Source organism: Lampetra planeri, chromosome 66, assembly GCF_965212315.1.
Source record: "Lampetra planeri chromosome 66, kcLamPlan1.2.h2, whole genome shotgun sequence".
In the NCBI taxonomy this organism is placed as follows: Eukaryota; Metazoa; Chordata; class Hyperoartia; order Petromyzontiformes; family Petromyzontidae; genus Lampetra; species Lampetra planeri.
Window position 1 is genome coordinate 791,257 of NC_136172.1, and position 72,089 is coordinate 863,345.

At 48.0% G+C, this 72,089-nt stretch overlaps 2 protein-coding genes and 1 long non-coding RNA gene across 3 annotated transcripts in view; all 3 read left to right on the forward strand.

Moving 5' to 3' along the window:
• Nucleotides 1-17,946: 17,946 nt before the first annotated feature.
• LOC144737218 (uncharacterized) lies at nucleotides 17,947-32,761 on the forward strand. The gene is made up of 4 exons (XR_013588915.1): nucleotides 17,947-25,710; nucleotides 27,047-27,522; nucleotides 28,093-28,651; nucleotides 32,649-32,761. It is a non-coding gene; the product is annotated as an uncharacterized LOC144737218 (long non-coding RNA).
• Nucleotides 32,762-32,841: 80 nt separating this feature from the next.
• On the forward strand, nucleotides 32,842-51,345 carry LOC144737247 (sialic acid-binding Ig-like lectin 10). Its single transcript, XM_078619968.1, has 11 exons — nucleotides 32,842-33,013; nucleotides 33,684-34,055; nucleotides 35,979-36,260; nucleotides 46,470-46,796; nucleotides 47,286-47,570; nucleotides 47,692-47,958; nucleotides 48,151-48,249; nucleotides 48,909-49,114; nucleotides 49,325-49,442; nucleotides 49,628-49,731; nucleotides 50,011-51,345. Exons 1-11 carry the CDS (start codon nucleotides 32,842-32,844, stop codon nucleotides 50,170-50,172), a joined length of 2,394 nt encoding a protein of 797 aa, XP_078476094.1. The 3' UTR covers nucleotides 50,173-51,345.
• A 16,821-nt stretch (nucleotides 51,346-68,166) lies between these two features.
• LOC144737248 (sialic acid-binding Ig-like lectin 12) overlaps nucleotides 68,167-72,089 on the forward strand; it is a 4,856-nt gene continuing 933 nt past the window's right edge. Inside the window, exons 1-2 of the mRNA XM_078619969.1 lie at nucleotides 68,167-68,575; nucleotides 71,907-72,089. The exon at nucleotides 71,907-72,089 is cut by the window's right edge and continues 126 nt beyond it. Coding sequence (XP_078476095.1) covers nucleotides 68,167-68,575; nucleotides 71,907-72,089 — 592 coding nt within the window. The remainder of the gene's footprint in view (nucleotides 68,576-71,906) is intronic.

The window sequence follows — 72,089 nt, forward strand, 5'->3', positions numbered from 1 at the left end:
TAATTAAATGTATAACACGCGCAAATTTGCGGACGTAACGGCCGCAACTCAGAGGCGGAGCCAAGCTCAGAGTCACTCGAAAGCACGTGGTTGTAGAGGTGAGTTTTTAAGTGTCTCTTGAAGGAGACAAATGAGGTGATGCTGCGAATGTGCAGTGGGATTGCGTTCCAGACTGTTGGGGCGGCCACCGAGAAGCGGCGCATACACGTGACCGTCCTGGATCTTGGTATCAAGAGGAGGTCGTGAGTCGCACTGCGAAGGCATCTGCCGTGGGCTGCGCTGCAAGTCATCAATAATGAAGAGAGCTATGGGGGGCAGGCAGATGATGTGAAGGCATGGTGGCAGAGGCAGGCGATCTTGTATGTGACCCTGCTGGCAATGGGTAGCCAGTGAAGGGCACGGAGACAGGCAAGTGAGTCGAGACAGGGATGAGTGCAGCCAATGACGACGCGTGCCAGGTCGTTTTGTAGCCTTTTAAGTTTTTTCGGTTGCCAGAGGAGTCGCAATAGTTGAGGCGAGACCCAACTATGCAACGTGCCAATGTGTTGGCAGTTTCAGTGGTGATTAGAGGACTGATGATATGATTGGTTTGACGGTCGAAGGATAAAGTTGAATCTAGGATGACACCAAGGTAGCTGAAGTGATCGGTGAACCTGATGCTGTGACCAAAGATGTGTCTGTGTGTTGGGAGCGCGGAAGAGTTGAGACGTTGCCTGGTACCTAACATGATGGACACTGACTTTGACGGATTAAGGGCAAGGTTGTGTGCGGATATCCACTATTGCAGGGCAGTGGTGCATTCCGATAGCCTCTCAAATCCAGACGCATTGGTAGAATTGATGGGGGTGAACAGAATAGTGTCGTCCGCATATGAGTGGTGCTTGACACTGAAGCTTGCGATGAGACGGCCGATCGGGGAAGTGTCGGCTGTGAACAGCAAGGTGACCGAGGACGGAGCCCTGGGGGACGCCACATAACGCTTAACGAGATGTGGACGAGCCCACCCTGACTGAGGATTGCTGATCAGAAAGGTACGACAGTATCCACTTGAGTGCTGAGCCACATATACCGAAGTCGGATTTCAGGAGCGAAGTAAGGAGCAAGTGGTTGACGGTGTCAAAGGCCGATGAAATGTCCAAACTAACAAGAGCAACGATGGAGCCGGAGTCAATAATCATTAAAATATCATCGAGCACTCTGGTGAGTGCTGTTTCTGTGGAGTAGTTTTGACTGTGAGCTGACTGGAAGGAGCAGTAGTTTGGGGAGGAGGTGATGTGGGGTTTTAGCTGGGCGAGGACGAGTCTTTCGAGGAGTTTCGAGAGGTTCGAGAGATTAGTGATGAGCCAAGGGGAATTTCACACACCAGGACTCGGTGACACCATTTCCAAAACATTTCCCGTGTCTAACCATGTGGAAATAAACAATATATGAAACGAACGATGTGTGGTGTGAATGATTTTGCGGTGCAGATTTTGCACCTCCCACAATTAGCAACAACAACAGGAGGATTGTGGAAACAGCGAGGTGCAATAGTCTACTGCTTCGTCCAGGACAGTATCAGCACCATCGCGCACATCATGCGTGGGTCCTCATTGCCGGACGGCATTCTCTGCAGGGTCCTGCGATGAGGCGTCCTGAATTACATTCGGTTCTGTGGGTGGCACAGGGCCATGTACGGGTGATCTGGGTGCAGCTGGTGGCTGCAGCTGCTTGTCGGACACCCCAGACTCCGGTAGAACAGGACATGGAGTTGAGTTCCATGGGTGATTCTAGATTTGAAGCTTTCGTGACTGTAAGGACTCATACTCTTAGGTTTTTTCGGTAAAGTCACGTAGGTAAAAAATAAAAATGAGTAAAAATAATAAAAATAATAGAAATAAAATAATAAATGACGACGTTTCGGAGGCAACACAAGTCACCGTCATCAGGTGGGACCGTCACAGCTAAATTTTCTGTATCAAGTGAGGAAAAATCCAAGAGACAAGCTCTTAAATATAAGTTAAGGGGGAGGGGGGGGGGGCTTATTTGAATGCGGTAGCCAGGGAATGGAACGGTGGGGGGGGGGGGGGCTAAAAGGGAACAATTGGTTCACCTCAACTCGGGGTTGCGGCTGGTGTTAGCTGACAAATCCAAATACAAAATAGCAGCACTGTTAAACGCTGGGGATGTCAACACTCGGTAAAGTAGACTAGTACCCATCTTCCTGGTTTTTTCGGTAAAGTCACGTAGAAGGGAAGTAATAAAATAATACAAATAAAACATAATAAAACAATTCTCACGACGTTTCGGCCACAACGCAAGCAGCCGTCTTCAGGTAAAGAATGAGAACCTGTCAAGCTGGGAGCTTATATCTACGCTGAGTTGGGAGGGGTGTAAGAAGAGCGCCTTAACAAAGGGATGTGCATATCAAGAGGCGTAGGAGGTGGGCGGGGGGGTTTCAAGGGAGGGGGCAAGGGATGGAATGTTAAAGCAATGAAACATGTGAATGGGAGAGCGGTGACCGAACCCAACAGCGGAGAAAGTAATAACACAAGATACACAGTTAATGCCTGTGAGTGGATTGCGGACTGAGAGTCGCCGTAAACGTGAACAACAATCAGTTAAGATCCGAAATGGTTTATTACGTCCTTCCAATGATTGCTGAGCCAGAATCCATCTTCTCGGTTGAAATTGTCTCTGTGTTTGTATATGTGGATCGCCTCATGAACGAATCTCTCATGGTAGCCAGATGGCTTGCAGAGAACCTCTGTCTTGGAGAAGTCAATGTCATATGAGCCCACTGAGTTGTAACAGTGATCTGCTACGGCTGAGGTGTTTGTCCTACCGTGTTTCAGGTCTGCCTTATGTTCGCGGATGCGGTCCGAGACATGTCGTTTGGTTTCTCCAATGTAACTGCTACCACAGAGGCAACTTTTGTTTGTGGACGCCAGGGTTCTGTATGTCTGGAACCACGTCTTTTACAGACGGGACCAGATCACGGATTTTATGTACTGTGATGAATCGGACCTGAATCTTGTGTTTAATCAGGATTTTGGCCATCAGATTCACCATGGAAGTCGAAAAAGATGGCAAGCTACCCTTTTTGGATATCCTAATTAAAAGGAGACCTGATGGTTCAATGAGCCATTCTGTCTACAGGAAAGCCACCCATATGGATGCCTACCTAAAACCGGATTCCCACCACCATCCATCCCAGAAGAACTCCCTCATCAAGACTCTATACCATAGAGCCCAATGCATCTCCGACCAGGAACACATTGCCAGTGAACTCAAACACGTACGCCAAGCTCTTAAGGCTAATGGTTACTCCGACTACACAATCCGTAAAGCCATCACTCCAACCATCAAGAAGGATCCTGTTGAGGAGCCTTTCAAAACCATCACCTTACCCTACATTGCTGGGGTCACAAAAAATATCTCCAAAATCCTGATTAAACACAAGATCCAGGTCCGATTCAACACAGTACATAAAATCCGTGATCTGGTCCCGTCTGTAAAAGACGTGGTTCCAGACATACAGTACCCTGGCGTCTACAAACTAAGTTGCCTCTGTGGTAGCAGTTACATTGGAGAAACCAAACGACATGTCTCGGACCGCATCCGCGAACATAAGGCAGACCTGAAACACGGTAGGACAAACACCTCAGCCGTAGCAGATCACTGTTACAACTCAGTGGGCTCATATGACATTGACTTCTCCAAGACAGAGGTTCTCTGCAAGCCATCTGGCTACCATGAGAGATTCGTTCATGAGGCGATCCACATATACAAACACAGAGACAATTTCAACCGAGAAGATGGATTCTGGCTCAGCAATCATTGGAAGGACGTAATAAACCATTTCGGATCTTAACTGATTGTTGTTCACGTTTACGGCGACTCTCAGTCCGCAATCCACTCACAGGCATTAACTGTGTATCTTGTGTTATTACTTTCTCCGCTGTTGGGTTCGGTCACCGCTCTCCCATTCACATGTTTCATTGCTTTAACATTCCATCCCTTGCCCCCTCCCTTGAAACCCCCCCGCCCACCTCCTACGCCTCTTGATATGCACATCCCTTTGTTAAGGCGCTCTTCTTACACCCCTCCCAACTCAGCGTAGATATAAGCTCCCAGCTTGACAGGTTCTCATTCTTTACCTGAAGACGGCTGCTTGCGTTGTGGCCGAAACGTCGTGAGAATTGTTTTATTATGTTTTATTTTTATTATTTTATTACTTCCCTTCTACGTGACTTTACCGAAAAAACCAAGAAGATGAATTCCTGCAGTTACGAAAGCTTTAAATCGAAATTTAGACTCGTACCCGTCAAATAAGATGGTACAAATATGTGTAGTTATTTTTTACATGGTTAATAACATCTTTCCAATGATTACTCCGTTTGTACCCATCATCACGGTTGAAGTTATGTCTGTGTTTGTATATCTGGATGGCTTCGTGTACAAACCTTTGATGGTAGCCAGAAGGTTTGCATAGCACCTTGGTCTCGGAAAAGACAATATCATGATAGCCCACAGCGTTGTAGAAATGATCGGCAACGGCGGAAGACTCAATTTTTCCGTGTTTCAGATCTGACTTGTGCTCGCGGACACGATCGAAGACATGATGGGAAACGAAACGTGTGCAGTCTAATATACCCGTTTCTATGTTAAGGGTCTAGGAGCTTGTGTAGCCGAACCCCAAATCTAAATTCTGTACTGTACTCAACACTGCCCATCGATTCAACATTGCCCAATGTTAAAAGCTGCAATAGACTTAAATGTTAAAGGCTCTCATAGACTTCAATGTAAAGGCTCCCATAGACTTTTATGTTAAAAGCTCCCATATAATTCAATTTTAAAGGCTCCAATAAATGTAATGACCCACACCCACTGGACATCTGTCAAAAAGAGCTGGACCGCGAGGTGGCAACACTGAGGCACAGCAGCGGTATCGCGTCGTGACCACACGGTGGCGCTGCAGCTGTGGTAATTTAGCTGGCGTCCATGTTGGTGAGGTTATTTAGCTGGCGTCCATGTTGGTGAGGTTATTTAGCGAGTGTCCATGTTGGTGAGGTTATTTAGCTGGCGTCCATGTTGGTGAGGTTATTTAGTGAGTGTCCATGTTGGTGAGGTTATTTAGCTGGCGTCCATGTTGGTAAGGTTATTTAGTGGGCGTTCATGTTTGTGACGTTATTTAGTGAGTGTCCATGTTGGTGAGGTCATTAGTGAGTGTCCATGTTGGTGAGGTTATTACGCGGGTTTCCATGTTGGTCAGGTTATTTAGTGGGCGTCCATGTTGGTCAGGTTATTTTGTTAGTGTCCATGTTGGTGAGGTTATTTAGTGAGTGTCCATATTGGTGACGTTATTTAGTTAGTATCCATGTTGGTGACATTAATTAGTGAGTGTCCATGTTGTTCAGGTTATTTAGTGGGCGTTCATGTTGGTGGGGTTATTTAGTGAGTGTTCATGTTGGTGAGGTTATTTAGCGAGTGTCCATGTTGGTGAGGTTATTTAGTGAGTGTCCATGTTAGTGAAGTTATTTAGTCAGTATCCATGTTGGTGAGGTCATTTAGTCAGTGTTCATGTTGGTGAGGTTATTTAGTGGACGTTCATGTTGGTGGGGTTATTTAGTGAGTGTTCATGTTGGTGAGGTTATTTAGTCAGTATCCATGTTGGTGAGATCATTTAGTGAGTGTTCATGTTGGTGAGGTTATTTAGTCAGTATCCATGTTGGTGAGGTCATTTAGTGAGTGTTCATGTTGGTGAGGTTATTTAGTCAGTATCCATGTTGGTGAGGTCATTTAGTAAGTGTTCATGTTGGTGAGGTTATTTAGCTGGCATCCATGTTGGTGAGGTTATTCAGGGAGTGTCCATGTTGGTGAGGTTATTTAGTGAGTGTCCATGTTAGTGAAGTTATTTAGTCAGTATCCATGTTGGTGAGGTCATTTAGTCAGTGTTCATGTTGGTGAGGTTATTTAGTGGGCGTTCATGTTGGTAAGGTTATTTTGTGAGTGTCCATGTTGGTAAGGTTATTTAGTGAGTGTCCATGTTGGTGAGGTCATTAGTGAGTGTCCATGTTGGTGAGGTCATTAGTGAGTGTCCATGTTGGTGAGGCCATTAGTGAGTGTCCATGTTGGTGAGGTCATTAGTGAGTGTCCATGTTGGTGAGGTCATTAGTGAGTGTCCATGTTGGTGAGGTTATTTAGTCAGTGTCCATGTTGGTGAGGTTATTTTGCGAGTGTCCATGTTGGTGAGGTTATTTAGTGAGTGTCCATGTTGGTGAGGATATTTAGTGGGCGTTCATGTTGTTCAGGTTATTTAGTCAGTGTCCATGTTGGTGACGTTATTTAGTGAGTATTCATGTTGGTGACGTTATTTAGTCAGTGTGCATGTTGGTGACGTCATTTAGTAAGTGTTCATGTTGGTGAGGTTATTTAGTGAGTGTCCATGTTGGTGAGGATATTTAGTGGGCGTTCATGTTGTTCAGGTTATTTAGTCAGTGTCCATGTTGGTGACGTTATTTAGTGAGTATTCATGTTGGTGACGTTATTTAGTCAGTGTGCATGTTGGTGACGTCATTTAGCAAGTGTTCATGTTGGTGAGGTTATTTAGTGAGTGTCCATGTTGGTGAGGATATTTAGTGGGCGTTCATGTTGTTCAGGTTATTTAGTCAGTGTCCATGTTGGTGAGGTCATTTAGTGAGTATTCATGTTGGTGACGTTATTTAGTCAGTGTCCATGTTGGTGACGTCATTTAGTAAGTGTTCATGTTGGTGAGGTTATTTAGTGAGTGTCCATGTTGGCCACGTTATTTAGTCGGTGTTCATCTTGGTGAGGTTATTTAGTGAGTGTCCATGTTGTAAAGGTTATTTAGTGGGTGTCCATATTGGTGAGGTTATTTAGTGAGTGTCCATGTTGGTGAGGTTATTTAGTGAGTGTCTATGTTGGTCACATTATTTGGTCAGTGTCCATGTTGGTCAGGTTATTTAGCGGGCGTCCATGTTGGTGAGGTTATTTATCGGGAGTCGCGAGATCGCGACTCAAGTTTACTGCTGAGAGGGGTGGAATGTGACGCAAGGCGCCTCTCCACCCTCTCAGTCTGTGCTGTCGGTAGTCTCAGAGCTTGACGCAGGTCTGCGGGAGGTCGAGAGAAGTGCGCACTGGAGAAGTGGCCGGACGCTACGTGGAAGCCAGACCTCGTCTGGAAATAAGCATAACCAGTAAAAACAAAGTTTTTCACTATAAATCCTTTATATGCGTGGCGGCTAGAGTCCTCTCGTCCTCTGGCTTGAGATGGCTGCACCTATGGGTCAGATGATTGCATTGCACCATTAAGCAATTGGTAATTAAATATAATATTTTTGTCCTAAAAAGTGTAAAATTTTGGAATTTTCTTTCACGAACATTAATTGTTACACACAACGAGTATGTGTGGAAAATGTCAGCTCGATTGGATCACGGGAAGTGGGTTCAAAAACGACCGAAAGATTTGCACGGTCCTAAGCAAGCAAGCGAATAATTGGTGTTTTACCCTTCTATCTGGCAACAAAACTGACACCTTTTTACAAGGAGTCATGTTTGTGTAATGTAGTAACTCGGCGGGAGACGACTTCACGGGTAACACACTCTTTATTTTTACCAAACTCGTTCACAGGTGACTAACACCCACTTGGTTACTCGGGTGACTAACACCCACTTAGCTACTCGGTGACTAACACCCTCTTAGCTACCCTGGCGACTAACGCCCTCTTAGCTACCCTGGCGACTAACGCCCACTGAGCTATTCTGGCGACTAACGCCCACTGAGCTACTCGGGTGACTAACACCCTCTTAGCTACCCTGGCGACTAACGCCCACTGAGCTATTCTGGCGACTAACGCCCACTGAGCTACTCGGGTGACAAACACCCACTTAGTATCTCGGGTGACAAACACCCACTTAGTATCTCGGGTGACAAACACCCACTTAGCTACCCTGGCGACTAACGCCCACTGAGCTACTCGGGACACTCCCTGCCCGGGGTGTCCGTCTTGACTGTGGGTCCCCAGCCCGACCCACGTGGGCGTCGGACCCCGGGTCCCACAGTCTCGCCTCCGAGCCACACAGGGCCCCGGTCCCCACAAGGACGGCGGGACTAGGGGTCTCGGGGCACTAGGTCTTCAGCTCCGTCTTCTGGTCTTCAACTGGGTAACTCTCCCCGAGTGCTCTTGCGCGTCCCCCTTTATACCCCACCTGCGGACGTCGCTGCGAGCACCCATCCTATTCGACCAATCACTGGGCGCTGGCTACGATCCTGTTTTCCCACATCTCAGCGTGCCTCAGCACCCACGCCGCGCCGCCCCGTCATCTGTCACTCCCGGCGCGCGCGTCCACACCACGCCCACAACGCGTGCCCAACCCCGCACCCCGCGCCGCCCCGTGATCCATCACTGTCACAGTCGGCGCACGTCAACACCACCACTACATCTGCATAGATCGCGTCATCTGGTCCAACCCATCTGGTCCAACCCATGTGAGACTAGGCTCTAAGGAAAGCTGTCTCGGGTGTGGACCAATCAACTTCAAGGACAGTGCACATTATCAGAGTTATGTCTTTTGTTTGTATTATGACTGCAGGTATTGCGGTCTATGCAAACATGACTCCTTGTAAAAAGGTGTCAGTTTTGTTGCCAGATAGAAGGGTAAAAAACCAATTATCATATTTTTACTGGCAAATGAGGTTCCCATAGTGTAGATGCTTGCCCCGAGCTCTCATACTCTGATGGTGCATTGTCTTTGAGTTGTGCGCCTTTTGGCGTCATCTGGTCCAACCCATGTGAGACTAGGCTCTAAGGAAAGCTGTCTCGGGTGTGGACCAATCAACTTCAAGGACAGTGCACATTATCAGAGTTATGTCTTTTGTTTGTATTATGACTGCATGTGTTGCGGTCTATGCAAACATGACTCCTTGTAAAAAGGTGTCAGTTTTGTTGCCAGATAGAAGGGTAAAAAACCAATTATCATATTTTTACTGGCAAATGAGGTTCCCAAGCAAGCGAACTTAATATAAAGGATTTAAAAAAGCCATCTGCTGCTGTGCTACAGGGGACATATTCCAGGTCTGCACGATTCTGCTGAGCCCGGAGTTGTCGATAAGTGATTGTCGGGAGTGTAGTAATTGGTAGTCTTACATAGGAGGGAATCACGTGGTTAGATATTGTGCAGACAGAGAAATAAACAAAGACACAGGAGCTGTTGCTTACATATTGTGATAAATATGAAAAAATAATAATATATTGAAACAATGTGAAAATGTATGTCACAATAGTAGCGCAAGTAGGCGGTATTAGATGACCTAGCCGCTCGGACGCTCTCATCAATAACAATATTCACTCATCGTGACACTACAGGTGCAGTCTTTGTCGCCACAAGCGACTCAACGCCAACGACAAGGAAACAAAAAAACCCAAGAGAAACCTTCCAACAACACTTGAGTCTGCCTTTAGCAGAAGCTCAACACGATTGCCAGTCACGTGGGCAAGTCCCGGAGCCTGCCAGCGCAGAACTGGTTTGTGCGGTTCTGCGTGCTGTTTATATATGAATGTTTAGCTTATCCAATTACTCCCCACGACCCTTGAGAGCCAAGATTTTCTCTCACGTTTAGCCCCATTATTTTCCTCCTGTCATTCTTAGTTGACCTTAGGTCTGGCTCCCACGGACCTCCTGGTGCCGGGTCCCACGACTTGGGTGGACACAGATGTCTTGGTTGCCCTTGATGTGGCCTTTTGACTCATAAGAGCTGACCCCCGGGTGTGGTGTGTGTGTGTGAGTCCGTGGCCCCGTGTTTATTGTGAAATAGCTTTCCCTTGTGCTGGCTTTCACAAGGGAGTTTTCGCTGGGAACACGGGATGTTTAACATTTAACTTGTAGGTCATGGCCAAAAAGGACCATTGCGTCTCGCAGTATAGTCAACTAATCTATCCTGTTAAGGGGGAATATTGCAACACAAGGCAATACACAACCCAAAAGGTACTCTGACATCCACTGCAATCCGTCAATGTGTGTGTGTGTGATTGAATGCCACGTCCGTCCCGGCGACGCTCCTCTGCGTTTTCTTGGATGACTCTGTCGGCCTCCCCCATCTTGCTGATCTCCATTGTGGTCGTTCCTGAGCAGAGGGGAAGAGAGTGCGGGAGCAGTATTTACCAGAGGAGGATGCCTTTGTCCCTGGCTTTCGTCACGACACCCCTGGACCCGGCCTTTCTGAACCTGAATGACACCTTGTATCGGTGGTTCCTTATATGGTTTTAAACGGCTCGGATGGACCATCCATCACCGGCATCCCATCTGAATACGTACACTTTGCGGGAAGAGAACTTGGACAATGTCTATAGGACCCTGCCAGGGACGGTGCAGCTTAGCTGACATGCCCATCCGGATCTGGGGACAGTGTAACCAGGCTCGATCTCCCTGCTCGAACGCACAAGTGTTTCTGTCTTTTCTTGCATGCGTTTGTTCGCTGATTGTGATCTGCCACACTCAGCTATCGTGGCTTCGCGAGCTTCTCGCAGCCTTTATAGTGGCAGCCTGAGGGAGGCCGGCCATGAAACCGATTTAGCTGGGGGAGCCACCAATTGGTCTTCAATAGGCGGCTCTGGGTCTCTTCCGTACATCAAAAAGGGCCAGAGCGCGTGTGATACATGTGGTGCTCTACGGTGTGCCACTAGGACTCCTGGGATGTGTAAGTCCTAGTCTGTCTGATCATCCGTGACAACATGGCACAACATTGTGGACAACATGCGGTTAAGCCTTTCCACTTGTCTGTCACACCGAGGGTGGTACGACGAAGTTCGAATTTTCTTAGTGCCCATGATGTCACAGATATCGCACAACAGTTTAGCAGAAAAACATTGACGCTGGTCTGTGAGCAGTTTCTCAAGGGGGCCTTTGTCCAATACATACCCGTGGAGAAAGGCCTCTGCTATAGTCACAGTCGTCTGGTGTGGTAGTGGCCATGCGACCGGCAACAAGTGCAATACTCCGTCCCAACCAGCAAATATTTATTTCCCCTTCATGTTTTTGGGAATGGACCCAGAATATCCAATGCCACCGGCTCGTTCACCCTTGATACTGCGATCGACTGCAGTGGATGCTGTATGGGTTGGGAAGGAGTTTCCTTTTAGCACAATCTTGACAATGATTTACCCACTCTCGCACATCCTGTGACATATAATATCGAGATTGTAGCATGACCAATGTTTTACGGTGGCCCAAGTGCATAAGTTGTTCTGCGTGCACTTCAAATCATAACTTTTGTCTAAGGGGGGTCTGTCCCACAAGGCAACGACGCTGCATCCTAGTGTAATAATTCTCCGGAGACGGATTCGGAATCGGTCCTCTTTATTTTCACTTGACGGTACACTTGCTCCCACACGCTCCGTTGCTGGCAGGCAACGTAGCGGCAGCGGACTCCCACCAGCTCCCACCGCGCACGTGGCACCCGGAGCCCCGTACGCGCGTGGCTCTCGCCCCCGTTCAGTTCCCAGACTCCTCCTCGATCCTTCCTCTCTCTCCCTCTTAATCCCTTCGTCACGTGGTCCTCCCAGCCAATCCTTCATGGACAATCTCGACCGTTCTCGATGGTTCCCTGTCAATCCCGGGACCACGCCTCTTACCCGGATCCCCATTGGCTGGGGCCCCAATTGGCTGGGCCAATCACTCCTGCTGACATGCCGTGATCACGCCGGCCCCACACTCCCTATCTCAACCCTTATTGGCTACAAGCAGGACCGGCAAGCCAATCCCCCACGTGAACCCACGATAGCTGTTATTACATCACCCCCCCCCCCCGGTGAAAAAAATAGCCGTCTCGGCTGGGAAAGGGTGATAAACCAATTCCGAAACATATTATTAGGGCACCCAGGTGCGTTTAACGATATAAGGGTGAACCGGCGTCCCTGCGCCTACAACATATAAAAAGTCACCCATACAACAAAATCACGACATACATTAGGGCGCCCCTGCAGCGCAGTAACAACAGGGAATTAAACGAACGATCAAACGTTAACGAAACGGGAGAGATTTCGACCGCGTACGCGACGCGGGACCCCCTCCGCTCCCAGCGCCTGATCCCTTTGCTTCCGGATGGACAGGAGGTGGTAGGCTTGAAGAAGAAGTAGGTTGTGGATGCTTGGTCACGTCCAGGTCAGGTCTCCTTGGAGGGGGGGCGGCTGGGGCCACCTCAGCCCTCAGAACCTGTTCATCTGTAGGAGGCACAACACAGTCCCCCTTGGGATCAATGGGTGTGGCAAGCGGCGTGGTCGGCTCGACGGAACCCGGCAGGTCAACTAATGGGGATGAAGGGCCGACACGCGTGTCAACATAGGGTTTGAGCCGTGAGGAGTGGACGTACCACCGGCGATTTTCATACTGAACACGGATACTCTGCAAGTTCCGAACATCTATTAGTGTTACAGGCCCCCGCCACGGCCTGTGCAGTTTGGGGGATGTGCCCGCCGGTACCTGGGGGCAGTGGAGCCACGCCCGGTCCCCCACTGACCAAGACATGTGCGTATGCGATCGACGCGCATAACGTTCGTTCCTCGCCTGAGCACGGGCTGTCGCACACCGGGCAGCCTCTCGCGCCTCCGTCACTCGTTCAAGCGAGTCACGCACGTGGTCAGGCAAGGAACGGGACGGCCGTTTGCTTGGCTCACCCAATTGCACGTCGATGGGTGGAACATTTTCACGGCCATACATCAAAAAGAATGGTGAGTATCCCGTGGATGTGTGCGGAACCATGCGGTAAGCCGCTAAAACGCCTGGTATGTGCAGGTCCCAATCGGTTTGCTTTTCACTGACCGTGTGACAAAGCATAGCCGAGAGGGTGCGGTTAAATCGTTCCACCATACCATCTGTTTGTGGGTGGTAAGGAGAAGTGCGAATTTTTTTCGTACCCAACGCGTCACAAACTTCCTTAAGCAATTTGGAAGAGAAATTCCGCCCCTGATCTGTGAGCAGCCTTTCAGGTGCCCCCTTATCCATGACATACCCGTTCAAAAAAGCGTCAGTAATGGATGCTGCCGTCTGGTCGGGTAGGGGCCAGGCCATCGGCCATCGAGAAAAATATTCCACCCCGACGAGAAGGTATTTATTGCCCCTCGCCGACGGGGGAAACGGGCCCAGAATATCGAGCGCGACCAATTCGTTAATGCGGGACACCTCAATGGAACGTAACGGTGGTACATAGGGGTTACGAGGCGGCTTCCTCTTTGCACAGTCCTGGCATGAGCGAATAAAGTCATTGACGTCTGTTGTCATACCGGCCCAAAAGAAATCCTTCTGCAGTGCGGCCAAAGTCTTTTGGACGCCGAGGTGCATCAATTTATCAGCGTGCAGAGCACGAAGCAGGTCGTAGCGAAGTGAAGTAGGCACGACCAAGCGTGGTCGATCAGACAACCCGTCAGTACACATTAACAATCCCGACTTGCCTCGGATCATCTGCCATTTCCAACCCGCCAATCGAGATTTTTTGTTTCCCTATCAATTTCCGTAGTGGAGACAGCGAGGCATCAGCCTCCTGCTCACGTAGCCAAACCGCGTGCGGTAACCGCAAGATATCATCCGTGTCCACCGACCCTTGCTGGTCGTCCTCCTTCGCTTCCGCCCCTGCATCGTCATCCGCTATCGCCCCCATAACCGGACAAGGCGAAGCGGCCGGTGCCGCACAGCGGTGCGTGCCCGTCCGGCAAGCGCACGGAGGAAGGAGCGGCAGCCTTGAGAGCGCGTCAGCGTTCGCATGACGGGCCCCCTTTCTGTATGTAATATCAAAGGAAAATTCTTGTAACGATTCCAGCCACCTGGCCAATTGGCCTGACGGTTGATCTAATTTCAAGGAGTATTGTAAAGCCGCATGATCTGAGCGAACTAGGAATTTCTGTCCATACAGGTACGGCCGGTACAAACGGACAAAGTGAACAATTGCCAAAAGTTCCCGTCTTGTCACACAATAGCGTGTTTTCGCAGGGGACAAAACCCGGCTGCCGTACGCCACTACTCGCTCTACCCCGTCCTTACATTGCGACAAAACGGCCCCAATGCCGATATCACTAGCGTCCGTATCGAGGATGAACGGCTGTGAGAAATCTGGGTAATCCAGCGTTGGCTGGATTACCCAGGGCGAGGTGGTTCCGAAGTGCCATAAAAGATTTTTCCTCCTCCGCTCCCCATTGAAACCTTTGATTTTTGCCAGTCAGAACATGTAATGGCTTTGCCAACGTCGCAAAATTTTTAACGAAGCGGCGATAATAGGAAGCGAAGCCAATAAACCGCCGAACATCTCCCACCGAAGTGGGTGTGGGCCACTCTCGTACGCATTTCGTTTTCAGAGGGTCAGTGGATACGCCGTCCGAACTGACGATATGACCCAAGTAGCGGACAGAGTGTTGCAGAAGGTGGCATTTTTTAGGTTTAAATTTAAGGTCCGCCGTACGCATTCTTTGAAAAACCGCCTCTAGACGTTGGAGGTGTTCTTCGAACGTGCGGCTGAAAACAATTATATCATCAAGATATATGAGGCACGTTTCCCACTGCAGTCCAGTCAGCACCAATTCCATGAGCCGCTGAAACGTCGCCGGTGCCGCATTCAAGCCCATAGGCAACCGATTAAATTCAAAGAGACCTTGCGGCGTGCGGAATGCCGTTTTTGCTTTCGACTCATCGTCGAGGGGAAGCTGCCAGAACCCCGAGGACAAGTCAAGGGTAGAAAAAAACTTAGCACCCGATAAAGCGTCCAACGAATCATCCATCCTCGGTAAGGGGTATGCATCCGCCACCGAAATTTTGTTTAACCGGCGGAAATCAACACAAAATCTTGTACCGCCATCTTTCTTCTTTACCAGAACGACGGGCGCGGCCCAGGGGCTGTTGGACGGCGAAATGATGTCCGCCGCCAACAATTCATTTACCGCTCCGCGCACGTGATCCCTTTCCACCGGGCTCATGCGATGAGGGTGCATAGAGATGGGAGGCGTCGCACCGGTGTCAATATGGTGCGACAAAAGCGACGTGCGGCCGAGGTCCAAATCATTTTTACTGAAAACATCAGTGTACTGTATCAATAATGAACGCAGGGCGTTCCTTTGTTCGTTCGACAAGGAAGAATTTTCTCCGCACAAATCTGCAATCCAACGTTCTTGAGAGCGATCGTGTGGGGGCCTACCAGCGGGCATTCGTGCGCGCGGCGCTGCGTCGCAAGAGGCGAAGTCGGTAGTGGCGTGAGCCAACACCGACCCCTCTGGAACAATAACGCGGTCAGGTCCCCCATTTAACACCTGTATAAAAGGTGCTTGACCCGGTCGCACGATCGTTTGCGCCGCCGCTAAAGAAAATGATTTAGATGCCGAATTAGATGGGGATAGCAGCACGCCTTCTGCACCCTTCCCCATTCGAAGGGGTTTACGGTAACGCAACGGTATCAACATCTGTGCTCCTGGCGGTACTTCTACCGTAGCAGCAACAACGGCAGTGACTGCGTTACCTGTAGGCGCGCTGTCCAACAAGGAAGGCAGGAACGCCATACGACGACCCCCCGGCATTTCTAAACAGTCCTGGTCGACTCGTATTTTCAGCGGCATCCGACGCAGGAAATCAGTACCGAGTAAGCATGGAACAGCTAGCGAGCGAGAGATTAACACAGGTCCTGCGGCGGTAATATTATCGATAGCGATGCTCACATCCACCTGGCCACAGATACCCATGCTTCCCCCATTCGCGGCGACACACGCATCATTAACCCTACGTATCTGCGACGCAGGGATGGACAACAGATGGAAAATAACATCAGAAATGATGGTGGCCGACGCGCCCGTGTCCACCAAGATGCGCACGTCAACGCCGTCGATGGTACCTCGTACCGTCGACGAGCCCGAAGCCGCAGCTACCACCCTGCGAGCCAATTTTTTCCACTGCGTAGCAGAGCGCGTAACTGTAGCGGGGGAAGTAAATTTTTCCCGAGGAGTGTGAGAATGAGTGCGAATGGATGGGTGATGTGACAGGACCTGCCGGGTGTCCGATGTGTGCCGACTCGCCCGAGGTTGTTGCGGCTCCGCGGCAGGTGGAGGAGATGGAGGTCCCCTCGTCGGAGGAGGCGACAGCAGAGGCCGACAGCGGCAGTCACGGGCGAAATGGCCCCGTCTGCCGCACTTGAAGCAAGCCGCCGACGTCGGCCGGCGGTCGGACGACCCGGCCCTTGCACACGGACGGCCCATGTAGTTGCCAAGCTGGTCGCGCAGCCGCCGTCCCGGACTCTCGTGCGAAACAGCAGCAGCCAGCATGTCATCGTCGCCCGAGTCGTCGGAGCAATGGACCACTAGTCGTGGAGACCACCCCAAAGGTGGCCCGTCGATCTCCGGTTTCCCCGTCCACGCCGCCATATGGTCCCAACGCCTGATATTAAATTTTGCGTCCAGGCAGCGCGCCACCCATCGCGATGTAAGTGGTTCGTGGCCGCACACTGGCAGCGAAATCTTGAGTTCCTGAGCCAACTCCAGCATACGGGAGAGGATGAGAGGATCCAAATGGTCGGCCATCGCGTCGGGGTAGGCAGCCATGGCCAGCGCCATCAATGCCCAACGATAGGCCAACGGCGATTCCTCCGATGCTCGGCGACGTAACATAAATTTTCTGGTGGCTGACGTCGGTGGGTCATAGAATTCCGCCATCTCCACGAACGCGTCCCGCAGTGTCTTCTTCTTGGCCGCCGGAATGGAACGGAAGACCCCCAGAGAAACATCGTCGAGCAGTGTAGGTAGCGCTCCCAGTGCTTCATCCTCCGTCCAATTGACGGATCTAAAAGCTGATTCAAAGCGCCATGTGAAAGCACTCCAATCACCTCCGGCGATTAATTCTTTGATTTGTGGAAGGCGATGTCCGCGGTGGCAAGCGCGCGCCGCGGGCGTCTCCGACTGGCGTTCCCGCTCTCCACCCGTATCAGACAAAATGGCGGCCGGTGGCCGCGTGGCGGTAGGCGTGCCCAAAATGGCGGCCGACGGCTCCGGCGCAGCTCCTCCACCCAGAATGACGGCGTCCTCCCGCGTAGCAGAAGGAATGGCGGACACAGGTTCCTTCACCGGACTCCTTCCCACGGCGTCCAGTTGATCGGCAATCTGGCGGCCCGCGGCTGGTGAGGATGCCACGGCGGTCACCAGACTAAGCAGAATGGCGCGTAATGATTCGATCTGCTCCGCCATCAGCCGCCACTCGTCTTTTGTTCCCACAGCGGTTGCATCTGCCCTCGGTCGACGCTGAGAGACGTCGAGAGGTACATCTTCAACAGGCGGCATAGGGGCTGTAGCTCCCAACAGCTCATCTTCATCCGTCTCGACTTCCTCCTCCGATAGAGGCACAGGCAGGTTCTTTTTTCTGGGGTGCTTGGACATCTTGACGATCGTCCAAACAGTCGCAGAAGTACTTCTGACACCAATGTAATAATTCTCTGGAGACGGATTCGGAATCGGTCCTCTTTATTTTCACTTGACGGTACACTTGCTCCCACACGCTCCGTTGCTGGCAGGCAACGTAGCGGCAGCGGACTCCCACTAGCTCCCACCGCGCACGTGGCACCCGGAGCCCCGTACGCGCGTGGCTCTCGCCCCCGTTCAGTTCCCAGACTCCTCCTCGATCCTTCCTCTCTCTCCCTCTTAATCCCTTCGTCACGTGGTCCTCCCAGCCAATCCTTCATGGACAATCTCGACCGTTCTCGATGGTTCCCTGTCAATCCCGGGACCACGCTTCTTACCCGGATCCCCATTGGCTGGGGCCCCAATTGGCTGGGCCAATCACTCCTGCTGACATGCCGTGATCACGCCGGCCCCACACTCCCTATCTCAACCCTTATTGGCTACAAGCAGGACCGGCAAGCCAATCCCCCACGTGAACCCACGATAGCTGTTATTACACTAGCATCCCACCTCATCAAAATTCCTTGCTATTTTACAAGTGGCGCCCATGCTTGTCCATTTTGTTGTTGTTGCAGATTCAGCTGCTTGTGCAGCAAATGATTCCAATGAGTCATCATTTTTTTGAAGTCATATCCATTCGGTCCTCATCAGACTGAGATCATGATCTACGGGTGGTACATAATTTCATATTTTGCCGCATATATTGACGTCGCCTGTCCTGGTGAGTCAGGTAGGGTCGGTTTCTACCGAGCCGCTCCCGTTGTACAGCCGTATGAGTCTTTGCAAGGTAACCTTGATAACGCGTCGGTATTACAGTGATGGTTACTTTTTTTGTGTGTGACATCATAAGAGTATTCCTGGAGTTTTTCCAATCCACCTCGCCATCTGTCTCGAAGGTTGAGTTATTCTTAGCGATAATTGCAATGCAGCATGATCGGTCCGCATGGTAAACCGGCGGCCACATTGATAGGGCTGCAAAACAACGTGACAAATGTACCACTGCCATGAGTTCTCTACGAGTTACACAGTAGCGTTGTTCTGCGGTGGAAAGCACTTGACTCCCGTACGCAATAACCACTTTCATCTTCTTGGTTCTTTCGGTTAAGTCACGTAGAAAGGAAATAATAAAATAATACAAATTAAACATAATCAAATATTATTATGTCTTTACCGAAATGTTATTACGTCTTTACCGAAAGAACCAAGAAGATGAATCCCTGCAGTCACGAAAGCTTTACATCGAAATTTAACCACTTTCATGTTTCCTTGTATTTGTCACAACACAACACCTATGCCGACACAACTGGCATCAGCATCTAGAATGAACGGTCGTGAAAAATCCCGATATGCAAGTGGGGGAGCATCAGTCAACCTCGAGCGAAGCGCTTGATATGCCGATTCTTCTTATTCTTCTTTCTCTTCCCCCCACCGGAATCGCACCCCTTTTGGTGTGAGGGCGTGCAAGGGTTTCGCAACAGTAGCTAACCGGGGTACAAATCTGTGATAGTACGAAACAAATCCTAGGAATCGTCGCACTTCCTGTACTGAAGTGGGTGTCGGCCAATTATTTACAGTAGACGTTTTCTCAGGGTCTGTTGCTACACCCTTCCCGATAACCACATGTCCCAAATATTTAACAGAATTCTGTACAAAATTACATTTTGATGGTTTAAATGTTAGTTTAGAGACACACACCTTTAAGAAAACTTGTCATAACCTTGCCAGGTGTTCCTCAAACGACCTACTAAATACAAGTACGTCGTCTAAATAGATATTTTCCATTGTAGGCCTGACATTACAGTACTCCATGAGGCGTTGGAAGGTTGCCGGAGCAGTGAGCAATCTCATTGGTAGGCGATTAAATTGAAACAATCCCTGAGTTATCCAAAAAGCAGTCTTTAATTTAGATTCATCATCCATGGGGAGCTGCCGAAATATTGATGACAGATCCAACGTAAAATGTATATTTCACTCCCGCTAATGCGTCCAGTGAATCATCAATACACGGCAGGGATACGCATCAACTATCGTAACTATATTTAGTTGCCAAAAAACCACGCAAAACCTGGAGCCATCTGGCTTTTGAACTAGTACTACTGGTGCTGCCCAGGGGCTAGTTGATGGATAAATTATCTCTGCTCTTAACATCTTGTCTGTAGCTCGACGGATCTGCTCCTTTTCTGCTGGTCCTACTCTATGTGAGTTTTGTATCACGGGTTGAGCACTACCATTTTCAATGTGATGCTGCATCAAGTCAGTGCACCCTAGATTATACGGGCCCTGACTGAAAATATTGTAAATTTTTGGAAGGAGACTTTTAAGTTTTTTTTTTACTTTGGGTCAACTCAGGGTTCTGCTGAACGATTTTCTCCACCCAGGGGCCCCATACCCCATCATTCACTTCTTGTATCCCCACAGCTACTCCATCCTCCTGTATTTTACCTGCTGAGGAAATCTGGGCTATTGCGAATCCTTCTTGCAGTGCAATCGCCCACTCATAAGGGGTACACAACGGTTGGTTCTGTCTTAAAATGGTGTCCGCTACCGCAAATCAATGTCCTCTAATTGTTGGTCCCAGTGGTGACACTATAATTGGCGCATCTGCCCGTGAGGTTATTAATGGTGAAATTGTCATCAATTCACCAACCAGGACATGTACTCTGGTGGCCTTCCCTGTTTCTTTCTCAGGCCATAAAAATACATGCTTTTTCACCGATGGCGTTTCTATACAGTCCTGGTCTATTCGTATTTTAATGGGCACCCAACTTAAATAATTTCTTTCCAATAAGCATGGTACTGCTCGAGACGAAGACACCAATACAGGGCCCGATATACACATTTCTCCTATGCGGATTTCTGTCTTTACTTTACCGACAATTACCAAACAACTGGCGTTTGCCACAACAAATTTATGATAAACCGGTACTAGGCCACGTTCGGCCAAAAGTAGCATATCGAACACGAGTGAAGAACTGATGGTGACTGATGCTCCCGTGTCCACCAACACCCTAACGGGATTTCCCCCTATCGCTCCTGTTAGAACTGATGTCCCCGTGGCTGCTGCTACAACCCGTCTCACAATTTTCGTTCCATTTTAAATTCAGATGTTGGCCAAATTTGCCCTGCAGTGTTGCCGTGATTGAGTGGTGTGCAGGTGATAATGGTGATGATGGGTTTGATAATGTGTGTGTATGGTCTGGCCGGGTGTTCGGGGTGTCACGACTAGCCCGATTCTTTCTTGTGAAGTCCTGCGATGTTCCCTGGAGCTGACTCGGTTGTCTCAGGTCGACTTCACCCTGGCATCCTCTTGCGACGTGGCCCAGCCTCCCGCAGCGGAAGCAGTTGATCTCTGCTTGATCCCGGGTCCCTCCACTGGTCTGCCATGGTCTCTGCTATTGTTGATCACGCCTTGGGCTGTTGAATTTCTGGATCGCTGCTGCCATCTCCTCCAAGGTCACCTGAAGATCAATACCAATGATGGGCCTCGTAGCACATGCGTCACCACCTGAAATGGCACTCTTGCTTCTTTGTGTGCTGGGAGGGACTTCATGGAAGACATCGAAGTCTGGTCGCTCTCCGACACAATCTGTAGCACAAGGCCGCTCCCTTGGATGAGGCTTCACATCCGCTCCGCCCCCAGTGTGTCTTGGGCCGCCTCGCCCATCCGCAAGAACTCCACAATTGCGAGTGCCATCAGAGCCGACTGGCACACCAGCTGTTGTCCCATTCTGCTGTGCTGCAATAGGAGATGTCGGCTGCATTCCCGGAGCTTTAGCTCGCCACGTGGTGGGTAGAGGTGGCGGCTCCGTCTCCAGGCTGACACTGTTGACTCGATGCCCCACTGCAAGTTGCTGCTGCTCTGGCTCATCGACATCGGCTCCTCGGACTGCAGGGATCAGCGGCTGCTCAGGTCGCATAGCATCGGCTCTTTCCCCCTCTCTTTCCTCGACGAATACAGTCAGCAACAAATCAATTGTGGAGGTAAAGCAGTCCAGTTTCTAAGCTATATGTTTCCAGCTCTCCTGTCTCTGGTTCCCCAGTCCATGGCGGGGCCTCCACCTCTTTCAGGAATGTAGCTTCCAGCGGGGTCCAGCTCCCGCTGGGTTCCGGGTCTCAGGGACCCGGGGCATTTTGGGACGACGCCTCTTCCTCCAAGGAAATTCCTCACCAGGTCTTCTTTCGGTACGCCTCCAGCCCCACCATCGGTGATGCCGTGAGTCTCTGCTGCAGCCTCGTCCCCAGGCTCAATAACTCTGATTGCCGGTCATCTTCCTCTCCTTCCAAGTCTCCGACGTGTGCAACCACCCACGGTGGCCGTCTGACCTCATCTTGTGCCCGGAGACATTTCGCCAGCCACAAGGAGGCACGACTCTACTCCTCCGCCACTGGCAGAACGATCCCTAGGTCCCACACCAGTGTCAGCAGGCGCTCTGTCACAAGTGAATCCAGTGACAGGCGATCCAGCTGTGGAAAGGCCGCCTGGGCTAGTGTGAGTAGCGTGCTGCGGTAGGCTAATGGAGACTCACCCTCCCGTCGTTGCCGGCTCTGAAGCTTGTGGTTGGCGCTGAAAGGAGGATCATAGATCTTCGCCATCTCCCGGTATGCAGCTGGTGGTCTTCTTATCCTCCTCAGGTATGCATCATTGACCTGTAACGTGTCGTCATTGATTATGGTGGGAAGCACTTTGAGGGCTTCCTCCTCGGACCAATTCAACATCTTTTACGACGCCTCTAATCTTCGTACAAAAGCCCCCCAGTCCCCGCCAGCTGCTGTGAACTCATGGACTGAACCCATTTGCTTCATTATTCGGCTGGCTCCCCCGTGGTCCCCTGGTTCTCTTGAGCATGGAGACCGACTCTGTCTGGTACTGCCTTGCTCGCCTCTCCGCCTATCTCTGCTTGTGCTCGGCATGCTGCTGGAGGTCCACCTCTGCCAGTCCAGAGCCCGTGGCGGAGAAAGAGGCCACCACTGGCGGCCTCGAAGCAGGTGGCCCCTCCCCTTCCCCCAGTCCCACGCCATCCCGGGTCTCTCCTGCCGCTGCGGTGGGTTGAAGGGACGGCGATCCATCTGCTCCACATTGGATCTAGGGTTGTAACTTGTTGCAGTAGCATGGAGACTGCGTTGGTCAGTGGGTCCACGCAGTCCTCCAATTGTTCCCATCTCCCGGCCATCTGTGGATCTGGAGGATTGAGGTTTATTTTTCCCCGCCAACGGTTGGCAATGCAATTCCGGCTCAGCACCCTCGTGGCTTGGGCCAACTGGCCCAGCCTCCACTTGTCGGGCCATCTCCAGCCTGTGCAGTCCCAGGGCAATTGGAAGAGATGTGGACTCCTCCTCGATCTCATCCATAGTTCCAGTGAGTATTTTTTTGCAAACCAGGCGAGACATCGCTTAGCCAATCCCACCGCTGCTACCACTGGAATAAGACTGGCCATTTTCTTTATCTACAAGGTAAGGTCTTTATTTCACGGCACGGGTCCACACCTTTGTTCTCACTCTCTCCCACACGGCCCTGAACTCGGCCTCCCGCTCCTTCCTTTAACCTCTCCCTGGCTCCGCCCCTCAATGCACTCCGTCTCCACCAATCATCACCTTTCATCCTCAACTGGCCGAACCATCCCACCTGATGTTTAACCAACCTCCAGCTCTTTCCCTCTTAAACGTTCTGGCTAATCCTTTTGCTCCCCGTGCCATAAACAATCAGCGTGTGGAGTGTTTGCTCCAGCTTTCTTGATTATCTGTCTTAGGGATCATGTGGGACAATCACTGCAAATGTTTTTGCCGTCTGTGAATGACTTTCCACGTGTACCTCCTGGGCTACTACAAAACTAGTGGTAGTTGTTGTGCTCGGGAACTTCACCCATATATCGAAACTGTTCTTACCCTGTTTAAGGCTTTCGCGACCAAAATTATCCATAATAGAGTTTGTCGGTTATATCACATTTACCCCCTCTATTTAAGACCGGATTTCTCCACAATTCTGGCTGTCGCCTAATGAGGCTAGTTGTGATTACCGGCTAAACGTCGTACTCTATTTGTAAATGTTGTGAGTTTACTCTCCAACACACAGGCGTGCTGAACTAGTCACTAATTAGCACATTCATTCAGACGCTGTCTTTCCGACAGACCTGTTCTTCACCTGAGGACGGCTGCTTGCGTTGTGGCCGAAACGTCGTGAGAATTGTATTTTATTATGTTGAATTTTTATTATTTTATTATTTCCCTTCTACGTGACTTTACCGAAAGAACCAAGAAGATAGCACGTTTTGTTTACATGACAACCCTTACTAATTGGCTGTGTCGAGTGGTGGTGGGTTTAACGACACATTTATATTTAAGCGATCTAACCAAAAACACCTCTATGGATGCCTGTCTAGGTTGGATTTCTTATTGTTGGAAAATGTCTTTCTACAAATGAGACACACTGGCTGTCTGGCCACATTTAAAACAAATGCATACAACTCCATCCATTTACTTAAGAATGAACGATTTTCATCTCTAATCTTTCTCTCTATTTGGACGCCATTTCAACCCATTTAATACTTTTAAAAATATATTTTCAACATAATCAACAAACGTTAAGCTAATGTATGATGGCGGTGCTGTTGTTTGTTTTTGACTAGCTTCCAGTTACAGCAGTTTCCTGCTGTGTACAAATCTGAAAAACGGGACTGGCGGAGCAGCCTGGGGAGGAGGGAAAAAATTAACCCGTAAAAACAAAGTTTTTCACTATAAATCCTTTATATGCGTGGCGGCTAGAATCCTCCCGTCCTCTGGCTTGAGATGGCTGCCACCTATAGGTCAGATGATTGCCTGCTACCATTAAGCAATTGGTAATTAAATATAAAAAAAATTTCCTAAAAAGTGTAAAGTTTTGGAATTTTTTTTCACGAAAATAATTGTCACGCACAACGAGTCTGTGTGCAAAATGTCAGCTCGATTGGATCACGGGAAGTGGGTTACAAAACGACCTAAAGATTTGCACGGTCGTAAGCGCGCAAGCAAGCAAGTGAACTTAATATAAAGGATTTAAAAAAGGTAGATCGTGCTGAATTGTAATTGGAGACCGTTAACTACAATTTAATGTTTTCATGCTTTTTTTGAATTGCACAATATCTAGCATCTTGCTATTTAAATGCATCCCTCAATATGTTTTAGACATCTATTTCCGGTCCTAAATTAAAATACAACCAAAAAACTGCGAATTAAATGTATGCTTGCAATAAAATGATATCGCTGTTGGGAGCCGCATGTTAGGATGTTAGGTGTTGAAGAGCCGCATGCAGCTTCGGAGCCGCATGTTGCCGACCCTTGGTCTATGGGCGGCGTTTATTCTGAGCAGTATTAGTCTATGAGAAGTGTTGAGTCTATGGACAGTGTTGAGTCTATGGGCAGTTCATAATAAACGTTTTTGGGTTAGATCGTGTTATTTATAAATGTGTCATAACCCTCCACCACCCGACACGGCCAATCAGCAAAAAAAGTGTCACGTTAACAAAAGACAAAATAGTTTACCACTTTAGCCCACCGGTGTGTTGAAGAGTGAATCCACAACATTTACAATTTTTGAGTACGACGTTTCGCTGGTAATTACATCGAGCATCATCGGGATATTTGCCAGAATGCAATTATCCTAAATTATCTCTATGGGCAGTGTTGAGTCTATGGGCAGTGTTAGTCTATGGGCAGTGTTGAGTCTATGGGCAGTGTTGAGTCTATGGTCAGTGTTAAATATATGGACAGTATTTTTTTCCCTTCTACGTGACTTTACCGAAAGAACCAAGAATATATGGACAGTGTTAAGTGTACGGGCAGTGTGAGTTAATTCCATTTTGTATGCTATATATGTTCCCTGTGCACACTTTGTTTTGCTTCGTCGGTATTAGCCGCTGTGGCCATGACGGGTATTTTTTCCCATTCTTGTTGTAACTCCTGTGCTGAACCTGTTCTGTTATAATGTGCACTAATGCCTACTTTATTGAGGGCGATATTACAGATAAAATAAAGATTGATCTATTGAGAGTCCCTCGGCGCACAGTTGGAGGATCCTTGTCCCAGGGCCTATCTAGCGCGTCGTTTGGCCCTGAAGAGGGTCGTAGGCGTTCATTGTGTTGTTGTTCTGGACACAGGGAGTTCGATGGTCACGTTCAGTAGCCGGGTTGATGGGATTCGTTGTGATTTCTCACTTAACAGAGTAGGCCGCGTGAAGGCTGCCACCTCCCACCGAGCAGTGAGGACACCGAATGGTTCCTGAGCTCGACCTCCAGGTGACCCGGCCACCTATGAGATGCAGGTGAACGAGGCACTCGGGTTCTGCCATCGCAATCGCGTTACACGAGTACACGCAGCGCGATGCGTTACACACGCAGTGCGCATGGGGCACGTGACACGGGTGGGCGACGTTAGAACGGGAAATTTAAAAAAGAAGTGGTAAAGAGTTGCAAGCTGCATCCCGCACCCTGCGTCTCCACTGGGTCCACAAAAAGCCGCGATCTCTCTGGGACACAGTCAGGCGGGGTCCTGGAGACTCTTGTCCAGGAACCAGGCAAATTAATTGAATGCCTGTGTCTTGTTGTATATATTGTCCTGCAAAAATAATACAAATAAAAACAATTACATGAAAATTGAAAAATGTGGAAATTTCATGGAAAAAATTGCTAATTTATATAATTACGCAACTTTATGCACTTATCCTGATTAGGCTCGGCTTCGTTGTCTAGGGTAGTATTCACAATCGTGATAATACAATGATTCTCACTTTAACTTTTACTGATTATGTTTTAGTGTATTTATGTCTGGTCCCAAAATTCAGATCTCACCGCAGGATACAGTTCTTATAATTAAGATAATTATGCATGAACTTAGGAAGAACCACTCTTCTGTGTTAAACAACTTTAATCTCTAAAAACACTCTAATATGCGAACACTTGTGCTCGGAATTATCAATACAGTACTCCGGGAGATGTCCTACTCATTGATCCGCACAGATAATTCTCAATGGTTACGTTTGTTAAAACTGAGCAACACAACAATCGGCTATTTACTCAGAGTGACGCGTCCATACACGGCGATAGGAAAAGTCTTTTAAAAAATAATGACAATATTCATACGAACAGTGATAAAGAAACATGTACCCAAGGCAAAAATAAACATCAATGAATTCGCGGGCAAAATTCCGTGATCAAAAGAAAAATCTCAACACAATAGTATAACTGTGAGTGTGTAGATTCGTAACATAGATGTTTATAAATGTTTAGTGTGTCATCAATGAATTCATTGGTAAGGCTATGCAATTAACGAAAACGAATGACTAAAATACTTCTAAACTACCGCATTCATGCAACTCAATGGACGGAATTTTTTTTCTTCACGATAAGCTAATAGATAACGCACCACCTTGGGATGGCCACCCTTTTAGAAAACACGAAGATAACTGTTGGAGCAATCTTATTAGTCCCGATATGTGTGTTATGTGTGTGAGTGTGCTGTCTTCTTGCTAAACTCTTTGAGGCGTTCCTCGTACCTATATACCTCGGTTCCCAGCCAGGGCGATGGGTCGGGGTGTGGGCGTGTCATACACACGGCGCTCCCGTCTACACCGACACTCCCTCTTGTGGCTGCGCCAACAGGTTCTGTCCACTGCTGGGTGGTTGTTGAGTCGGCACGATGCTTACGCCATCGGCGGTGCTCGTGAATGCTGCAAGATGATGGGTCCGGCTCCGTCTGCGTCGATGTGCGCGATGATCCCGTCGTCAGCTCGTCCGCTGATGCCGCTCGTCACCCCCCTTGAGACGGTTGATCCTTGTAGACTGTGAGATGGCTTGGAGAGACGGCGCCAGTCGCCCTCCCCACCTTTTCCAAGAGAGTCCTCTCCCAGCTGCCTGTTCGACTCGTGCTGCTAGAAGACACGCTGTAGGTCAAGGTGCATCGTTCCGTGTCAGTCGTGGAGCCTCCGCGGGGCCAGTCGTTGTGTGGGGCTCGACGTCCACCCGACGTCCACCCCACGTCCACCCCATCGCCCTCGCTGGGCACGTGAGGCGCAACGTGCGCGTTGTTTGTCTGCACACGAGCGGCTACGCGAGTTCTGTTACCGTGGCTGGTGCAGGTAAGTCAATACATGCATTTATTTATTATCTTTAAAAAACGTTTTTTTTATATATATTGTTTTATTCTTTTGTACCACTGTGTAGACAATGCCACTAAATAATGTGCTCAATCTTGTGGACTCAACGTTCGGACTCGAGGAGTCTCCTCGGCCGATATTGACCCAATTGCTCATGGGAAGACGCTCATGGTGACACCAGGGCTCCATCTTGGGACCCGCATCGATCTCACGACCGAGATCTCTTGAGACTTTCGGTGATGTGGGTGACAAACTAAGAGTATAACGCCTCTCTAAGTCAGACCAATTGTGGAGGAAGCCATTCCCGTCATTGGGGATGTCGGACAATCTACAAATAAATAACACGGATTTATGAAATGTCATTGAGGTCCATGGTCTCATGGTTTGTGCCAGGGTTTTCCAAATTGGTGCATTTTTATGGACAGCAATGCAAGACAGTAGCAGCCACTAGAGGCCTTACTGTGTGACTCTGTTACTCAGTGAGGCCAAGGCCGGGTACCTCTTGTGGAGGAGTCTATTAAGGAGACCCGTTTGACCTTTCGTGGTTCACAGGATCACAGCGTGACCTGATCCCTCCTGGTGACCTGGGCACGTCGCCTGCCCAGGGTCGAAAGAAACCCTCGCAGCTGCAAGTAGTGACGCCACACGCGTTACTCTTCTGCTGAGAGGAGGGAATTTCAAGAGGACTGCGCTCATCACTGTATTTATGCACACACTGCATGCGGCTTGCGGTACGGGGGGGTGACACCAGAGCAATCGCTGCCGGGAAGCATGGAAAGAAGAAGTGGTGGAGAATCTTGAAGCAGAAGCAAAATGAGACATCCTCGCCCAATTGCCCAATTGCCCCACTGCCGACGCCTTCTGTTACCCCTTCAACCCGCATCTCGCTGTGGGTGCAGTGAGAGCTCTGGTCTCTCCGGTACACGGCCAGACGGGACCCTGGAGGACACGGGACCACCTCATCCAGAAGGACGACTTCTAGACCCACACCGCCTGCTCTAGAGCCATCTCTTCCAAAACAACGTCCTCCAGAACCTGCCCCTTCCACAAGACCCCCTCTTCCAGAGCCACCACCGCCAACTCCAATACCATTCTCTCCGCCACCTACCAGGCAAGTTGAGTAGGCTATGTATGGTGAACCTGTAAAAATGTAACGAACATAATTAAAATAAGCTGATGAATGAACCGAGGAATATTTTGTAAGATTTGTGAGGGTTAATGTGTAGCCAGCCTGTGTAGTGAGCCTGTCTTTGTAGTGAGCCTGTCTGTGTATTTAGTATATCTATCTTGTGAGCATGTCTGTGGGGTCAGCATTCCTTAGTCGTGAGCGAGCCTTTCTGTGTAGTGAGCCAGTCAGTGTAGTGAACCTGTCGGTGTAGTGAGCAAGTCTGTTTAGTGAGTATGTCTGTGTAGTTATGTATATATTGTATTTTGAAAAAAATGGAAAGAAAACAATGATAAACATGTCAATTAAGAAATTATGCTAATTTCTATAAAAAATATGCAAATTAGGTTCGCTTAATAGTTCGCATTATGATCAATAGGTGTGAGTGTAGTTACGTGTATTATTATTATTGGCTCGGCTTCGTTGTCTAGGGGTATATTACCAATCGTGATAATAAAATGATTCCCGCTTTAACTTTTACTGATTACATGTTTAAGTGTGTTTATGTCCAGTCTCAGGATTCAGATCTCTCCACAGGATACAGTTCTTATAATTAAAATTATTATGTATGAACGTATACTCTTGTGTGTTAAGCAACTTTAATATCTAAAACACTCTAATATGCGAACACAATTATGATCAGAATTGCCACCACAGTACTTCTGTAGATGTCTTAATCATCGGGCCGTATAATTAACCCTCAATGGTTACGTTGTTAACACATTCCTGCGGAGGGAGCTGGTAGGAACGTTGGGTTGCTCGGTCAATGGCCAGGGTCAACGGCGGCGTGGTGTATTCCGTAAATATGCCCGACTGTGCGGGCGGGCACAAGCCGGCATGAGTAGGTTAAACGTTGAGGTTTATAATGACACCACGGGGTGACCAGCCCCTCCCTACCCAGCCCCACCCCACCCAGCCCCACCTTCCCCACCCAGCCCCTTCCCACCCTCCCCTCTCCACCCAGCCCACCCAGCCCCTCCCCACCCTCCCCTCTCTACCCAGCCCCACCCTCCCCATCTAGCCCCTCCCCACCCTCCCCTCCCCACCCAGCCCCTCCCTCCCCACCCAGCCCCTCCCCACCCTCCCCTCTCCACCCAGCCCCACCCCTCCCACGACGGACGGACACAATAATCCCCTGTGGGCTGGTGGAACCAGGAGGTTCCTACCAGTAAAACTGAGCAATAGAACAATGGGCTAACTCCTCAGAGTAGCGCGACAAAACACGACGATAGGAAAAGTCCTTAAAATTCTAATATTCATACGGAACCGCGCTAAAGAAACATGCCCAATGGCAAAAGTAGACATCAATGAATTCATTGGTAATATTCTGAGATTAAAGAAATGTCCCCAAACAATAGTGTACTTGTGAGTGTGTAGGTTTGGTTAACAGATACTTATCAATTGGCTAATGGGACATCAATGAATTCATTGTTAAGATAATGCAATTAAAGAAAATGAATGGCTAAAATACTTCTAAACGACTGTATTCATGCAACTCAAGGGACAGAACAATGCTTTTCACGATCAGCTAGTAATTAACACACCACCTTGGGATGGCAACCCTTTTCGAATATTCTTGTAACAATCTAATTCGCGCCGATATGTGCGCTGTGTGTGTGTGTAGGAGGACAGTCACAACGTTGTCCAATAATTATAGCGGGCAGTATGGTTTGAGTTGTCAACCTACCAGAGGTCGCAACCGGGTACCCGATACCCGTACCCTACCTGATACCCGGCTACCCGTACCCGGCCGGGTACGGGTACCCGTTTGCGACCCTGGTGCGGCCGGGTACGGGTACGGGTAGGCCGTGAGTCACTGGTGAGTCACCGTTTGTCACTCATTTCCCAACGTCTTGTCTCTTCTCACAATTCAAGTTCCGAGAATCAACCCACCCGCGCCTGCAACATGGCTTCATCCCAGAGGTCGCAATCGGGTACCCGTACCCTACCCGATACCCGGCCGGGTACGGGTAGCCGGGTATCGGGTAGGGTACGGGTACCCGTTTGCGACCCTGGTGCGGCCGGGTACGGGTAAGGAATCAAACCCCGTTTGCGACCTCTGCCACCTCCTCTTCCTGCTAACTGCGGCTCTGACGAGTCGGTGGCTTCCGCGGTGCAGTTCCGTGTAGCGACAATACCTCAGGTCCCCAGCAGGGGCGCTGGGTCGGCGTCTGCGCGAGACGAACACACGGCGCTCTCGGCTGCGCCGTCAGTCTCTCTCCACCGCTGGGGTGGTTGCTGAGGGGCCGTCCATAAATGACGTCACGCACCTAGGGGAGGGGGGGGGTCAGACATTTGTGACGATGTGTGACGAGGGGGGGGGGGGGGTTTGAGAAATGTGACGTCACATCAAAATTCGCTACTTTAAATAAATATAGACAACACGTTCTACATAATTAAATTGACTTTTTAATAAATGTTTTCTCCTACAACATCAGAGTGCAGCGCCACATTAAATACGCACTACAAGTATACTAGTTTAAAGCGATTTGAAGCATATTAATTTTTTGTGAGGGGGGGCAGAGCTTTGCGACGTCATATTTGAGGGGGGGGGTCTGACTTTTTGTGACGACGGGGAGGGCGGGTCAAAAATCGTCAAAAATCGCGTGACGTCATTTATGGACGGCCCCTGAGTGGGCGGCACGCTGCTCACGATGGCGGCGGTGCCCGTGCCGGCTGCAGGATGATAATGATAATGGGTGATGATGGGTCCGGCTTCGTCTGCGTCGATGTGCGCGATGGTCCCGTCGCCAGAGAGCGCTGGCAGCTCGTCCGCTGGGCTGCAGCGCGTCACCCCCTTGGCACCAGGCACTGTCGATCCTTGAGCTCGACCTTTGCTGGAGTGGGCTCGGGGCTTCCGAGTCAGCGCGCTCGTGGTTAGTCGTGAGCCGCTGGTCCTGTGAGTAGCAGCTGCTTTGCGCGACCACCCTTGGTGCCTCCCCCCATTGTCCAGGAGGGCTCCTGCTGCGAGCTGCTCGTCGTCTGCTCCTCACTCTCCACAACTCATAACATGTAGTCGAACACCTCTTAGTATATCGCAACTCTTGGCTAATCGCAGTATTATATGAAAATGTATTCGCTCACCTCTTAGCTTCTCCCAACTCTGATAGCTTAGTGCAATACAACTTCTCGCAGTCCTTGACTCTGCAAGCAACTCAACACATAAGGATGCATGTAGAATACAATTTCCAGCGATACTCAGTCTGTCATTGCTCTGACAGACCCAGTATCACAGTGACCACACTCCGGAGCTTGCCGTTGCAAGACTAATTTGGGTGGTTCGGCTTCTTTCTTATATCCTAAATGTTTCGCCTCCGTCTCGTCTTCTCACAAAGGACCGGAATGCCTTTGATTTCGCTCCTCGGCCTGTGATTGGTCGGTTTCCTCTCACGACGGAACAACTGTCCCTTTGATTGTGACCGTGTGTCCGGTGTACGTGTGTGTCTGTCTGTTCTAATTTATGGAAGTCATTTCCCAAGTCACATCAATGCCCGGCTTCTCTCCCCTTCCTCAAGCAGTCATCTCATCGCCTGTGGACACAGATACTCTCAATTGCCCCTAAGTGTCGTTATTACAGTTTTAGTACTTTCCGCAGTCATTAAGGCCTTTTGTTGTCTCGAGGGAGGAGTTCACAGGCATGTGTCACTGCATTTTTTTATATAAAAAATATGCAATATCACTAGTAATATACGTTTTTGGAAAAGGCATATATACAACAGTGAGACTCTCAGTGTAGTGAGCCTGTCTATGTAGTGAGCCTGTCTATGTAGTGAGCCAGTCTATGTAGTGTGCCTGTCTCTGTAGTGAGCCTGTCTATGTAGTGAGCCTGTCTGTGTAGTGTGCCAGTCTATGTAGTGTGCCTGTCTGTGTAGTGAGCCTGTCTGTGTAGTGAGCCTGTCTATGTAGTGTACCTGTCTGTGTAGTGAGCCTGTCTGTGTTGCAGGCATGATGGGAGTGTTCCAGACCAGCCTCCTCCTGTGTCTTCTCAGTGGAAGCCTCCATCTGAACGGTGACTCCTCACTAATCTCTTTTGCTCACACACTCCCCCATCTCTCCAGATACCTCTCTTCACATCTTCTCACATCTCTCCCTCTACTCCTCTTTCTCTCCATCTGTTCCCCATCTCCGCTCTCACCATGACGTGGCAGACTCCTCTGCCTCCAGTGCATGAGGAGTCGTTCTGGGTGTCCCCTAAGCCCCAGTGCTCTTCTCTCAATACGGAGCCACCTCATGGGGGCATCTCTCACTCGCTCGGAGGCATTCCACCGCTACTCGTGTGCACGTGGGACGTGTCTCCACTCGTCACGAGTCAGGTGGATGAGAGATGGCAAAGAAGCCACAGCAGATAACATCGTCTACAGCTCCACGCCAACAGAGGTGGCTGTGAGCTACAGAAGGCGGACATCCTTGAGCGGAGTTCTCAGCAGCGGTAGCTGCGCTCTCAAGATCAAGAAAGTCGCAGTCTCAGATGCCACCACCTACTTCTTCAGATTTGAGTTGAAGACCGATGCGTACACTGGGACACCAGGAGTTCAGCTTCGTGTGAAATGTACGACTACAGCTGCAGGATAAAATAATATTAAGCTCACATGAGCTCTCTTGTTTAAATACTTTTTGTCTTTGTATTTATTTACATTTCGTGACTTGCTTACCGTTTTGTCTATTTTATGTTCCTATCATTTGCCATTGTAAGTTGGTGACCTGCCCCTATTGGACATTTGTCTACAAGAGCTTCAGAGCTCATCGGATTCCTCCACTCTAAATAGTGAATCTGATTCTGATATTCAGGGGAAGGAGTAATCAATGGGATCTCTTAGGCGCTTCACTGGCGCGACATCTCCAAGTGCCCCACGTGGTTTCCTGAATGCGACTGTGGTCGCTGATGCCGGAATCCACGGCCACTGGGTCCTGCAGGGGCAGACGCGGTACAGGAGAAGTTCCCCGCCATGTGCACGGTCACTGTGTGCGTCTCTCACAGGCGGTGCTGGGTCGACTGCTGCTGCCTTGGTGAGCTACGGACACTCGGTGTGGGTGCGGGAGGGAGACCGGGTGCTGCTGCCCTGCGCCTTCTTCTTCTCGTGGAGTCGCAGTGACCACAGCGTGCAGGGCTACTGGCTCATTAACGATGCCTTTGACGAGAAAAAGACAGAGAACATCGTCTACAGCTCAGTGAGCAAGACCAGCCCCATAGAGGGGTACAGGGAGAGAGTGGCGCTGGTGGGGAGTCTGAGCTCGGGGAGCTGCTCCCTGGAGATCAGAGACGTGAGGATGGGAGACTCGAGGAGATATTTCTTCCGCGCTATCATCGATACAACTAAGTTCAGTGGCGGTGCAGGCATCACAATTACAGGTACGGAACCTTTCATGACTCTCTTTGTAACACTAAACAACTTAAGAGGCATTATCCTGTAAATGGTAAACAAATGAAAACTCGTGTTTATGTCTAGAGGCGAATGTGGGCGATGCGAGATCCGCCCGCAGCTGAACATTGTTCTGCCACTAGGAAAGTTCGCGTTGTGTGAGCTCCACAGTCTGTACCCTGCCCCTCGCCTCCTCTCTCACCTCCAGGAGACTGGGTCAGAATGTCTAAGCCCACGGAATTGAAAGGTTAATCACCAAATTGTGGGTGAAAGTGAACTTGTATTGAACCCTGTGATTTAAAAGCAGATGTCGGGTATTCATTGCATTTCTGAGGTACCAAGCCCAGCAAACAAGGCATCCTTGCTGTTCAAATGGCGGTTATAGTTAACTAGCTTTACTACCCGGCTTCGCCCGGGTCTTGGATCCACGACGCTAGGCCGCCTTTGTCTCCCCAGTGGCGATGTTCATACGCCACAGCAGTTACTCGTTTTGAGGCTGAGTCGACCTAGGGGAGGCCCAGGACCGGTTGAAATAATCGTCACCGGTGGTGGCCGTGAGCGGGAATGGAACTCGGGTCGCAGGGTTCGTAGCGTGGCGCGCTAACCACGACACTACAATGCGTTACGCTTCCGTTGTAGGATTTGTGTGAGGCGCGCCGATCCGCTGTAGGGTTTTAGTGAGGCGCGCCGATCCGCTGTAGGGTTTTAGTGAGGCGCGCCGATCCGTTGTTGGGTTTGTGTGAGGCGTGCCGATCCGTTGTAGGGTTTTAGTGAGGCGCGCCGATCCGTTGTAGGGTTTTAGTGAGGCGCGCCGATCCCCCGCGATACAATAATACTGTCTAATCGCTATAATTTAATAATCGACCGACCCTATAATAGTAATTGCACACATTGTGGTGGGGGGGGGGAGTGAAGAGGACGTGAAACTTTGTGTTAATGCGTGCGCCTATTTTTAACGGGAATAAAAAATGGCGTCCACCCCGCGGCGAAAAGTTGCTACTCGTTGCCAGGGGCAACCGCCGTCCAATGAAAGTGCGTATGGTCCGGCGACACACACAGACAGACAGATTCGCGATTTTATATATATATAGATTATTAGAAGTCAAGGAAACCCCTTCACAACGACAGTGTTCTTTACAAACCCTCTTTACACTCATTAACCCCAATGAGACGTCAAGGTACAGAGGTAAACCCTCTCATCTGGAAACACTGAGACGAGTGAACATTTACAAAGTGCACCCAAAAGGACCTCTTCCACGTGACCGCCTGCAGCCCCGCCCACCACGCCCCACGTGATGCAGACCACGTGGGGCTGAACACAGCCGCGTGCTGAGCCCTGCCTCCAGTCACCGTCGATCCCCACCGCCCTGCCAGACCAGACCCCGTAACCAGCACGAGCTCAGGGTTCGTGGATGTGCTGCTGCGTCTGGGCAGAGCGCGAGGCTGAGCTCACAGGACTGGCCCTACCGACACGCGGGGCCGTGGGCCCCCAGTGCTGAGCGCTCTGTGCACACTGGCTGCCAGCAGGCCAGGAGATGGCAGCACTGCTAGTCTATCTGTGCGGAGCTATGAGTGTTTGACGCACGATTTCCTCTCACTTGCCAAAATATCATTCGTGGAGTTGGCCAAATATCTCAATGTGAGGGTCCAATTATAAAAGTCTTGTGACTCAGGGAGGCTTTCCTAGCTAAACAGAGGATAGTATTATTACTGGCCCGTCCCTGTGAGTCCAGTGTGAGCATGCATCATATAGAGCTGCGACTTGTGATACATTTATACTTCATCATAACCATCATTGTAATTATAATGGGGTATCATAACCAAGATTCCGTACCTCCGATTAGCACGGTTGGCTACGTATGGTGCAAAGGAAGTTCAATATACATGGTTCTTGTAAAAAAATTTTGTTTCAGTCTTTAACAGGTCATTCACTCCCAAGACTAAGGGAATCAAGAGACTGATCGAGAAAGTGGGGACACCAGCCACTCTGTACTGCAGAACCACGAGCTCCCAGCAAGCAGTCAACTTTCAGTGGTGGAAGTACAGATCAGACGGTCAGTATGGGAGGTTGTCCGAGAGCAGCAGGCATCTGACCTTGGAAGCTGTGGCTGTAAAAGACGTGGGCTGGTACGAATGTGATGCGTGGAGCTCAACAACAAACAGCGAAGATTCATGGACGGAGCTGCAGGTTTTCTGTAAGTGATCACTCCCCAGCATAGTGACACGTGACATTAAAGTTACTCTGTCCACAAACTACGAACTCTGTCACCAACTAACACACAGGGGGTATCCAATTACCCTGAGCTAGAGTTGAGTTGAAGGTTCCCTGTGATTCATGGAATTCGTGCAGAACTGAGCGGTGAGGCCACTGCTCAGAGGAAGCCGAGGAGAGGCGCCCTGGTGCAGAGCACCGAGTGGTTACTGTGTGTGTTGTGTGATTACTGTGTGTGTTGAGTGATTACTGTGTGTGGTGTGTACTGTGTGTGATGTGTGATTACTGTGTGTGATGTGTGATTACTGTGTGTGATGTGTGATTACTGTGTGTGTTGTGTGATTACTGTGTGTGATGTATGATTACTGTGTGTGTTGTGTGATTACTGTGTGTGATGTGTGATTACTGTGTGTTGTGTGATTACTGTGTGTGATGTGTGATTACTGTGTGTGATGTGTGATTACTGTGTGTGATGTGTGATTACTGTGTGTGATGTATGATTACTGTGTGTGATGTATGATTACTGTGTGTGTTGTGTGATTACTGTGTGTGATGTGTGATTACTGTGTGTGTTGTGTGATTACTGTGTGTGATGTGTCATTACTGTGTGTGATGTGTCATTACTGTGTGTGATGTGTGATTACTGTGTGTGATGTGTGATTACTGTGTGTGTTGTGTGATTACTGTGTGTGATGTGTGATTACTGTGTGTGTTGTGTGATTACTGTGTGTGATGTGTGATTACTGTGTGTGATGTGTGATTACTGTGTGTGTTGTGTGATTACTGTGTGTGATGTGTGATTACTGTGTGTGATGTGTGATTACTGTGTGTGATGTATGATTACTGTGTGTGTTGTGTGATTACTGTGTGTGATGTGTGATTACTGTGTGTGTTGTGTGATTACTGTGTGTGTTGTGTGATTACTGTGTGTGATGTGTCATTACTGTGTGTGATGTGTCATTACTATGTGTGATGTGTGATTACTGTGTGTGATGTGTGATTACTGTGTGTGATGTGTGATTACTGTGTGATGTTGTGTGATTACTGTGTGTGATGTGTGATTACTGTGTGTGTTGTGTGATTACTGTGTGTTGTGTGATTACTGTGTGTTGTGTGATTACTGTGTGTGATGTGTGATTACTGTGTGTGATGTGTGATTACTGTGTGTGATGTGTGATTACTGTGTGTGATGTGTGATTACTGTGTGTGTTGTGTGATTACTGTGTGTGTTGTGTGATTACTGTGTGTTGTGTGATTACTGTGTGTGATGTGTGATTACTGTGTGTGATGTGTGATTACTGTGTGATGTTGTGTGATTACTGTGTGTGATGTGTGATTACTGTGTGTTGTGTGATTACTGTGTGTGATGTGTGATTACTGTGTGATGTTGTGTGATTACTGTGTGATGTTGTGTGATTACTGTGTGTGATGTGTGAATACTGTGTGTTGTGTGATTACTGTGTGTGATGTGTGATTACTGTGTGTGATGTGTGATTACTGTGTGTTGTGTGATTACTGTGTGTGATGTGTGATTACTGTGTGATGTGTGATTATTGTGTGTGTTGTGTGATTACTGTGTGTGTTGTGTGATTACTGTGTGATGTGTGATTATTGTGTGTGTTGTGTGATTACTGTGTGTGTTGTGTGATTACTGTGTGTGTTGTGTGATTACTGTGTGTGTTGTGTGATTACTGTGTGATGTTGTGTGATTACTGTGTGTGTTGTGTGATTACTGTGTGATGTGTGATTATTGTGTGTGTTGTGTGATTACTGTGTGTGTTGTGTGATTACTGTGTGTGTTGTGTGATTACTGTGTGTGATGTGTGATTACTGTGTGTTGTGTGATTACTGTGTGTGTTGTGTGATTACTGTGTGTTGTGTGATTACTGTGTGTGTTGTGTGATTACTGTGTGTGTTGTGTGATTACTGTGTGTGTTGAGTGATTACTGTGTGATGTGTGATTACTGTGTGTGATGTGTGATTACTGTGTGTTGTGTGATTACTGTGTGTGATGTGTGATTACTGTGTGTTGTGTGATTACTGTGTGTGTTGTGTGATTACTGTGTGTTGTGTGATTACTGTGTGTGTTGTGTGATTACTGTGTGTTGTGTGATTACTGTGTGTGTTGTGTGATTACTGTGTGATGTGTGATTACTGTGTGTGTTGTGTGATTACTGTGTGTTGTGTGATTACTGTGTGTGTTGTGTGATTACTGTGTGTGTTGTGTGATTACTGTGTGATGTGTGATTACTGTGTGTGTTGTGTGATTACTGTGTGTGTTGTGTGATTACTGTGTGTGTTGTGTGATTACTGTGTGTTGTGTGATTACTGTGTGTGATGTGTGATTACTGTGTGTTGTGTGATTACTGTGTGTGTTGTGTGATTACTGTGTGTGATGTGTGATTACTGTGTGTTGTGTGATTACTGTGTGTGTTGTGTGATTACTGTGTGATGTGTGATTACTGTGTGTTGTGTGATTACTGTGTGATGTGTGATTACTGTGTGTGTTGTGTGATTACTGTGTGTGATGTGTGATTACTGTGTGTTGTGTGATTACTGTGTGTGTTGTGTGATTACTGTGTGATGTGTGATTACTGTGTGTGATGTGTGATTACTGTGTGTGTTGTGTGATTACTGTGTGTGTTGTGTGATTACTGTGTGTTGTGTGATTACTGTGTGTGATGTGTGATTACTGTGTGTTGTGTGATTATTGTGTGTGTTGTGTGATTACTGTGTGTGTTGTGTGATTACTGTGTGTTGTGTGATTACTGTGTGTGATGTGTGATTACTGTGTGTTGTGTGATTACTGTGTGTGATGTGTGATTACTGTGTGATGTGTGATTATTGTGTGTGTTGTGTGATTACTGTGTGTGTTGTGTGATTACTGTGTGTGATGTGTGATTACTGTGTGTTGTGTGATTACTGTGTGTGATGTGTGATTACTGTGTGTGATGTGTGATTACTGTGTGTGTTGTGTGATTACTGTGTGTGTTGAGTGATTACTGTGTGTGATGTGTGATTACTGTGTGTGTTGTGTGATTACTGTGTGTGATGTGTGATTACTGTGTGTGATGTGTGATTACTGTGTGTGATGTGTGATTACTGTGTGTGTTGTGTGATTACTGTGTGTGATGTGTGATTACTGTGTGTGATGTGTGATTACTGTGTGTGTTGTGTGATTACTGTGTGTGATGTGTGATTACTGTGTGTGATATGTGATTATTGTGTGTGTTGTGTGATTACTGTGTGTGTTGTGTGATTACTGTGTGTGTTGTGTGATTACTGTGTGTGTTGAGTGATTACTGTGTGATGTGTGATTACTGTGTGTGATGTGTGATTATTGTGTGTGTTGTGTGATTACTGTGTGTGTTGTGTGATTACTGTGTGTGTTGAGTGATTACTGTGTGATGTGTGATTACTGTGTGTGATGTGTGATTACTGTGTGTGATGTGTGATTACTGTGTGTGTTGTGTCATTACTGTGTGTGTTGTGTGATTACTGTGTGTGTTGTGTGATTACTGTGTGTGATATGTGATTACTGTGTGTGATATGTGATTACTGTGTGTGTTGTGTGATTACTGTGTGCGTTGTGTCATTACTGTGTGCGATGTGTGATTACTGTGTGTGTTGTGTGATTACTGTGTGTGTTGTGTGATTACTGTGTGTGATGTGTGATTACTGTGTGTGATGTGTGATTACTGTGTGTGATGTGTGATTACTGTGTGTGATGTGTGATTACTGTGTGCGATGTGTGATTACTGTGTGTGTTGTGTGATTACTGTGTGTGTTGAGTGATTACTGTGTGTGATGTGTGATTACTGTGTGTGATGTGTAATTACTGTGTGTGATGTGTGATTACTGTGTGTGTTGTGTGATTACTGTGTGTGTTGAGTGATTACTGTGTGTGATGTGTGATTACTGTGTGTGATGTGTAATTACTGTGTGTGTTGTGTGATTACTGTGTGTGTTGTGTGATTACTGTGTGTGATGTGTGATTACTGTGTGTGTTGAGTGATTACTGTGTGTGATGTGTGATTACTGTGTGTGATGTGTGATTACTGTGTGTGTTGTGTGATTACTGTGTGTGTTGTGTGATTACTGTGTGCGATGTGTGATTACTGTGTGTGTTGTGTGATTACTGTGTGTGTTGTGTGATTACTGTGTGTGATGTGTGATTACTGTGTGTGATGTGTGATTACTGTGTGTGTTGTGTGATTACTGTGTGTGATGTGCGATTACTGTGTGTGATGTGCGATTACTGTGTGTGATGTGTGATTACTGTGTATGATGTGTGATTGCTGTGTATGATGTGTGATTGCTGTGTGTGTTGTGCGATTACTGTGTGTGATGTGGGATTACTGCGTGTTGTGTGATTACTGTGTGTGATGTGTGATTACTGTGTGTGATGTGTGATTACTGTGTGCGATGTGTGATTACTGTGTGTGATGTGTGATTACTGTGTGTGATGTGTGATTACTGTGTGTGATGTGTGATTACTGTGTGTGATGTGTGATTACTGTGTGTGATGTGCGGTTACTGTGTGTGATGTGTGATTACTGTGTGTGATGTGTGATTACTGTGTGTGTTGTGTGATTACTGTGTGTGATATGTGATTACTGTGTGTGATATGTGATTACTGTGTGTGTTGTGTGATTACTGTGTGTGATATGTGATTACTGTGTGTGATATGTGATTACTGTGTGTGATATGTGATTACTGTGTGCGATGTGTGATTACTGTGTGTGTTGTGTGATTACTGTGTGTGATGTGTGATTACTGTGTGTGATGTGTGATTACTGTGTGTGATATGTGATTACTGTGTGTGATATGTGATTACTGTGTGTGTTGTGTGATTACTGTGTGTGTTGTGTGATTACTGTGTGTGATGTGTGATTACTGTGTGTGATGTGTGATTACTGTGTGTGATGTGTGATTACTGTGTGTGATGTGTGATTACTGTGTGCGATGTGTGATTACTGTGTGTGTTGTGTGATTACTGTGTGTGTTGAGTGATTACTGTGTGTGATGTGTGATTACTGTGTGTGATGTGTGATTACTGTGTGTGATGTGTGATTACTGTGTGTGATGTGTGATTACTGTGTGTGATGTGTGATTACTGTGTGTGTTGTGTGATTACTGTGTGTGTTGTGTGATTACTGTGTGTGTTGTGTGATTACTGTGTGTGTTGTGTGATTACTGTGTGCGATGTGTGATTACTGTGTGTGTTGTGTGATTACTGTGTGTGTTGTGTGATTACTGTGTGTGATGTGTGATTACTGTGTGTGTTGAGTGATTACTGTGTGTGATGTGTGATTACTGTGTGTGATGTGTGATTACTGTGTGTGATGTGCGATTACTGTGTGCGATGTGTGATTACTGTGTGTGTTGTGTGATTACTGTGTGCGATGTGTGATTACTGTGTGTGTTGTGTGATTACTGTGTGTGTTGTGTGATTACTGTGTGTGATGTGTGATTACTGTGTGCGATGTGTGATTACTGTGTGTGATGTGTGATTACTGTGTGTGATGTGCGATTACTGTGTGTGTTGTGTGATTACTGTGTGTGTTGTGTGATTACTGTGTGCGATGTGTGATTACTGTGTGTGTTGTGTGATTACTGTGTGTGTTGTGTGATTACTGTGTGTGATGTGTGATTACTGTGTGCGATGTGTGATTACTGTGTGTGTTGTGTGATTACTGTGTGTGATGTGTGATTACTGTGTGTGATGTGTGATTACTGTGTGTGTTGTGTGATTACTGTGTGTGATGTGCGATTACTGTGTGTGATGTGCGATTACTGTGTGTGATGTGTGATTACTGTGTATGATGTGTGATTGCTGTGTATGATGTGTGATTGCTGTGTGTGTTGTGCGATTACTGTGTGTGATGTGGGATTACTGCGTGTTGTGTGATTACTGTGTGTGATGTGTGATTACTGTGTGTGATGTGTGATTACTGTGTGCGATGTGTGATTACTGTGTGTGATGTGTGATTACTGTGTGTGATGTGTGATTACTGTGTGTGATGTGTGATTACTGTGTGTGATGTGTGATTACTGTGTGTGATGTGCGGTTACTGTGTGTGATGTGTGATTACTGTGTGTGATGTGTGATTACTGTGTGTGTTGTGTGATTACTGTGTGTGATATGTGATTACTGTGTGTGATATGTGATTACTGTGTGTGTTGTGTGATTACTGTGTGTGATATGTGATTACTGTGTGTGATATGTGATTACTGTGTGTGATATGTGATTACTGTGTGCGATGTGTGATTACTGTGTGTGTTGTGTGATTACTGTGTGTGATGTGTGATTACTGTGTGTGATGTGTGATTACTGTGTGTGATATGTGATTACTGTGTGTGATATGTGATTACTGTGTGTGTTGTGTGATTACTGTGTGTGTTGTGTGATTACTGTGTGTGATGTGTGATTACTGTGTGTGATGTGTGATTACTGTGTGCGATGTGTGATTACTGTGTGTGTTGTGTGATTACTGTGTGTGTTGAGTGATTACTGTGTGTGATGTGTGATTACTGTGTGTGATGTGTGATTACTGTGTGTGATGTGTGATTACTGTGTGTGATGTGTGATTACTGTGTGTGATGTGTGATTACTGTGTGTGTTGTGTCATTACTGTGTGTGTTGTGTGATTACTGTGTGTGTTGTGTGATTACTGTGTGTGTTGTGTGATTACTGTGTGCGATGTGTGATTACTGTGTGTGTTGTGTGATTACTGTGTGTGTTGTGTGATTACTGTGTGTGATGTGTGATTACTGTGTGCGATGTGTGATTACTGTGTGTGTTGTGTGATTACTGTGTGTGTTGTGTGATTACTGTGTGTGATGTGTGATTACTGTGTGTGTTGTGTGATTACTGTGTGTGATGTGCGATTACTGTGTGTGATGTGCGATTACTGTGTGTGATGTGTGATTACTGTGTATGATGTGTGATTGCTGTGTATGTTGTGCGATTACTGTGTGTGATGTGGGATTACTGCGTGTTGTGTGATTGCTGTGTGTGATGTGTGATTACTGTGTGTGATGTGTGATTACTGTGTGTGATGTGTGATTACTGTGTGTGATGTGTGATTACTGTGTGTGTTGTGTGATTACTGTGTGTGATATGTGATTACTGTGTGTGTTGTGTGATTACTGTGTGTGATATGTGATTACTGTGTGTGATATGTGATTACTGTGTGTGATATGTGATTACTGTGTGTGATGTGTGATTACTGTGTGTGTTGTGTGATTACTGTGTGTGATATGTGATTACTGTGTGTGATATGTGATTACTGTGTGTGATATGTGATTACTGTGTGTGTTGTGTGATTACTGTGTGTGATATGTGATTACTGTGTGTGATGTGTGATTACTGTGTGTTATGTGTGATTACTGTGTGTGATGTGTGATTACTGTGTGTGTTGTGTGATTACTGTGTGTGTTGTGTGATTACTGTGTGTGATGTGTGATTACTGTGTGTGATGTGTGATTACTGTGTGTGATGTGCGGTTACTGTGTGTGATGTATGATTACTGTGTGTGATGTGTGATTACTGTGTGTGATGTGTGATTACTGTGTGTGATGTGTGATTACTGTGTGTGATTACTGTGTGTGTTGTGTGATTACTGTGTGTGATGTGTGATTACTGTGTGTGATTACTGTGTGTGATGTGTGATTACTGTGTGTGATTACTGTGTGTGTTGTGTGATTACTGTGTGTGATGTGTGATTACTGTGTGTGATTACTGTGTGTGATGTGTGATTACTGTGTGTGATGTGTGATTACTGTGTGTGATGTGTGATTACTGTGGGTGTTGTGTGATTACTGTGTGTGTTGTGTGATTACTGTGTGTGATATGTGATTACTGTGTGTGTTGTGTGATTACTGTGTGTGATGTGTGATTACTGTGTGTGTTGTGTGATTACTGTGTGCGATGTGTGATTACTGTGTGTGTTGTGTGATTACTGTGTGTGTTGTGTGATTACTGTGTGTGATGTGTGATTACTGTGTGTGTTGTGTGATTACTGTGTGTGATGTGTGATTACTGTGTGTTGTGTGATTACTGTGTGTGATGTGTGATTACTGTGTGTGTTGTGTGATTACTGTGTGTGATGTGTGATTACTGTGTGTGTTGTGTGATTACTGTGTGTGATGTGTGATTACTGTGTGTGTTGTGTGATTACTGTGTGTGATGTGTGATTACTGTGTGTGTTGTGTGATTACTGTGTGTGATGTGTGATTACTGTGTGTGTTGTGTGATTACTGTGTGTGATGTGTGATTACTGTGTGTGTTGTGTGATTACTGTGTGTGTAATGTGTGATTACTGTGTGTTGTGTGATTACTGTGCGTGATGTGTGATTACTGTGCGTGTTGTGTGATTACTGTGTGTGTTGTGTGATTACTGTGTGTGATGTGTGATTACTGTGTGTGTTGTGTGATTACTGTGTGTGTTGTGTGATTACTGTGTGTGTTGTGTGATTACTGTGTGTGTAATGTGTGATTACTGTGTGTTGTGTGATTACTGTGCGTGATGTGTGATTACTGTGTGTGTTGTGTGATTACTGTGCGTGATGTGTGATTACTGTGCGTGTTGTGTGATTACTGTGTGTGTTGTGTGATTACTGTGTGTGTTGTGTGATTACTGTGTGTGTAATGTGTGATTACTGTGTGTTGTGTGATTACTGTGCGTGATGTGTGATTACTGTGTGTGTTGTATGATTACTGTGTGTGTTGTGTGATTACTGTGTGTGATGTGTGATTACTGTGTGTGTTGTGTGATTATTGTGTGTGTTGTGTGATTACTGTGTGTGTTGTGTGATTACTGTGTGTTGTGTGATTACTGTGTGTGTTGTGTGATTGCTGTGTGTTGTGTGATTACTGTGTGTGTTGTGTGATTACTGTGTGTGTTGTGTGATTGCTGTGTGTTGTGTGATTACTGTGTGTGTTGTGTGATTACTGTGTGTTGTGTGATTACTGTGTGTGTTGTGTGATTATTGTGTGTGTTGTGTGATTACTGTGTGTGTTGTGTGATTATTGTGTGTTGTGTGATTACTGTGTGTGATGTGTGATTACTGTGTGTTGTGTGATTACTGTGTGTGATGTGTGATTACTGTGTGTGATGTGTGATTACTGTGTGTGTTGTGTGATTGCTGTGTGTGTTGTGTGATTACTGTGTGATGTGTGATTACTGTGTGTGATTATTGTGTGTGTTGTGTGATTACTGTGTGTGATGTGTGATTACTGTGTGTGATGTGTGATTACTGTGTGTGTTGTGTGATTACTGTGTGTGTTGTGTGATTACTGTGTGTGATGTGTGATTACTGTGTGTGTTGTGTGATTACTGTGTGTGTTGTGTGATTACTGTGTGTGTTGTGTGATTACTGTGTGTGATGTGTGATTACTGTGTGTGTTGTGTGATTACTGTGTGTGATGTGTGATTACTGTGTGTGTTGTGTGATTACTGTGTGTGATGTGTGATTACTGTGTGTGATGTGTGATTACTGTGTGTTGTGTGATTACTGTGTGTGTTGTGTGATTACTGTGTGTGATGTGTGATTACTTTGTGTGATGTGTGATTACTGTGTGTGTTGTGTGATTACTGTGTGTAATTACTGAGTGTGATGTGTGATTACTGTGTGTGATGTGTGATTACTGTGTGTGATGTGTGATTACTGAGTGTGATGTGTGATTACTGAGTGTGATGTGTGATTACTGTGACGGAGACTTGTGTTGCCTCCGAAACGTCGTGATTTTTGTTTTTGTTTTTATTTTTATTTTATTTTATTTTCATTAATTTTGATGTTTTACCTACGTGACTTTACCGAAAAAACCTAAGAATATGATTCCTTGCAGTCACGAAAGCTTCAAATCTAGAATTAATGTTGCGTGATTACTGTGTGTGTTGTGTGATTACTGTGTGTGACGTGTGATTACTGTGTGTGCTGTGATGTGAGGTTCGGTTTTTTACCCAGTTTGTACACCAGTAACAAAATAACAGGCATATAAATCTTTTCAAATTCCAGTATTTTAGTAATATTTGGGATAATGTATTTTTCATTGGTAGTGGAGAGATCCTTGCCCCAAGTATGTACAATTGCCTCCGTGCATTGTCGATGATGTTCTGGACTGTCAACATGACTCTCTACCTGCCCATGTCAACTCATGTCAGTAACCCATGCCCCTGGTGTTCAGCCTTTCTACGGGCCCAGTCAGAGCTCCGTGCCACTGTGCCGGCCACCCTGGCCTGCAGCGTGGACGCCGTGGTCTCCATGGACTCGGTCACCATCCGCTGGGTCTTGGACGACGTCGTCAAGTGGACAAACTCAAGTGGACAAACTCAGTTTAACACGTGGACAAACTCAACCTCCCGGAGTCAATCTCCAGACGGGACATTCACCGTGACGAACCGGCTCAACTTCACCCCATCAGCCGAGGACAATGGAAGGAAATGTCGCTGTGAGGCTTCGGGAGGCGACCTAGCCTCAACGATGGTCCAAAAATTCATCCTGGACGTGAAGTGTGAGTGTCCAGCAGTGGTTGTTGCCCTTTTGTTTAGATCGGTGTACAGACTGTAACCACTGTGTCGTGCTATGGGTGGCACAGTAATTTCTGGCTTTGTGTGATGCCCCCCAGTGAGTGTAAGCCACTTAATTACTTTAGGTGAGATAACAGGCGATCATCGCTGCTTCCTGTGAAATAAACTGAATGGTGGTCTTTAGTTTGCACACAGGGCCAGGTGACATGAGATGCAAAGCTCCTCAGTGCCAGCACAGGACAACCCTGCTGGGCAGACGGTAAATGCTGTGAGTCTGGCAGATAGAGCCTTGACAGATGACCCTGTCTGTAAGGTCACCAAGCCCCACTCACTGAGCCCTGTGTGGCTGCACAAGGGAGTAGTGAGAGGCTCCCTCTCCTCTCCCATCCACTTGTCAAGACGTCTTCTGCTTAGGGCTCAGGGTGCTTGTCTTGCCTTTGTTGCTATGAACGCATCTCACGCTTTGTTGACAGACGCCCCGGTGAACACAACGGCATCTGTTCATTCTGCTCCTCGTCTCCCGAGGGTGGAGTCTGGTGACGACGTCACCTTGAAGTGCCTCGCCCACGGTAACCCGAATTCTACGTCGTTCAGCTGGAGCAGGGAGCCACCAAGCGGCCGCCAGCTCCTCCATAATCACACAGATGGCGCCTGGCTTCTGAAGAACGTCACGGCGGAGGACTCGGGGCACTACGTCTGCGTGGCGTCCAACAGCGAGGGCCACGGGACTCCCGCTCACCTCGACCTGGACGTGCAGTGTGAGTCACAGCAGCAGAACCTCGCCACGCACGCAACTCTCACCCAGCAGAATGATCCTGTGTCAGTGCGCGATGAACGAACGAGTGAATGAGTGACTGGCGGATCCTTCTCTGTTGACAGATGCACCGGTGGTGGTGAACGTGTCTCAAGATGAGACGTGTGGGGGTGGAGGTGACCTGTGCCTCCGATGTGAGGTGAAGGCAAATCCTCGTGCCACCATCACCTGGAGGCACGTGGGGAGTGATGCATCAGAACGGAACCAGACCCAGGATGGGGATGGAACCAAGACCCGGAGCTCCGTGGTCATGAAGCGATCACAGGAGCTGAATGTGACCTGTGTGGCGACAAACGAAGTCGGCGAGACTGAGGCCATGTTTCACATTCAAGGTGCTCAAACCGGAATTCACTCATTCTATTTCATTCATTGCTTCACTTATTCATTTTTCTACTTGCTCAGCGTTTCACTCATTCAGGGTTTCAGCCATTCAGGTTTTCTTCTCATTCACGTGCGTTGTGAGGTTATTGCTTACAAAACGAGAGCAGCAATAATAATGACGGACAATGTGTGGTTTGTGTCAGGGCCGGTGTCTGCATCCTGGGCCCTGCACGTGGCGACCGGTGTGGGGGTCGCCCTCCTCCTGCTGCTGCTTCTATCCGCGCTCTGCTGGCGAGGAGGAGGTGGTGTTGTGCAACACCCAGCTGCGCGCGCCTTTCTGCGAACGATAACTGAGAACTTCCTCGGCGTGAAGTGGGATGGGGGCAGCTATCTAATGCAGGCGTCACACACAGACAGTGGGGATTGGACATGAGTGGTGTGATGCAGACAGTGGGGAGTGGACACGTGCCGGCTGACGCAGGCAGTGGGGAGCGTGTGACAATCGTGGTGTAAACCGCTGTAGGGTTAAAATTTTTCTGCTCCATGACCCCAGTGGCTGCCTGCAGGCCTCTTCAGGATCCCAGCCTTAAGTCTCAGGTCATGAGGCCCTTTTGCTGGCCAGTGAGGGGGGCTAGGGGGCAGGGTGGGGCACGCTCACGACGCTGCAAAGGCTAATGGTGACCTTTGACCTATGTGTTTTGACTCTTGCAGTTCCGGCATGGGGACATTGTAGAACACTTTGGCAGCATGCCACTCGTTGGCACGGTGATGGCCGTTAGAGTCATCCCCTGTGATATAGGACCAAATAGATCTCTGTTCAATAACAATGTTCAACACGTGTACGTGGGTTACTGTGTCATTGTGTTTAGCCACGATAGCTCTGTGAGGCCTGGGTGTGAGAGTCTCCCTCGCTAGATTAGAGCATTTCTGATGTCACCCATGCTGACATGTCCCACCCCAGTGCTGGCCGCCATGATGAAACGTAGCAAGGCGGAGCCGGCTGCTCTCTTCCAACTCGGAGACCACATGGGGCCTGACGGAGGAGCAATGGAGGCTCATGAGAGGGTGGCACAGCCCAGCGCGGATGGATCGGCAGGAGATGGAGCCCTGCCCATGGCAGTCTCCCAGTTGCCACTCTACTGCAACCTGCGGAGGGAACTGGACCCGGTACAGAAACAATGAGCAGATTTATTTTCATAAAAAAAGGCAGGAGGGCATTCACCTTCAAAGTAGGGGGTTGAGCCTGATCAGGATTACAGGTGTTTGAGGGAAGGGAGTTGTACTCTGAGGATTTGGACATAGTCACAATATAAGTGTTAAATAAGATGACGATGTGAATGTTGATTCCATGTTTCGTGCTCTGCATCCCGGTGACAGGGCCCCTGCTCTCAGCCACACCCCCGTATACATCTCCCTGGTGACTCAGCGGGGCCCTCAGTCCCAAATGCCAACACTGACTGCCTGTACAGCGTCGTGGGCATGGCCACCCAGGCTGGTGAGGGGCCTCACGGCACACTGCGGGCACGTTTACCCGGTTCCCAACACCACACGCCACACACGCTCTACCCACCACCCACAGCACACACACCACGCATACCCCAGTGCCGGCTGTCAGGATTAGGGCCTAAAGGCTGCAGGCTATGGCTGTGCATCTGACGTGCGTGGTGATTCTCTCAACAGAGGAACCTCAGCCCGGGGCCCTGTACAGCGAAGTGAACCGCAAGCGAGCCACGCCAGGGCCCACAAGCGAGGAGGCCACCCTCTACAGCACAGTGCGCCCGACGGTGAGCCCTGCTCCAGCCCTCGGCTCCCACTGGGTCCCTGATACCGGTCATGTCCGGTACCCGCTCGTCCAATGCCCGCTCCTCCAATCCAGTCCGTGTCTCTGACAAGATCCTAACCCTCGTGTATCCTGAAATGAACTCATCCTTAAACTTGACAAATGTAGTGTGATTTGAAATCTGTAAAGTTGTATTGCTTTCTACGACTCCGTGTGTGCTGTTGGACACCACAGCCATGTTCCCGTGCGAGCACTGCATGTGCCTGCGCTGTGTGGTGAGCAGGGCGCTGGTGGCCACCGTGGTCCATCCGCTAGCCCCAGCGGTGCTACAGCTGGAGAGGGAGGGGGGGCGGCGACCGCTGGCGGCGTTGAAGATGCGGATGAGCAGACGGATACGCTGGTGTACGCCAGCCTGGATTTTGGCGCAACCTCGGGTTTCCCTTGAGGGAATCGAAAATCAAAAGCTGCTTCTGCGGCATTGTCATGCTGGACAAGTCATGGAGATGGCATGACTCTGGCGGAGCCAATGACTGGAGTTAACCCACACCTCATGTGCTCACCTTGAAATATAATGGGATAACTTTATTGAGCATGTCTGGTTAAATTCTAGAATACGTACTGCCCTTATCAGACCCATCTGCTCGTGGTTTTCAAGATGAAATAAATTTGCTGTGCTCTTTATCACGAAGTAAAATGCCCACCAGAGGGATCTAGTATCAGAATCTTTATTTATCCTGGAGAAATCCGATGAGCTATGAAGCCCTTTTTCAAAGTTATCCAGTAGCCTACAGGATTGTGTTGGTGGCGTGCGCATAGCTCAGTTAGGGCCACTGCTGATTGGCTCGTGTGGGCTGTGAGGCTGGGCAGCCGGATCAGAGATCCCAGACTGCTAACCAACTTGGATGAGAATACGTTTATTGTTTATTTTCTTGTCAGACAGTTATCTTAAATTTAGAAGAAATTAAATCGTATATTTTGAGTGTGGCATCATTTTGTGAAAACAAAAGTCATACAAAGAGTGGGTTTGTTGCTCTTGTGCGTGCGGCCAGGGGACTCACACCTACACTTTTCCGACTGTCGGGAAGAATGTGGCAACAATGACTTCTCGTGTAAAACGCAATGGGCGATGGAGGTCCTCAGCATGGGTCGGGTGGCTCTTTGGAGGTTTATTGAGCCACGGGTTAACGAGTTTAAAGGGGAAGTGTATTGGCTTCTTTTGATAGGATTTGCTGCCTGTTTATTGGAAAACTGTTCCGTTCACGAATAGGGTCGACTGTACTGTAAAATGCAGTTTTTAGTTGAAAAAAAATATTAAAGTTTTAGAGATATTAGCTAAAGGGTTACATGTAAAAAGACTGTTTTATTTGCTTGGGGAATGAGGCACTTTGGTGGTTCTAGCAACATCAAACAGCGGCCCGAAGCTTCAGCATCAGTAGATGCAGAAACGGGTGCAGTTGCATGAGTGTGGCATCAGGTTCTGGATGTTCACCAATTCAGACGATTGATCATGTGTCAAAAAGTGTCCAGTTGTGTGCTTTCGTGTCATTTCGGTGGAAGTATCCCAAAGCAAAAGTATTGTATCAATGTTTTTTACGAGAATAAACTGAGTTTGCAACAATGACACAACGATTGTGAGCACCACACCCGTGCATCCCAGCGGTTGTGAGGCTGTGGAGCGGCGCTCAGTTCCCCGGCCTTCGCACCACATTGCAGTTGTTTTTGTTGAACCCCGCGTCCTTCGTGAGAGCCACGTCCATGCTGGGATGATCCGAGCTCCCTGTTGACCTGGACGCGGTGACGTGGGGCGTCCCTAGTGGAGCCTCCGCGGGGCCGGTGGTTATCAGCAGCTCGTTGTGTAAAGGAATTGAACTTTGTTCTTGAGCTCTGCACACGCACGTGTTTTGTGCTCGCTTCCAAGAGGCTCCGCGAATTCTGTTACCGTACGTGTGGCAAGAAACTCAACACGTCCATCAATAATGCTGATTCGAAGGGAAACTGTATGTATGATCTATTTAACGTTTTTAAGATTTTGTATAGATTGTATTTGCTCTCTTGCACCACTATCAAGGCAGTGTCATTAAATATTGTGCTTAACATTGTGCACTAAACTTGTGGACTCGAGTCTTCTCCTCGGAGAGGGGGACTTGGCCGATCGCGACCGAATCGCGCCTGAGAAGATGCTCATGGCGACATCTCTGGCACCCGCGCTGATCTCACGACCGAGATGTGGATGGCAAACTCAGTGTAACGCCTCTCCAAGCCGTTCCAATTGTGGGGGGAGCCTTTCCCGTTATTGGGAATGTCTGACAATCTGCAAATAAATAACACGGATTTATGAAATGGGACCTCATGGTTTGTGCCAGGGTTTCACAAATTCCCCACATCAGGTGCATTTCTTTGGGCAACATTCCAAGGCAGTAGCAGCCACGAGAGGCCCTCCTGTGTGACTATTACACTGAGAGGCCAAGCCCGGGGGGCTCTTGTGTAAGAGCCCATTGAGGAGATCCGTTTGACCCTTTCTGGTTCACAGGATCATGGCGTGACCTAATCACCATCTCATGAAATAAAAGTTTATGCTTTGATTTCATGCAAGATGGCACCACGCGAGCTGGCTGCCGTCCGAGTTGCTCCAGCATTGTGTATCCTCCTTTCCATCGAGCTTAGTTATCCAGGACCCCCATGTCTCTTCTATATGCCCCTCCCCAGTATTTATTTACCTGTTTCGTTTTAATCTTCTTCTGTTTATCACTTTGTATTACTTTCTTGGCCGCACGGAGCTGTTGCCTCGCTGTCCGAGCTTGGAGTCTGTCCCAGCCCGGGCTTGTAGTCCGTCCTGGCCATGATCATCCTGGCTGCTCGGGCGCTTTTCCCTGGCGTCTTTTGTCGGTGTGCAGCCAGTGCACTGCAGCATCCATTGCTGCCACGGTGTGGTCGGCGTCCTTCGGCAAATCGGGCTCGGGCTGACCATACACGGACCCGGGCTTCCACTACCTGGGCCAGTGGCGTCCCCTACTGTTGCATCGCCGTCACTACACGCGCCCCCATGTTGAAGTGGCAGCTCTGTCTATGTTGCGGCCTTCCTCCTCATCAGTGATTGCGCCTGCCATCGCCGCCGCTGTTGCCTCATGGCTGCCTCTGGGGCCAACTACGCGGGTTGAATTGTGCAAGCATCCAACCTGCTGTGCGTGAGCTGTTCGCGAGGAGGACTTCAAGTGCCGACGCTGCAGATGGAACTGGAGCTGTCGGCGCTGTGTCACCTGCCCCTGAGGCCGTGGCTCACACTCCGGTCGACGGGGCAGTGTTCCCCCTGGTGCGGCTCAACTTTAGAACCCCGAGCATCTGGCGCAGGCACCACTCACTGGGCACCTCGCTCAGGTGCTGCTCCCTGGGCCATCTGCATGCCGCCAATACCAGCGTCGTTTCCTTGTCCATCTCTTCAGCTTTGGTTTCGGCGTCATCCACCTGTTTCCTCATGACCCACGCCTCAAGGTCATACCTGCTATCCTTCCGCCATGCTGCATCTGTCCATGGTCTCCACCTGCACCGATCTATACTCTCCACTCTGACCTGCGTCTATTTAATGGCCTCCACCGGCGTCGTGTGCACCGTGGTTGCAGGCGACGCACCAACATTTGACCGAACATACAGTCAACCACCAATGCTTCGTCCACTCAGACTAACGCCTGAGTTACCAGCCATCCTCCTGCCTCCTGGGTCTCCTCAACACTCGCTCCATCACTAACAAGTCTGCCCTCGTTCATGACACCATCTTGGATCATAGCCTAGACCTCATCACTGAGACCTGATCCAGGCCTGATGATCCTCCTGCGGCTACATCGGAAGTCGCCCCGCATGGCTACAATGTTCTCCATGTTAACCCTACAACTGGACATCGTGGTGGAGGCTTGGCAGTCATTTACGCTACATAGCTCAGCATTAAACCACTTCATTACCATCCGTTCCTTCCACCTTTGAGATGCGTGTCTCTTACACCCAGTCTTCCACCTTCATTCTCATCCTTATTAACTGCATGCTCTCGTGAGGGCAGTATTTCCAACTTCCTGTTTGACCTATCAGGCCTTTGTTACGCCCTTAATATTTCATCCCAGGGGTTCGTGCTTACCGGTGATTTCAACTGCCCTAACACAAACCAATCAACCATTGACAATCACATTGCCGACACTCTCAATTCTCATAATTTGGAAGTTGTCAATCTGGACTCAAACCGTGTCTCTTCCACGGGCAGCGAGAGCATACTTGACCTCATCATCAAGCTGGATTCTGATAATCGCATTACTTCTGTCATGCAGGTAGCATATGTGTTTTATGAGTTGGCAGTACAGTGGTGTAGAGGAGTCACTCTGTGATTTGAGAAAGGGGATGGTGTAAGTGACAAGCCTACCGGCTGAGAACAGTTATAGAGGGAAAACCAGTCTCGACGGGTTGGGGACTCCCTATAAAAGGCAGCTCAGTTGGGGAAGGAGAGTGAGGCATAAAACAGCAACTCGACAGCCCTCCACGAGCAGAAGCAGCACCATCAGAAGAACCATCAGCACCAGCAGCAAAAGCAGCTCCAGCAGCGCCAGCAGCGCCAGCGAGAGGGGACCAGTAGGAGAGGTCTATCTCTCAGCTGTGAGTACAGAGTGTACACATTCACTAGAGGTATACTTTGCTTAAAACATGTCGTGAAAACCTGCACACAGAGACTTAAAAATGGGGTTACCCTGTATCTGTCTCACGTGGTTCGCAGCGGACCCGGATGGGATGGGGTAGAAAGGCTAGTTATATAAAACTACACCCACCTTGTCTCCTCTCATCTGATCTACTTCTCCAGTAGCACGCTTAACCTTATCTTCACTTCCACTTGCTCAGCTTCCCATATCCTAGTTGACCCACATCTTCTGTCCGATCACCTATTGCTGACTGTGACACTCACAATTCCATCCAACCTTTCATCCCTCTCCCCACGCCTCTGCCGAAATCTACGCTCCATCGATCACTCTGCACTTAATTCCCTAGTTTCCATGAACCTACCATTCATATCTGATTTCTCCTATCTCTACCCAGACCAAGCATCATCCATCCTACATTCCGCACTATCCTACTGATTAGACGCTCTTGCCCAACTGCTGCCTTTCACCCCTCTGAATCATCCCCCTAGGTATTGGCTAACACCTGGGCTAAAGATTCAACATCACCTCGTACCCGAAGCCGAGCAAACCTGAAATACCGTGTCCACTATTGATTCCTACTCACCTTACATTTTCTTATTTTATGGCTTCGTTTCCACACTGGAGGCTGCTCGCCAATGACATTTTCTATCCCGCATTTATTCCCTTTCCGTGCACCCTGCTCTGCTATTTTCGACCTTAAACACTCTACTACATCCTTCGCCATTCTCAACTGTTATGTATTCTTCTGCCCCTTCCCATTAGTTTTACCCAAATATTTGTTGGAGAATATTTCTCGAATGTGTCCTACCCTCCTCAATACCTGCCTTCCTGCCACCATCATATCTACCTGCCCCTCTCTTCCCTCCTCCAATTTTCCTCTACTTTAAATACCTTTTCCCCTGCGTTCCTCTTGGAGCTGTCAAACATCATCTCCTCAGCTCATCCGGCCCTTTATCAACTACCACCTTCCTCGCTTCCATCTGCCATCCCTACTATTCACCTGTTCCTCCTCGCTCTTTTCAACTCTTCCCTCTCATCTGGTATCATTCCTAACTTTTTAAAACCCGCCATTATTCTACCATTCTGAAAAAAAACCTTTAATAGTCCCTTTCATCCCTGCACACTATCGCCATATTTCCTAGCTTTCCTACTTCTCCAATCTCAATGAACGTCTAATTGACACCTTACCCACATCCTATATCTCTTCTTATGCTCGCTATCCCCTCCACCAATCTTGTTTCCACCCTCTCCATTCCACCAATACTACTCTCCTCCATGTGCATAACCACTTGGCTAACTCACACCACTCGGGCCTTTCATCTGTCCTAATTTCGCTAGATCTGTCTGTGGCTTTGACACCCTTGATAACTCCATCCTCTTATCCACTCTGTCGAACCTCGGTATCTCTGGCATCCCACTTAAATTGCTCTGCTCTTAACCTCACTTCTCATTCATCCACTTTCTATTTTAACCATGGTTCTTCCTCCACCCTGCCCTGTCATAGTCGGCATCTCCCAGGGTTCTTTACTTGGTCCTCTGTGGGGGCTGACGCCCACCTCCCCGCTCCCCGTGAGCTGGTGGGGCGCGACGTCCACCCCCTCCACTCCCCCATCCTCCTCGGCCGCTTCTCGCCGGGCCACCGCCGATCGGGTGATCGCCCCCCCCCGCGCCCTCTCTGAGGGACATCGCTCACTAGCTGGCTCACCACCGCCCTGGGATTAACACGCGTGCGCCCCTATGGGCCCTCTTCACTCCACAACACGTCTGCACTCGCGGCGTTCCACCTGCCCACGCTGATTGCGCAATATACGTGTGTGTGTCCGCGCTCTCCCTGCGGGCTGGAGGCTAAGCCGTCGTGTCAACACGGTGAACGGCCACGGGTGGTTACTGAATAGGGTGCTGGCAGTCACAGAGGCTCTGCAGCTGTTCGGATATTACTGGTAGGAACGAAGTCAACCAGCCTACAATAGATTATATCGTCCGTCCGTCCGTCCGATGTCCGATTAGGTGTAGCAACATCGCTCCCTACTGCAAACACTTGGCAGGACCCTACAAAAACCTTTAGACTCAGTGAGGCTTTCCTGGCTAAACAAGTGTAACATTCCCTTATAATTCCCTGAGATAGCTTTTAATTAAAACATTTAAATTAAAAATTAACTCATAATTCCCTGAGATAGCTTTTAATTAAAACATTTAAATTAAAAATTAACTCACAGCGGCCTAAAGCCTACAGCTAGGCCTAAAGCCTAGAATTAGGCCTCAAACTCTCCCTTCGTATCGTACCCCCGCGTGTGTGAAAGGGAGTTAATGTTTAACAATGTTACATTCCCTGATGTTTTTAAATAGAAACATTTAAATTTAAAGCTTTTACATAAATAATTAAAACATTTAAATTAAAAATTAACTCACAGCGGCCTTAAGCCTACAGCTAGGCCTAAAGACTAGAACTAGGCCTCAAACTCTCCCTTCGTATCGTACCCCCGCGTGTGTGAAAGGGAGTTAATGTTTAACAATGTTACATTCCCTGATGTTTTTAAATAGAAACATTTATATTTAAAGCTTTTACATGAATAATTAAAACATTTAAATTAAAAATTAACTCACAGCGGCCTAAAGCCTACAGCTAGGCCTAAAGCCTAGAACTAGGCCTCAAACTCTCCCTTCGTATCGTCCGATTAGGTGTAGCAACATCGCCCCCTACTACAAATACTTGGCAGGACCCTACAAAAACCTTTAGACTCAGTGAGGCTTTCCTGGCTAAACAAGTGTAATAATACATTATGTTTATATTCTTTGGTTATTCGTTCCTACCAGCCCACCCCGCAGGAACTTGTTAATTAATTAATCTGCGCTCGCGTGATACCCACCCACTTATTTTCTCTGCGCGATACACGTTAAAACTGCGGTTCTCGCGCGTACACGCGCTGGCGCGGGCGGAGATTTATATTTTAATATGCGCGCACATCATACACACACTGATTTATATCACCCACACGCCGCAGTCCGCCAATCGCTGTTCCACCAATCTTCACACACACACACACAACGCGTCAACCATCAATCTGTACTAAGGTTTTATTCCCGGCGCGAATAGTGAACCCCTGTTTATGGCCCCCAGCGAACACCCTACGGGTCACGCCTAGCCTCTTATTTCCCACCCTTCGCGATGTGCGACTATTCTCAGGCTAGGTTTAACGGGAGAACTGGGCTGAATCGGCCAACTGAACGATCACTCACCTCGCAGACAAACTCACGGCGTCAAACGGACATGGTGGGAGTTGGGGAGGACGCTGGACAGTGAAGACTCTGCCTGGCCGACGGTTCGCAGCTACACCCGGCAGACGTCATGCGGACGCTGAGGGCGGCTGGGATTCACGACGGTCGCACAAGAACTCTGATCTAAATTTGCTCCCTCCCTCCCCTCTTATCCTCTCAGAGCCCGTTAATCCCCGGGTGACATGATGTCATCCTGTGCGGCCAACCCGACCGCTTTACCTGCCGGGTTTTGAACGCTCTGGCCGTTGTGGGGGCATCACGTCATCCTCCCCCCTCTCTTCCCCCCCTTTCCATTGTCTCCGTATCTGCGTTCCTCATCTCTGATTCACCGACAATTTGTCTCTCTCTTAAATCCTCCTCCTAGGGTACCTAGGGAGTTTCCCACCACCTATTGTTTGCAAAGCCCCTAGAGTGTTTGCCTTCGAGGCCCCACCTCCCGTGTTGTGTATGCTTTATCGCGGCCAGCCTGCACCCCTACGACTTTTAAAGTTGATTTTAGGGGGGCCGCCATGTAATCCGGCCTGGGGGGGGGAGGGTCGGCCAATCTCCTGGCAATGGGAAACCGGAGGACATCCTTGCTAGGGGCTCTTCGGATGAAAACCCTTGGTGCCAGGCACCCCCCATCGAGACCCTACGTGCGTGTGTGTGTTTAGTGGGGGTGTGCGTGTGTGTGTTTAGTGGGAGTGTGGGTGTGTGTGTTTAGTGGGGGTGTGCGTGTGTGTGTTTAGTGGGGGTGTGCGTGTGTGTGTTTAGTGGCGGTGTACGTGTGTGTGTTTAGTTGGGGTGTGTGTTTAGTGGGGGTGTGCATGTGTGTGTTTAGTGGGGGTGTGCGTGCGTTCGTGTGGAGAGGTGTGAGGGGATGGCGGCGCTGGCGGAGTTGCTCCATTGCTGTGGCACCACACCTCTCCAATGCTCCCTCGTGACGTCCCCCCTCGAGCCCATCCTTTCTTCTTTCAATCTCTGGTATCACCTATTTGCCGGCGACACTAACATTTTTTTTCTTTTTCGGCTTTTACCTCTGACCTTTCCGACCACATCTCATCCTGCCTAATGGTCATCCAAGCATGGCTGACACGACATTTTATTTCCCTTAACCCTTCTAAAACCACTGTGCTCTCTATTCCCGCCTCCCGCTCTCCTCCTCCTAACCCCTCCACATCTTTCCATCTGCTCAGTCTTATTTAGATTGCTTCCGTCCAAATTATTGGCGTTGCCTTGATTCCTCATTCCCTTCACTTCCCACATCGCCAACACTACTTGCACATGCCGCTTCCATCTTTTAAATAGCCCCCTCATCACCATCACCGTTGCCAAACTTCTTGTGCACCCCCTCGACTTCACTCATCTGGATTACTGCAACTCGCTCCTGGTCGGTCTCTCTGCCTCTGCCCTTGCCCCTCTGCAACAAATGTAAAACTCAGCTGCACGCACCGCCGTCTTTAACCTCCCCTTCACCGCTCATTGCTCCCCTTTCCTTCAACAACTTCACTCATTTCCTATCTATCACCACTACTCACCTTCAGTTTTCAAAGCTTTGCATGGACTGAACCCCCCCTATCTGCCTTCTCTAATTTGCTTATATGTCCAATCACACCCACTCAAGTCACAAGCTGCCTATCTTTTTGTTGTCCCTCCTGCGCCCTGCACCCAATCTCACTTTCGTTCCTTCTCACTGCTTGCCTCTTTACAGTGAGGGAAAAAGTATTTGATCCCCTGCTGATTTTGTACGTTTGCCCACTGACAAAGAAATGATCAGTCGATAATTTTAATGGTAGGTTTATTTGAACAGTGAGAGATAGAATAACATCAAAAAAATCCAGAAAAACGCATGTCAAAAATGTTATAAATTGATTGGCATTAGTACTACTTGTGAAATGCGTAGGAGGTGGGCGGGGGGTTTTCAAAGTCATATTATGCCCGTGCATTATGCAGGATTAGCAGCATCAAAGGGAGGGGATAGGAGTAGCATTAATAAAGGGAAGGAATGTTAATAGTATGTAGCTGCAGTAGCTTATTGGAGAGTATATTTAGTACACTGATGATGCTATGTAGTTTATACTTTAGTTTTTTAAGTGGTTGTTTAGTTACTGCAGCTACATACTATTAACATTCCTTCCCTTTATTAATGCTACCCCTATCCCCTCCCTTTGATGCTGCTAATCCTGCATAATGCACGGGCATAATATGACTTTGAAAACCCCCCGCCCACCTCATTTCACAAGTAGTACTAATCACATACCTGCATTTCCCATAAATATGCTAAAATCATATTGATATGCAAATTATTTTGTCAAGGCGCCCTTCCCCCCTTCCAACCCAGCTTAAATATATGCTCCAAGCGTGGTGGTGTTTCATTCAGACGCTGTCTCCCCGACAGACCTGGTGTTCACCTGAGGACGGCTGATTGCGTTGTGGCCGAAACGTCGTGAGAATTATTTTATTGTTTTATTTTTATTATTTTATTACTTCCCTTCTACGTGACTTTACCGAAAGAACCAAGAAAATGGTTTATTGTATTTGCTTGTTTTTCGTTTAACTTCCTAAATTTGCACGCCTATCGAGTTTGTGTATTGTTTGTTATTGTAACGTTCTTACTCGCCCCTACTGTACATCTGTGAAATAGGTAATCGGATTCCTCCAATATACATAAATATTCTGATTCTCCCCATACACCCCCCTTTTATGCTCAGCACCCCAACCCCCCCCCCCTCAGCTCCAGCCCTTCTACCCCTCGTGTTGACATTGTTAATAAACCGGGAATACTTGTCTATCTCCCCACCATCACCCACCGTCGCTTGGGGTTCACGACTGCATCCCATCGCTCGCTAAAATTTACATCCTCATTTGATTGCTTACCGTGCACGCATTGATTCTGCTGGATCTCCTCTCTGTTTCAAAAAACTAATTTGACCTAAGGTCTTCGCTCATTTACCAGCTTCACATTCCCTATTGCTGTACAAATACTGGAGGAAGGGCCTTTGCTATTGATGCCCCCAGGGTCTGGAATGCTATTGCCAATAAACTGCAACTTGAATATCTACCTATGAGATCTTCACTCAAAACTGCTCTAGAGGAGTTGTACACCCCTAGCTGCCACTGCAATTTAGTGGCCTAAAATACAATGTTTCGCTCCGGATGATCGTAGCAAAGTATGCAAAGTATGATCTGTGTTTTGATTTAGTGCGCTGATCTTAAACGTGCATTGAAAAATGTTGATACTCCGACTGATGCTCCTACTGTTGTGGAGTGACTCATGCAGCCAGCTATGGCTGCAGAGTTTGGTAGTACATGTTGTTCACGTCGTTTATTGTGAAAATTCGGTCACAGTTCCTATGACCACTGTTTCATTGCTTTTATGGATTTATTTTGGTGATTTTCGAAAAGTTTTTTGGTTTGGCCATGTTTGTTTGTTGTAGTATAGAGTTAGACTGATGGCCTTAATCTAAGTTGTCTTGTGGTTGTTATTGTTTGACTTACATCCCACTGGGATATTTGCACAGGGTTGGTGTACGGTGATTTTTTCTGCAATATTTTGCCGTCTTTTCTTGGATTTTCTGTTTGCACTTAGTCACTTTAAGATGTTTTCTTGCTCATGTTTTTGTTTTTTGTTTGTTGCGGTTGCACCCGATTCAAGAGCCGAATGGCTCACAGGGCTATACCTAATAAATGAACTTTGAACTTTACGGACTGCACTTGCATGCCTGCGGGAACGTACAGACCGTGAGCATTCAAACGACGAAACAGACATCGCACAGGGTGCAGCAAAACGCCGTGCATCACTACGGTTGGGGACGAGTCTCTCGTGGGGTAACTGTTGACTTGCCCACAGAGTCGTACTTATGTTATAGACCTCAGGAGGGATGATAGGTTGAGTCAACCCCAAACCAGTATGTGACCTCGTAACCTTCTGATTGCGAGGAGCTCGCTCTCTCTATGAGCCACTCCACTGCTGACCAAAGGGACTCCACTAGAGGGAGCCGTCTCGGGTATTTGGTTTACTCTCTAAGACTGAGCGGACGTGTTGCTAGAAGTGGGCTCACCCACACTTTACCCCACCACACGCGACCTGCGTATCGACCAATTGCGATCTACCCATTTAGACGACTGCCAGGTGGAGGTGATTGGGGCGAGTTCAACAAAGTTTCCTCATTGCTTTGCTGTGTCGGAAGATAGAGAAGGAACGAGCGACCTCTGGATTGAGAGTCCAGCGTGCAAACCCTGGCACCCAGAGCATCTCGTGAGCCAGCTGACAGACCATGGCCAATGTGCCATCGAGTGGACGAAAAGTGATCCCAACAAAGTAAAATAAACTTTGTTATAAATATAAATATTTATTTGACAATGTAAAACTTTTTATACTTCTAATTTAATCCTGTTTTGAAGCTTTATTCCTGTGCAGATCATTCCATTTAGCTTAGTTTTTTTGTCCGGTTCAGTTAATGAAAAGGGGTTAATACCGGTTTCCAGTTCCGGTTTTTGGTTCCAATGAATAACTCCTCTTTTTGGGAGCCCCTCTGCCTGAAGGCGCCTGGTCTTGATCAAGCCGAGCCCTGAAACATGCGGTCACTGTTGTGAATACTGTTCCCTAACCCGACAGGCCCTTTCTGATTCAAACGTCACCGCTGTACCGAATTCTTTATATCAATGAATTTAAAATAACAAAGGGCGACGTTGGAAAGTTCATCTTCATTGTAAGACAGTACACGAAGGTGCGTTTTGTATCGTTGCGATGTGGTCGTCTCTGTGCAGGGTGGCCGTGGCACCCATGAGAAGTTGGCACGGACAGGGAGGGCATTCGCATGGAAGTGGCAACTCCACCCACGGATGGGTCAGGGGCCGTCCATAATGACGTCACGCACCTGGGGGGGGGGGGGGGGGGGGTCAGACATTTGTGACGATGTATGACGAGGGGGGGTTGAGAAATGTGACGTCCCGTAAAAATGCGCAACTTTAAATAAATATGGACAACACGTTCTACTTAATTAAGTATACTTTTTAATAAATGTTTTCTCCTAGAACTTCAGAGTGCAGCGCCACATTAAATACGCACTGCAATTACAATAGTTTAAAGCGATTTGAAGCATGTTTTTTTTTGGGGGGTGGGGGGGGCAGAGCTTTGTGACGTCATATTTGAGGGGGGTCTGACTTTTTGTGAAATGTCAATCTCAAGTGTAGATTTGAATACAAACCGGGATAGGCTGTGACGTGGCGAGTCGTCTGCCCTGCTTTGACAGATTTTATTAATTGGAGCAGCAGTTGCACTAAAGCGAACTGTGGCACATTATGAATGGATCACTCTTTTAATTATATCCTTGTGCAGCAAGGGAGTAAAGTGTGGTTCTGTGAAAGTCCTGATGTGCAGTGCAGTGCATCAATGCATGTGATGACTGAGTCGGGCCTGTAGGTGGCTGGCAGGGTTATTGAATGACCGTGCGGATACCCCAGCCACATGGTTAATGGCGACTCGGAATAATTGCTGTGTGTGACACGTGCTGGTGCATTTTACAGGTAAAGGATCCAAAGGTTGTTTTTGATCGTTATATACATGTTCCAGACTTGTTCTAGACTTTTAGCTTCGCTTTGAATTGTTCGTTTGTGATATATGCAATTAGAGGCGTTTTAGCACTGTGCATGGTAAAGGGATGACGCACTGTAATTACTTACTGTCATTATAAATCTCTAACTCTAATACTGTTTAGTCTATAACCATGCCCATGTACCCAGAGTATGACTACTTGCAGTGCTATTGAGAATAGAACACATGTAAAGTAGTAAGCTCTACAATGGTGATATACAGTACGTATACTGTACACATGCAGTACATATAATGGGTGTAAGATACCGATATAAGTGGATGGTATAGATAGACATACAGCTTAGGATTAAAGGAATATTCGAATAGTGATGTGCAAATGTGATTGTCAAAGACAAAGATGGTTTATCAGTAGTAGAATTTGGTTTTAGAGAAAACTGTGATTGCATAACCGCACTTGAATACACCAGCCACATGGTTAATGGCGACTCGCAATAATTGCTGTGTGTGACACGTGCTGGTGCATTTTACAGAGTGACGGTGCTGTTCTTCACAAGATTGCTATTAACCACAATAAATGTGCTTGCCCTCGATTGGGAGCACCTGCCCACGTCCTTCATTTCGAGTGTGCAACAGAACCACTACGGAAAGTTCTCCATACATCGTCATCAGCACTGTTTTATACAAATATTTGTAACAGCATCTTCCAACCATTATTGTGCTTTAGTTTTTTTGCTGGCAAAGCTAATATTAATAATGTTTTTAGTAATACTGAGCTTGCTAACAGATTGTGGTCATTGGACATAGCTTGACAATATTCTCAGCCTGATTAGAGCCCCCGCATTAATATTCCAGTTGTAAGGATCGCCTGCAGCACTTACAATATTAAAATTATCTTCCATTTATGTTTCCCCTTCAATCTTTTTTGTTGTTTTTCTTTGTAAATGGCTTTTGTGTAAGCAAAGATCTAACATACTGAGTTGCGGGATTTATGTTATGTCAGTAACTATTAACAAGCTGTAGATTGAGTCTGTATGTGTGTATTTTTAGCCTGTATGGCTGTGGGCAGTGAGCCTCTCTAGTGAGCCTGTAGCGTGAGCCTGTTTGTGAGGCTGATGTGTGAAGTGAATCTGTGCAGTAAGCCGGTCTGTGTCTAGTGAGTCTGTATATCGTGAGCGTGTGCAGTGAGGCTGATGTGTGAAGTGAATCTGTGCAGTAAGCCGGTCTGTGTCTAGTGAGTCTGTATATCGTGAGCGTGTGCAGTGAGGCTGATGTGTGAAGTGAATCTGTGCAGTAAGCCGGTCTGTGTCTAGTGAGTGTGTCTGCATATTGTGAGCGGGTGCAGTGAGTGGCGACGTGGGGCGTCCGTAGTGGAGCCTCCTCGAGACCGGTGTTTGTCAGCAGCTCGAGTGGCGTGTGCTGTCTGCGTTGTGGACAGGAATTCAACTTCCTTCTTGAGCTCGGCACACGCGCCCCTGCATCGTAGCAGCTACACGAGGTCTGTTGCCGTAGATTGGACAGGGCACTCAATCTCTTCATCAATAACGCTGCATTGACGGGGAACTATGTATCTATTCTCGTTGGTTCTTTCGGTAAATATACTCTTAGGTTTTTTCGGTAAAGTCACGTAGGTAAAAATAAATAATACAAATAATATAAATAATAATATAAATAAAATAATAAATCACGACGTTTCGGAGGCAACACAAGTCTCCATCATCAGGTGGGACCGTCACAGCTAAATTTGCTGTATCAAGTGAGGCAAAATTCCAAGAGACAAGCTCTTAAATACAAGTTAAGGGGGAGGGGGTGAGGGGCTTATCTGAATGTGGTAGCCAGGGAATGGAACGTGTTGGGGGGGGGGGCTAAAAGAGAACAATCTTTCGGTAAAGTGACGTAGGTAGAAAAATAAAATAAGATAAAAAAAATCACATCACGACGTTTCGATCGCAACACAAGCGGTCGTCCGCAGGTGGAATAAGTATAACCCGTAAAAACAAAGTTTTTCACTATAAATCCTTTATATGCGTGGCAGCGAACTTAATATAAAGGATTTAAAAATATATTCGCCTGTGGAGGACGCGGGGATCGATCCCGCGACTTTTGGCATGGGAAGCGAGGGCGCTACCAACTGCGCTACTCCGCCACGGCCTGTGGAGGGGTTACGCTCTGGGCTCTTACACTCTTACGTTCAGCCAAAGCCATGAATGCGTTCTATTTGAATATATGTAAAATACAATTTTTTTGCCTAAAAAGTGTAAAATTTTGGGAATTTTTTTCACGAATAATAATTGTCTGGCACAACGAGTCTGTGTGGAAAATGTCAGCTCGATTGGATCACGGGAAGTGGGTTAAAAAACGACCGAAAGATTTGCACGGTCCTAAGCAAGCAAGCAAGCATGCAAGCAAGCAAGCAAGCACGCGAACTTAATATAAAGGATTTAACAAAAATCATCCAGCAGTGGAACTGCTGAACCAGGAAGAACACAGTGAGAGAGCTGTTACAACAAGAGGCTATATATGTTGGCTTGTTGTAGCAATAGGTTATATATGTTGGCTTGTTGTAACAGCTCTCTCGCTGTGTTCTTTCTGGTTCAGCAGTTCCACTGCTGGTTGATTTTTTACGCATGAGGACGACCGCTTGTGTTGCGATCGACCGCTTGTGTTGTGATCGATACTTCGCGATATATTTTATTTTATTGTTCTACCTACGTGACTTTACCGAAATAACCAAAGAGTATGGATTCCTGCTGTCACGAAAGCTTCAAATCATTATGTATCTATTACATATTCATTATTTAAAATATTTCATATTCATATATTTTACTGATCTTTTGCGCCACTGTTAAGGCACGGAGGGTGACATCAGAACAGCCGCTGCAGAAACTGCAAAGAAAAAGTGGCCTAGAATTGTGAAGCCAAAGCAAACCGCAGCAGCCTCGCCCCACTGCCCACGCCTCCTGTTACCCCTTCAACCCGCATCTCGCCGTGGGTGCAGTGAGAGCTCTGGTCTCTCCGGTACACGGCCAGACGGGATCCTGGAGGACACGGGACCACCTCATCGAGAAGGACGACTTCTAGACCCACACCGCCTGCTCTAGAGCCATCTCTTCCAAAATAACCTCCTCCAGAACCTGCACCTTCCACAAGACCCACCACCTCCAACTCCAAGACCAGTCCCTCCACCAGCTTCCAGGCAAGTCGACTCGACTATGTATGGTTAACATGTAAGAGTGTAGGGAAAATGTACCAAGTATGATTGTGAATGTACCGATTTGTGAGGCGTTGCGAGTGACCATTGCGTGTCGTGAGCCTTTGTGTGTAGTGAGCGTGTTTGTTCCGTGATCCTGGTTGTGTAGTGAGCCTGTCTGTGCAGTGATCCTGTCAGGGTAATAAGCTTATCAGTGTAGTATGTCGGTCTTTGGATTTAGCAAGTCTGTGTAGTGAGCCTTTGTGTGTAGCGAGCGTGTTTGTATCGTGAGCCTGACTGTGTAGTGAGCATGTCTGTGTAGTCATTCTGTTTGCGTAGTATGCCTGTCAGTGTAGTGAGCCAGTCAGTGTAGTGAGTCTGTCCGTGTTGCAGGCATGATGGGAGTGTTACAGACAAGGCTCTTCCTGTGTCTTCTCGCTGGAAGCCTCCATCTGAACGGTGACTCCTCACTGATCTCTTTTGCTCACGCACTCCGCCATCTCTCCAGACACCTCTCTTCACAACTTCTCACGTCTTTTCCTATGTTGCACTCATTCCCTCTGTAAAGGAGAGCCGACACAAGATTGCAGGGGTTTCGTCTTTTAATCCTTTTCTCCCATCCACACCTGTCCCCAGCCGTCCCAATCTCGTACCCGCCAAAGGCCCCTTCTTCTCGCCCGTTCTCCTCGATTACCCCTCCCACTAACCCTCCTATTGGTGGGAATTCTTCCCCTGACACCCCTACACCTCCATCTGTGCTCTTGCCATAACGCGATAAACTCCTCTATCTCCAGTACATGAGGAGTTATCCTGGGTGACCCCTAATCCCCAATCTTCTTCTCTCAACGAAAAGCCCAGTAATGAGGGCATCTCTCTCACTCGGAGGCATTTCCTCGCTACTCATGTCCACGTGGGACGTGTCTTCGCTTGTCACGATTACTTTGTTCAACATACATACGTCATTGTGATGCGACTTCATGTGTCATGTACCCCTTGTGCTCTCAGAGGCTGAAGGCAATGATTGGGGAGTAAACTATGGGCAGTTGGTGGTGACTGCAACAGAGGGAGCAAAGGTGGAAGTCCCTTGCGTGTTCTCGTTCCCCTCGGGACGAGGACCCGTTGTACGACAATGGTGGACGAGAGATGGCACTGCAGCCACAGCAGATAACATCGTCTACAGCTCCACGCCAACAGAGGTGGCTGTGAGCTACAGAGGGCGGACCTCCTTGAGCAGATATCTCAGCAGCGGTAGCTGCGCTATTATGATCAAGAATGTCGCAGTCTCAGATGCCACCATCTACTACTTCAAATTTGAGTTGAAGACCCAGGGCTACACTAGGACACCTGGAGTTCAGCTTCGTGTAAAATGTAGGACTGCACCTGGAGGATAAAATGATATTAAGATCATATGTGCTATTTTGCTACTTGCGTGGTAATGGATTTATTAGAATATGAAATCGACCATCTTTCATCTTATCGGAATATTAAGTTATATATTTTTTGTATTTATATTCTATGACCTGCTTACCTTTTCTCTATTTTTTACTCTAATCGTTTTGTTATATTGTTTGATGAGAAAATTGGTGACCTGCCCTTACTGGACATTTGGGGAAAAGCGCTTCATAGGTCATCAGATTCCTCCACTCTAAATACAGATTCTGACATTCCGGGGAAGGAGTCAGTAGTGGGATGTATTAGGCACTTAAATGGCGCGACATCTCCAAGTGCCCCACGTAGTTTCATGTAGGGCCAGACACGGTACAGGAGATGTTCACCGCCATTTGTACGATCTGTGCGTCTCTCACAGGCGGTGGTGGGTTGACTGGCCCCTTGGTGAGCTACGGGCTCGCGGTGAGGGTGCGGGAGGGAGACCGGGCGCTACTGCCCTGCGCCTTCTGCTTCCCGTGGAGCCGCATTAGCTACAAAGTGCAGGGCTCCTGGCTCATTAACGATGCCTTTGGCGAGACAAAGACAGAGAACATCGTCTACAGCTCAGTGAGCAACACCAGCCCCATAGAGGGGTACAGGGGGAGAGTGGCGCTGGTGGGGAGTCTGAGCTCGGGGAGCTGCTCCCTGGAGATCAGAGACGCGAGGAAGGGAGACTCGAGGACATATTTTTTCCACGCCAACAGCGATGGAACTAAGTTCAGTGGCAATGCAGGAATTACAATTACAGGTATGGAACCTTTCATGGCTATTTTCTTAACAGTAAATAACTTAAGAGGCACCATTGGAACCTCATTTGCCAGTAATAAATATGATAATTGGTTTTTTACCCTTCTATCTGGCAACAAAACTGACACCTTTTTTACAAGGAGTCATGTTTGCATAGACCACAATACTTTTGGCGTCATCTGGTCCAACCCATGTGAGACTAGGCTCTAAAGAAAGCTGTCTCGGGTGTGGACCAATCAACATCAAGGACAGTGCACATTATCAGAGTTGTGTTTTTTGTTTGCATTATGACTTCAGGTATTGTGGTCTATGCAAACATGACTCCTTGTAAAAAAGGTGTCAGTTTTGTTGCCAGATAGAAGGGTAAAAAAACAATTATCAACTTAAGAGGCATTACACTGGAAATGTAAAAAAACTGCAAACTCGTGTTTATATTTAGAGGCGAATGGATGTGATACGAGAATCCACGGCAATGTAACGTTCTGCCAAAACGAGACGCGCGTTGTGTGAGCTCCACAGCCTCTACCGTGGCATTCCCCTCTTCTATTCTATAATTGAAGTTTTCTTTACTGCAATAATCCATACTCTTTGGTTCTTTCGGTAAAGTCACGTAGGTAGAAAATAATAGATCACGTCGTTTCGATCGCAACACAATCGACCGTCATCAGGCGAAACAATCACAGCATGAAACTGCTGAACCAAAGAGTATGGATTCCTGCAGTCACGAAAGCTTCAAATCAAGATTTTAAATGCGTTTTTAAACCTGCCACCACCCGACACAGCCAATTAGTAAGGTTTGTCAAGTAAACAAAACAATCCAATTCGTTACTAGTACAGCACACCGGTGTGTTGGAGAGTAAACCATATATGGAGGCATGGCAGCGCAGTGCCTGGCCTTCTGGACACACTGGCTACCAGGAGGCCAGGAGATGGGTGGTACTGCTATGGATTGCTGAATCTATCAGTGCAGAGCTATGGGTGTTTCACCCACGTATGCATTTTTCCTCTCACTTCCCAAAATATAATTCATGGATGTGGACAAACATTTAAATGTGAGGTTTCAATTCATTGAGGCTTTCCAAGCTAAATAAAGGATGTTATTATTACTGTCCCATCATATGATTCCAGTGTGAGTATTCAATAGGGAGATCTGTGACTTGCAATACATGTATACCCCATCATAACCATGATGGTTATGACGATGATACCGTACCTCCAATTAGCGTCGTTGGCTATGTACACTGGAAAGGAAGTTTAGCATACATGTTTTTTGTTGTAACAACTTTTTGTTCAGTCTATAACAGGTCATTAATTCCTGATACTGAGGGAAGCAAGAGACGGAGGGAGAAAGTGGGGACACGAGCTACTCTGAACTGCAGAACCACGAGCTCCCAGCAAGCAAACAACTTTAAGTGGTGGAAATACAGATCAGATGGTCAGTACGAGAGGTTGTCTGAGACGAGAAGTCACCTGACCTTGGAAGCTGTGGCTGTAAAACACGTGGGCTGGTATGAATGTGAAGCGTGGAGCTCAACAACAAACAGCGAATATTCATGGACGGAGCTGCAAGTTTTCTGTAAGTAATCACCCCCTAACTTGGTGACACGTGACATTAAAGATACTCTAATCGACAAACTACGAACTGTGCCACCAACTAACGGAGGGCATGCAATTAGCCTGACTAGAATTGGGATGAATGTTCCCTGTTATTCATGGTATTTGTGCAGAACTCAGCAGTGAAGCCACTGCTCGAGCAAGCCGGGGAGAGGCTCCCTGGTGCAGAGCACCGAGCGGTGCACCTCATTTCGTGTGGCACACAAACGCGCCACTGACGTTGTGTTCATGGTGTGTGTCAGCTGCTTCGGGACAGCGAATTGACTTGCAGGCACCATCGATATTTACCCGCTATCATTATAACACTTGCTAGTTGATCTAATATTAGATTTTTGAATGGATAGTGCAGCGCCTTATGTAGGCGCAGCTTTCTTGTACCAAAAATAAGCTATGCCTTAACTTGTGGGAGCAATACGTCTGACACGTGTTTGAGGTGTCTTGAATCAAACGGTTTCTTTATTTCTTAGTTGTGTAATGGGTTCCGGAGACACTTGTAGAGGTAACTTCTTTATTACAATTCAACACTCCAACTCTCCAACAGTCCTGACACTCCTGATACTCTGTTACAGCCTAGGTACACAGCCTAGGTACACAGCCTAGATACTCTACTCTGACTACGCTCTGGAACTCGCCCTCACAAGGTCGTAGAGTCGGGAGTTCCAGAGTCCCACCACTGGCTCTCACAACATCCCAGGGTCCTCAGATGGCTGGTCTTGTGTCTTGGGTCTTGAGCTACGACTGGCCCTGATCGTCCAGGGAGCTCCCCTTTTATGCCTAGTCCAACGAGGGGTGGGGCCGTGTGCACCACCAGACATCCCACAGAGCACACACAGCCCCCCCCCCCCCCCCCCCGTTGGCGGCGCCAAGAGGCTTAAGCGCCTGGGAACCCAACGCCTGGCGCCAAGAGGCTTAAGCGTCTGGACCCGCCTGGGAACCCAGCGCCTGGTGCCAAGAGGCTTAAGCGCCTGGCCCGCCCAGGGTCCCAGAGCCCCCAGCAGCACCTCCCTTCTTATGTCACTACAGTTGCACAAAAACGAGCGATTTCTAAAGGTATATCTTCGCCTGTTCACGTACTGTATCACGTTGTTGCACGGTCAAAAACTGTGTCCACTCGCTCCCCGCCCGGCTCTTCTCGTAACTTCCCGTTTATAATCTAGATTTGAAGTTTTCGTTTATACTCTAAAACCGGAAATGACGTCATGTGTTCAACCAACGGAGCGTCTAACCTAGGCCTCGGCAAGGTAAGGTAAAAGTGTAAAAACAATGAGCCTACCTTTACCCTACCTTAAACCTTACCACAATACAATCACTCTACCCTACCCTTTTACCCTTTAACAGGTAAGGTAAAAGGTAAAAAGCAACGAGCGTACCTTTACCCTACCCTTTACCCTTACCCCTTGGCATGCCGACACCTTTACCCTTTACCTTTACCCTTTTACCCGGTAAAAAGGGTAAATTACCTTACCTTGCCGAGGCCTAGTCTAACCACAGGGGGGTTTCTAAACAGTTGAAATATTCCAAATCAAATATAACCAGTCTGTCCAACAAATGTATGTCAGATGTACATCAAATGTATACACAGAAATAATACATTCACTTTCTGTCTCATGGCTCTCACACCTTGCTCTCAGTGTGTACCACTGCCTCTGTGCGTTGTGGGTGATGCCCTAAACTGCCGACCTGAACCCACCTTAACGTCACCGTGCCCCCTGCCCCAGCCATTCCCACGCGTGTGGCGCTCACCCCGGCCCCGCTGGAGTTGCATGCCACCGAGCCGGCCACCCTGGACTGCAGCGTGGACGCCGTGTTCCCCATGGACTCCGTCACCGTCCGCTGGATCCTGGTCGATGCCGTAAAGTGGACAAACTCAACCTCCCAGAGTCGATCTCCAGACGGGACGT

Bases quoted from the DNA above. Each gene is read 5' to 3' on its own strand.
- LOC144737247 (XM_078619968.1), top strand. From the start codon at position 32,842: ATGACGTGGCAGACTCCTCTGCCTCCAGTGCATGAGGAGTCGTTCTGG. The intron at 47,571-47,691 runs GTGAGTCACAGC...CTCTGTTGACAG, and splicing joins CCTCGACCTGGACGTGCAGT to ATGCACCGGTGGTGGTGAAC. The intron at 49,732-50,010 runs GTGAGCCCTGCT...TGTGGTGAGCAG, and splicing joins ACAGCACAGTGCGCCCGACG to GGCGCTGGTGGCCACCGTGG.